Here is a 69,050-nt window from a genome sequence, read left to right on the forward strand (position 1 = left end):
TCCCCCCGGTGCCCCGGACCCAGCCACGCTCGCTCTGCTGGGAACTGGCAGCTCCTGTTCACGCACCACCCATGGCTTTCCCAAGTGCCTACCTGCGTCCCAAGCGCCCGCTGGCTGTGAGCGCCGGAGGCGGGGGCGGGGCGGGGGGAGGGTGCAGCTGCTGGGGTTTGAGGCCAGATGTTCTTAATTCTGAGAACCCCCCCCCACCCCATTCACAGCCCCCCCCAGTAGAAGGGCTGAGTGAGGGAAAGCTCTGCTCGGGCAGCATTCGGGAGGCCCGGGTGCTGCTGGTGGCATCTGGTCCTGATCTTTCCTCTTCCAATACAGTGCCCGGCTCAGTGCCTGGAACGCCCCCTCTGCCAGGCCGGTCCAGGGGAGCTAGTCATTAGCTTGCTGCTGTGCTGGGGTGAGGGAGGGGGGGTCCTGGGCCTCAGCCACGGGTCACCTGGATGGAGGTATGATCCCCATCCCCTGGCATCTGGGAACTGCCCATGGGAAGGAGCAGGGGGTGGCGGGGGTCTCAGGACAGAGCCCCTCTGTTGGGGGTGGAGTTTAGTTAAGGCTCCACTCTCCCTTCTTTGCGGCCACGTGCCCCCCCTCACATGGTCAGTCTGTGCTCAGTGCCCTCCTCTGCTCCCCCCCCCTGGACACCTTGTTGTTTTCAGCCCCTAGCTTGCTGATTCATCCTGATTCAGTGACTTCACTTCCACTTCCTCCCTGATCTCAATTCACCTGCGGACGGGCAGGGCGCAGAGCCCTGGGAAATGCCCTGCCCGGGCATGGGGGGCTCTGTGCCCTCTGCACAGCCGGGTGCCGGGGGTGTCGCTGTGGGGTCACCAGTCCTGTCGAGCCCCTTAACGCCCTCCAAGCCCGGCACCGCCCTGGCCATTCTTGACCTGCGGGAGGCTCCGAACGCAGGGACTGCCGGTCTTGGGAGGCCAGTCCCGCTACTAGGAGCCACCGAAACATGGTACCAACGTCAAGGAAACACACGGCGCTGACTGGCCGTTTTCACGGACGCAGACGGGTGTCGACAGCCCTGGAAATGTGGGAATGGTTGGTCTGTCCCCTGGGGGCTATAATCCCCCCACCCCATAAGAATAGCCTTACTGGGTCAGCCCAAAGGTCCATCTAGCCCAGTATCCTGTCTACCGACAGTGGCCAGTGCCAGGTGCCCCAGAGGGAGTGAACCGAACACGTAATGATCAAGTGATCTCTCTCCTGCTGTCCATCTCCATCCTCTGACAAACAGAGGCTGGGACACCATTCCTTACCCATCCTGGCTAATAGCCATTAATGGACTTAACCACCATGAATTTATCCAGTTCTCTTTTAAACGCTGTTATAGTCAACACTGCACACGGGGGCAGGCAAGGGGCCTGGGGCGGGATTTGATTCGGGGCAGCAGAGGCCTGTGCGGGAGATTGCCAGCCTATTACTAAGGGCCATGAGCTATTGCTCACCTGAGTCGCACAGGGCATTGCAATGGGGCTACTCACCAGAGTAATTTCTCCCCACGGTGACTAAGGGCTTGGCAATGAGACCCAACAGCAAGCGCCTTAACGGGGCTCCAAGGGGGAGGGGTTGCAATGGTGACCGTGGGGCAGCAATTCAGGCCAGTGTTAGACTGGCTGCCCCCACTACGTCCCTGACGTCTCCCCAGCCCGGGGACCCAGGGGTGAGACCCTCCCCCGCAATTCCTCATTCCAGTCTCTCCAGGGGCCTCTGCTGGGAACTGAACCTGGCTGGCCATGGGCCTGGTGCGGAGCCCAGGGAAAGACCCCCAGCGACTTCATGAGCTTGGGAACAGGCCCTGTGTCCAGCTGCAGAGCAGGGGATGTCCCGCCAGGTGTGTGTGAGACAGAGCGCTTGCCTGGCTGGTGCCCTCTCTGTACCCACCCGGGGGCTAGTGTGAGCTTGCCAGCGTGAGACCAGGCCCTTTGCACATCAGCTGCATCGCCAACACCCAGAACCGGGCCTGACCAAATCATGTGATTTGACTTAAAAATCAGGAGGTTTTATTTAATTAACATTACCCCCCCCCCCCCCCCCCCCGCCCCGTTGCCTTCTGGGTTCAGTGCCTGGCGGGTTACCCTCATGTCACATTTCCCAGCGTTTCTCTGCAGTCACGAGGGCTAGAAACGGACTCTGTGTTTTGTTTTGTTTTAACGAAAACCGTGATTCCCGCCTCACCCCCTGACTCCTGGAGTTGGGGTTTCAGGGAAATGCACCGAGACGCCTGATCAAATCACCAGGGTTGGCAAGGCTGAGATCAGCCGGGGATTAACTCTTTCACCATTTATAGGATGCTCCCAAAACCAGTGAGTACTGGGATTCCACACACCCCCTTCAGGGGGCTGGGTTCTCAGGCACCCCCTAAAGATTTGGGGGTGTCAGAGGAACTCCCAGCCCAAACAGACTCTTTAAAGCTCATGCAATCGGTGACCTTTATGCCCGGAGAACTCCTTAAGAGACCGTGCCCGGGAGACGTACTGGGGCGCTCTGGGAAGTGCTCAACATGCTTGGGGGCACTTGGGCCCACTGCGCGCTCAGCCCCATGGATTCTGGCGAAGGGGGTTGCATAATCCGCTTGCTTTGTGTGGCCGGCGCGCTGCGGATGGGAGTAATCCCCGGCCCAGGTCAGATAATCAGATTGCAGGCGGCTTTCGTGCAGCTGCCAACGGGATCTCTGTAGGCATTTGCTCCTCGGAGAGTCTCTCTCTCCCAAAGCGCCTCAGCCACGGGCAGTTTGAAGAACACTTCCCCCTCGAACGCCTCTGACGCAGTACAGGCAAATACGCCCCAGTCTGACTTTATTCATTAGTAAGGATTCCCAGGGCAACACAATCAACTAAACACACAAAACCCTGGGCTGATGAGAATCCTGGCTTCTCCCTGCTGTCACCTCTTGCATCAGGCTGCAGTCTCTGGGTTTTTCCTAAAGCCCCAGCTCCCGGAGTCATGGGGTGATGGGAGAAGCTCAGTTCCCTAGTTAAAAAAAGAAAAGAGTGAAGTCCCTCGTCCTCGCAGCTGCAGAGAAAAGCTGGAAAATGCGACACCCAGAGGGGGCACGAGACCAGAGGAAGATTCCCAAAGCAAATGCCCCCCCCCTCCAATTCTCCCTCACACTGAACTTCTAGACTTTGTCTGAGGCTTTATCTTAGGGTTCCCATGCCACCGGCTTTGCCATGCTGCTAAGCTACAATTGATTCCAGCTGTCGAAGGGATTAGTGGGAGGAAGGTGGGTAACCTCAGCCCCTATCGCCCCAGGGGAGTCTACACGAGGCCCCCAAGGGAGATGGGTGCAGGTGCCAGGTTTCCATCAGCGCCGAGCACTCAGAAGCGCCCACCGAAAAGGATGGAGAGTCCCCTCCCCCACTGAGAACAATAGAAAATCTCCCCCTGGCCCTACCTCTCCCACTGAGAACAATGGAGGCGAGGGAGCACTTGGGAAATCCGGCCAGTAGAATGCAGAGATGGGTAGATTGGGAGGCTGGGAGAAGTCCGTGGATGTGGGGGGAGCTCGAGAACCGCTCTTCTGTGGACTGAGATTATCCATCCCTAGCAACCCAGGAGCACTGACATATAGAACAGACAGCTTCCCCTCCCCCCAACCCTGCGCTGCCCCAGTTTGCCACTTTCACAGGGGAAATCCAGAGAGTTTCCCTGGATCCTGTGGGGGTGGGGGGAGGCATCTGGGTTGTGGACGGCGCTGTCGGGAAAAGGCATTCTGCTCCGTCCGGCCCGGGGTTCCTTGCCCCTGCCTCTCAGCCAGGCTGTGGAGCTGGGAGGATGCAAATCATGCAGGCTCCCACCCTGCCCTCACAAATCCCCTGCCCCAGCTGCTTGGCATCCTTTAGGCAGCCACACCAGGGTTTATTTAGAAGGGGCGGGGGGGGGGGGAAAGGAGCCGAGGCCAGCCGTGGCCTGGAGCTGGAACACTGAGACCCGCAGAAGAGCTCTGTGGAGCTGGAAAGTTCAGCTCAGAAGTTGGTCCAATCAAAGATATTCCTTTCCCCGCCTCGTCTCTCTAATATCCCAGGACCAACGCAGCTACAACCATGCTGCAACCAACTGGCCCCTACAGTCCGTTTGCCAGGACACCAGGTTTAAGGGCTGCACAAAGGGACTCTGAAGGCCCATGCAGGTAAACTCTCACCTGCTCCATGTAGAAACGCTGCTTTCAGCCTCCTGTCTCCAATGTGAGATTACCTCGCTTATGATGCCGCTCCCCCGTATTACATCGGGCTCCCCCTGCTAGGTAGGGAGCCCTGTCTTAAAGGGACAGGATAATGTTAAAAATCAGATTTAAAAACAATCCCCAAACAGTGTTTTTTATTTCCTTGTGCTTCCCTGTCTGCATCCAATGGTGTCTCTTTTTTATACTTGGATTGGAAGCTTTGGGGGGCAGGGACCATCTCTTTGTTCTGTGTTTGTACAGCGCCTAGCGCAATGAGATCCTGGGCCATGACTGGGGCTGCTAGGTGTAATTCAATATGACTTATGTTAGGACAGGATGTTAGATTCTTCAGCCTTAACTATATTTCACAATCTGATTTGCTTTCCCCTATTGCTGCGGTTTGTTTACTTTCTGCATTTCACTTAGGGCATCCTAAAGCCAGGCTAGTCAGTTTCACGTTTGTTTTGAGTCAGTTTCACTTTCTGGTTCACCTGCACTAGCGTTAGGTGATTGACCCAGGCCATGCCACTTTCTCCTAGCTTCTGCCAGCTAGTGCTCCAGAATCCGGGCCTTTATTCAAATAAAAATAACACATCCCTAGGCCTTATGGTTACAGAGAAAACTCTTCAACATGAGAACTGAGGTGGTGATGTCCCCCGAATCCTAAGAGAAGGGTGTCCTACCCCATGCCATCCCAAGGGGCATTAGCCCTGAAATCTGACAAGGAGCATTTCCAGGGCAAGGCTGTGAACTATTTCACAGTTGATCAATGCCTAACAGAGGGCGGAGCACACTCTGAAGATCTACACGCCTTTCCGAAAGGCTGCGTCCTGGGAAAGCACCATCCCCTGTCTGCTCCCCAAAGCTGCAGCGGGTCTCGCTGCAGGGCACAGATGTGTGTGTCCATGCGCCTGTGGGCTTTGATCTAACACAACTTTGCTTTATTAGCCAAACCAAACTTAGCAACGTTTCTATTGGCCTTAGAGCTGCAAACCTCTTCTTCTTTTTTTGCAGTCTTTTTTTTTTTTTAATTCTGCCCTAGCTGAACCGACTGTCCCTTTAAAGCTAAGTTATGATGAGAAACTGGGAAACTGAAAGTGCTGTAACAGTGGTTCTCATCGCTTGCAGCCCACAGCTGCCGCCTCTGTGACATCCTCAGGGCCATCCAAGTAGTAAATATCTAATATAGTACAGGGGTTCTCAAACTGGGGGTTGGGAGGTTATTACATGGGGGGTCACAAGCTGTCAGCCTCCACCCCAAACCCTGCTTTGCCTCCAGCATTTATAATGGTGTTAAACATATACAAAAGTGTTTTTCATTTATTGGGGGGGGGGGGGTGCACTCAGGGGCTTGCACCAGCACAAACGTTTGAGAACCACTGATCCAGTGTGTGGACAACAAGGAGTCTGGTGGCACCTTAAAGACTAACAGATTTATTTGGGCATAAGCTTTTGTGAGTAAAAACCTCACTTGTGTGGACGCTACCTATGCGGCTCAGAATGGCAAATGAATTGAAAACCACTGGCTATCGGAGGGGCCTGTTTTAAGACCCTGGGCCAGGAGTTCTGTGGTCAGCTCCTACCTCTGCCGCTCTGTCCCTGTGAGACACCGGGCAAGGCACGTCCTCTCTGTGTGCCTCAGTTTCCCACGAGTACGAGGATGGGATCCTCCTTCATCTTTGTTCAGCTGATACACTTTTCAGGGCTAACCCTCTCCGCTAGGTGGACGTACAGCGCCTAGCACCCCGGGGCCGGGTGTGTGGAGCAATAAGGAGCGTTCTGAGCTGGCCTTTACTGGAAGGCGGAATGGGGAACCACAAAGCAGAGGCTGCAGAAGCCGGGCGGGTTGTGAAAGAGTTACTGAAAATGGGCCGGCGCTGGGCAGGTGTGAGAGTTGCGTCACCTCCAATCTCCCTGCTGACTCGGCATGGCTGATCCTTCTCTCTCAGGCTCCACCCCAGCTAATGGTGCGCGGGGGGGGGGATAAAACTTCTCTAGCGCCTCCCAAACATTAAAGAATAAGGCTGCCCTCGCTCGGAGCCGCTTCACAAGCCCGAGAGCCAGGCTGGGAAGGGAGCTGGATTTCCCCCTTGTTGTGCGCGCTCTGGACTAGCCCGGGATTTACCTGCTTGGGGGACGATTGGAGCCGGATTGGATCACGTGTTTACCGGGATATAGTTTCTTTTTGGGGGGGTCCCGAGCCATTCCGGCTGCGCGCAGGGTGAAGGAGGCGAAGGGGAAGGATTCGCTGGACCTGGTAAGTCATTTCGTGCTGTTCCCGGGCGGGGGGGATTTAACTCCTCTCAAGCCAGCGACTGAGAGCGCCCGGAGGAACCCGGCTGGGCCCCCCACGAGATTCCTGCTTGTTTGGCTTCGGGCCTTAAAGACAACTCCCAAATCCATCTTTTAAACGAGGGTTTCGGTGTCTTTTAAGGAAGAGGGGCGGGCTGTCGGGGAGAGAGTCCCTGGCTCCGATTCCGATCTCGCTACCGATGTAGAGCCTTTGGAGCGGCTCCTGGTTCACACCACAGTCTGATCAGCACCTTGGCAAACTAAACTGAGCGTAAAGGCTCCCCTGTAGTCACCCCTTTCCGGGGAAACCTTCCAGGAGTCCCACAGCGGCCAGATCCCGTTTTTAAGCGTCTCTCAGGGGGCTCCCTCCGAAAAAGTTTCTTTCTGACTTCAATGAAACTCGAGGCAACCTGAGTCAATTGGAGTTGTTTTTCATTGGAGTTCTGCTTGAATCGAACAAGGCAGATGTCACTGAAAAGGCTTGGCAGGATTGGGGTTTTTGGATTTTAAACTTTCCTGAGAGAGACCTGAGAGCGTTTGTAGGTGGCTTTAATCTACAGTTTCAAATCTAATGCCTGGGGGAGAATGGGAGACACCCAGGCATAGCTGGATGGAAGAAAGAGATCCGAGTTGTCACGAGGGAGTGACTGTAGCGCTCCTTATTTTGAGCAGAAATCAATCATTTGATTTCACCTTCCCAGGCGAGGGCAGGAGTTAAGGCGACTTATTTCAGGCCGGATGTTCCAAGGGTTCAGCCCCCACCCGGGGGAGGGAGGCGGGTTTCCAGGCAATTCAACTCCCTGGTGCGTGATCCTTTATGACCCCATTGTTCAGAAGAACCCAGCCTGCTGCCCTCAGGTGCCAGAAAGGGCCGAGCCCTCGCCTACGCCTGGATGTGCTCCTCGGCCCTACACCCAGATCGGGTTGGTTAACTAACCTGCCCCTTGCTAGCCGGGCCGTTTACACACAAGATCGAATAGGGTTGGGGCGATGTTTGTGCCAACGCCCGTCTTAACCGCCAAAGGAGCAGCTAGCCAGGTATCGTTGTATTTAGGTAGGGGAGGGGGGTGTTTTAAGTGGCTCTTCCGTTCCCATCTGCACAGAGGACACGCTGTTCCTACAGCGCTGACGGTCTCTGTGGGGTTGGTTCCCACACTCCAGGCAAGGCTCCCCGATTCTAACCTGCCTGCCGGGCTTTCCGTACCCAGCAGGGGGCGCCCTTGCTTTGCGGATTCATTCGGCACCGTCTCCGGCTGCTGGGTTCATAACCCCCGCGTATAACACCGAGCAATTCTGCACCGCCAGTGCGCGCTTTGACCTCCCCCCTTGTCCCCAGCAAACCTTGAAGTTGCCTGGAACCGGAATTTGCCCAAGGAGGATTGCATCCGAGTCTGGGCTTTGCTCAGTCCTCATCCGCATGTTGTAATAGTTGGATATTTCCCCATAGACCCCCCCCCCCCCGCTCCTGACAGTCAGTATGTGTGTGGGGGGAATGTCTGTCTGTCTCTCTTCACGTGCTGTTCGCTCCGTGACCTCCGCGCACTCCGGATTAGGCGAAAGCCGTTGCCAAGCGCTTCCACTGTTCCCAGCTCCTCGCAGACCTCGAGGGTCTAGAACCGGCCTGGGAGGGAGCACCCCGGCCGGCCATTGTTTGGAATAAGCGACATCCTTGGCGTAGTTCTGGAGCGACCACCTTCCTCCAGTTTATCCCCGGGGGGGTGCTAAGCAAAGGATTTCCTTCCATCTTAAGAAATGTAATACCCTCCCCGCTCCTTAGAACAATGGCTTTGCGGCGCAGGCTCGGGTCATTCATGGCCTTTCCCGTGCGCGGCTTGCGGGCAGCAGCAGAAACAAGGAAGAAGCTGCAATCGTGTGTGTGTGTGTGTGTGTGTGTCGTCCCACACCGGGACGGAGACCAGCCCCCAGACCTGGCCGCTGAGCACGCGTGTAAATCTCCCCTCACCCTCCTTTCCCCAAACCCAGGGAGCAGCTGAGCGGAGGTTTTTCTGCGGAGCCCTTTGTTGTGAGGCTAATATATTATGAATGGCTTAAAAAAAAAAGAGCGGGGGGGGGGGCTGGCTTTGCAAGTGTGTGGGTGGGGAGGAATCTAGCCAGGCACCAGGCAACCCTCCTGTGTCCAGTGGGTCAGGATCTGCTGGGCAAAGGCGTAGGGGGGAAAGTGGGGTGGCTGGGGGGAGGGGGACGGGGGGTGGAGGTGGAGCGCTCTGAAAGGGAGGGAGGAGTCAGGCTTCCACGTGGGGGAGCACCGGGCCGGCCGCGATTGGCCCCGGGTTGCCTGTCTCAACGTTCGGAGAGGCCGGGTTGGCTGGCGGCTGCGCGAAAGGAGTAAGAAGTGAATGAGGGGGGAAATTAGCTCCGCCCCCCCCCAGAACGTTGATACATTAGAACTTTTTGTGTGTGTGTGGGTACCGTGTGTGTGTTACTTTCACACCGCGACACCGGCGCAGCTCGGAGCGGCGGCTGCCGGGTAGCCGGGTTCAGCCCCAAGGGGGTGGGGAATCAGGAACGAAAAAGCCTTTTTTCCCCCCCACTACTCCCTCTGCAGCCCCCCAGCACGGAGGCAGCACCCCCCCTTCTCACTCTCTCTCACACACACACACGGGAGCAGCATCTCCCGACGAGATCCGCGTCCTCAGGAGGCATCCGGGGAAGGGAAATCCCCGATGCGAGAGTGACTTGTGGGGTTTTATTCTTACTATTTTTTTTAGGGAGGTTAAATCGGGGCAAACTCCCTTGTTCTTCAGGGAGAGCTGGTCCCCTCCCCTCCCCCACCAAGTCCCCTTTAAAACCCCGCGCGAGGAAGACCTGGAAGGACCCCACGGATCCGGAGTGACCCTTGGATATTAAACCGGAGCGAGGGAGGACTCGGGAAGGCGATCCCACCCCGGCTGGTGTGTGTGTGTGTGTGTGTGTGTGTGTGTGTGTGTGTGTGCGCGTGTGTGCGCGCAGCCGAACCGGGCGCTCTGGTCGCTCCTTTGTTCCCTTCTACTTCCTTTTTTTGTCCACCCCCCCCAACCTTGGTTCCCCCCGTGCCACACCAACCGCTGCTCCCTGCCCGCCCCCCCAGGTCACCGAATGGACCAGCAGCCCAGCGCCAGGAGCTGCAGCCGGGGTGCCCCAGCCTGCGAGGCCGTCCCGAACGAGCCCTCCATGAATCTGTACATCAACACCACCACCGGGACCCGTTATGAGCTCTCAGTCCCCGTGGAAGAGACGGTGGAAGGACTGAAGCGGAGACTGTCCCAGAGGCTCAAAGTGCCCAAGGAGAGGCTGGCTCTCTTGCATAAAGAAAGGTAGGTCTAGCACCCCTCCCCCCATAAACTACCCCAGAAGGGACCCAACTCAGGGGCTCACCAATCTGTGGGGCGGGGGGGCGAGCAAGGATCTCCCCCCCTCCCCTCCCCCAGCCCCTTGGCGCTTTGGTTTCTTTAAAGTGGCTAGTAGAGGGGTTTAATTCTTCGCCTCTATTGCAAAGCAACGGCTCCCGGGGGCCCCTGTGTGTGTGTGTGGCCCCATTTCTCAACCTGCACCAGGCGGGATGGGTCCCAGTCTCCCCCACCAGTCGGCTCCCCTAGCACGGCTGGACTGAGCCGAGCCGGGGTCCCGGGGAAGCTGCTGGGATCTGGACCTAAAATGGAGCCTCTCCGTAGGCTTTGATCCCACAAAAGTTTCCCCTGGCTTTGTGTGCGCGCGGGGCCCCATCCTGCCTGCACCCCGCTGGGGCGCCGTGTTGCACTGAGTCACTAGGAAGTGCGCGGCGCGGTGCCCTTTGTTCTAAAGGTTGAACCGAGGTGGGATTCAGAGGCGGCTTTTTCCCGGCACGACGCTCCCCCCCGCCCCCTTTTCCAAAACCCAAATGCAGGCGAGGACGGCGGGGGGAGGGGGGGCTCTTTGAGAGTTGAATTCTGGCGTGGCAGGGCTGGGAGGTGGGATAGTCCTTTGTTTAGCAGGAGCCAGGTTTGTGGCAGATCCGAGACTGGTCAAGGCTTAAGGTGCAGAAAGGGGGGGGGGGGGTTCTGTGGGATACTCTTCCCGCACCCCTTCCCTTCTAGCCCACCCCCCCCCCCCCCACAACAGTAGCCAAAATAGAGAAAGGAACCTCCGAGACTAAAATGAAGGAGCCTTTGCTCTTGATTGGTTCCCCTCCTTGTGCAGCGGGTTTGAGTGAATGAAGCACCCTGGCATGGTGTCTAATTGAGGGGGGTGACTGTGTGTGTGTGTGGGGGGGGAAAGAGATCCTTTACATCTATGATTACAGTGCTTGGAGGGGGAAAAAAGGGGGGCGGGTGTCCACACCCCCACCCTACCCTCCTCCCCAAACTGGTCACAATTTCCTCCTCTCTCTGCCCCCCACCCCCAGTCATCTGAATCCTGCCTGTCCTCTGGGGGGAGGTTTTGTTAGACACACAAGCTAGTGCCTCCTCTTGTGTCCCAGTCTGCTGCCCGGGTTAGTGGCAATGGCTGCTTGACTGATGACTGCAGTGTCGTTCCCTGCCTCCTGCCCCTCGGATAGGATGTTTACATAATAAACTGGAGGGGGAGCGAGACGGACACAATTGTGCATTGAGGGGGAAGGGGCTGGAATGAGATTCAGAGGGTAAACTGGGGGGAGGCATTGTGCTAAATGTAAATTAACCCCCCCCCTGCCGATCCTGCAGCCCCCTGGCCTGAGAGCCAGTTCAGAGTCAGGGGAGCCATGAGGGAGCTCAGGAGGGTACCTGGGTTGGGTTCTAAAGCAAACCAGGCCCCCTTCCTTTAACCGTCCCTTTTTGCTGGATGTGCATGTTACTGATTTAATACCAGGGAGCTCTGACGTCCTTCTCTCTGTCCATGGCTTTTTCCCTTCTGCAGTCGGCTCAGCTCTGGAAAGCTGCAGGATTTGGGGGTCGTGGAAGGAAGCAAACTGACGCTTGTCCCCACGGTGGAAGCTGGCTTGATGGTAAATGGCTTTTTATTATTTCCCCCCCGCCCCCAACACACACATTCTGCTCATCTATTATTAAAGGGCTAGAATGTGATCTCGCTCAGCAGAACGGATGCCACTTCCTCCAACACAACCCTTTGGGGGGGGAAGGTTGGCGCTGGGAACGGCAGCAAGTTGAATATTTCATTGGTTGCTCTGTAGCTCGGTGTATAAATAGTGAAAGTGACATGCAATCCACCCACCCACCCCCCAGCCACACGCGCACACACCCCCTTTTTTATTTTTTCTTTCAGTCTCAGGCATCCAGACCAGAACAGTCAGTGATGCAGGCTCTGGAAAGCTTAACTGAAACTCAGGTGAGAAGCAGAAATATTGGTGCATTGACCTGGGCAAAGATTTCTCTGCAGGGGGCTTGTATCTGACCTTCCCCGCCCCCACAGCTTCCTGTATGCGCTGAAGGCTAGAGATCTCAGCAAAAGAGAAACCTAGAGGCCTGTGTCTGTGGTGAAGGGATTTGATGATCATTTGTTACTGTACTGCCTAAAGGCCTTGACCCAAATCAGGGCCCCGCTGTGCCAGGCACTGCACAAACGCCTAGGGAGCGACGGTCCGTGCCCTGAAGAGTTCAGTCTAAATCAGTGGTTCTCAACCTGCAGTCCAATCAGCACACCGCTGCGGCCCACGTGACATCCTCAGGGCCATACAGGTCATATCTATGTATTGTGTGGATGTGGCCCACATACCACACACAGAGAGCCACATGTGCGGCCCACAATGGTAAAGAGGTTGAGAACCACTGGTCTAAATAGAGTGGGAGGGGAAACTGAGGCAAAGGATGACGAAGGGTCTAGGCCAAGGTCAGTGCTGCCTCGGCCAAGGTCCTGACCTCAAGGTGTGCTGCAGGGTCCCCATTCTCGACACAGCGGGTGTATTTGGGGACTGATTTCCCCATTTCCCCCAATTTAAAGACAAAAGCAGGATTCCTACCCTAACAGTTGCTTTTATTGCTTGAGGGAATATTGTGTCTGCAGAATCAGGCGGGGGGAGGGGCCTTGTGTGTATATGCGGATCCTACCAGGACACAGCTTTGTGTTGGAGGTTTGCACCTTCAGATCACAAGGGGGTGGGGGCTCTTCTCCCAGGGCCTGAGCCGCCCTTCAGGAAAACCAGACGCAGCAGCTTTCGAGTGTCTGCACTATGGTCTTGAGCTTATGGTTGGGGAGGGGGCAGGGGGTGGCGCTGGGTTAGGATAACTGTGAAGTTACTTGACGGCTGGCTGCCTGCGCTCCCAAAGATGAGAGGTTGCTAATCAGACAAAGGGGGGGAGGGTGGGTTTTTGTTCTCTCTACCCATGGCTTGGGCTTCAAGGAAACCCTCCCATTGCTGGGTGACCCTCTGATGTGTGTCTGAGGGGAGGTGGGGAGGGAAGGAAACGGCAGACTGCAGCTGGGTGTGGAATTCACCTCTTCACCTCCCTCTGGCTTTAAAGTTGAGCGGGTTCCTGCTTCTTTGTTTTTGGTCTTAAAAATTCTCTCTCCTTCCTCCCCGGCGAGCCCATGAGTTTATTTTTAAAAGAATTTTCAAGTCCCTGGATTAATTCTGAGCCACCAGCGCAGTGCTGGGGGCCACTTCCCATCCCCCAAGCGCTGTGCAAACACCTGCGAATGCCCAGCCCTGCTTGGTACCTTTTAACTGCTCTCCTCTGGAGCTGAGTGGGTGGGGAAAACATGGGAGGCTGGCTGCAGCGCTTCCTTGCAGACCTGCGTGCCAGGACTCTGCTGCTGTGGGGCTAGTGCTTTTCTAGGCCAGGGCACCTGGAAGGGTGGCAGAGCCACCAGGCCCCTCCGCGTGCAGTGTGGGTTTCCCCAAAGTCACCTTGCAACCTGGATGCTCTTGGACCTCCTGCGGACGACCTTGACTCTGTACGGCCCATCTAACGCGCTGCTTGGTGAGCTGCTGCAAAGCCAACTGGGTGCTTCTGGGGTTGGAGGGTTCCCCCCCCCCGGGGGGGGGCAACAGAGCACCCCATCCCCCTGCGCTCGGACGCGGCTTCCCTGTGAATCTAGCCGGGCTCACAACGGTGAACTGCTGCAGGGATCTGGGTTCCGGCAAAGGGCCAGAGGCCCGTCTCCTACGTGGCTTTTGGGCATGAGTGCTTTTCTGGGTTGGCGTGGGGCATTGGTGAAATGCTAGCGGCTCAGTGGCGTGTTCTGGCAGAAGGTGAGCTGGCTTCAGGTCCCAGTTTCTCAGCTTGGTTTGGTGTCTGATCAGTTGAGACCTTCCCCCACCCCTCACCTGCCTCGGGGATGGTCTCGGAATTGTCCCCCTGTCCCTCCTTTCAGGGTGGGGGCCGTGCACACAGGGCGCGAGACGCTCCCTGTGACGAGCTGTTCTGGTTGCAGCCTGGGTAGGAGCCCTGAGGAATCTCCCTGCACAATGCCCCTCCCAGGCCTAGAAACAGGCAGAGGGCAGGAATCCTCCTGGGTCGGGCTAAGATTCCTGGCTGGGGCTTGCTGTCTCATGCCCTGGGAGGGTGGGCAGGGGCAGAGCCAGCAAAGAGGCTGGGGTGGGGTCCTCCTGCATGGTGTGTGCATGCGTTGTCTCATCTTGAAAACTTGTATGATGGCCCAGCCAACATGGTAATGGGGGAGTGGTGGCTGCTTTAAGGAAAGGGGCGGGGGGAGGGGGGGAAAGCTGGCCGACCTGCCTGGAGCAGGGCTGGCTTTGATTACCATGCTTGTGTCTGCAGGATGGAATCGGTGCATTCCAGGCCTTGCAGCGAAAGGGTTTATTCCTCCTTTGTGGCGGGGCGGGGGGCCAGGGGGTTAGAAGGTTGCTCCTTAGAGGCGCTGAATTGCAGAGGTGTAGGCTCTCCTGGTCAGTCTGTGTCCCATGCGCCTTGGATGCAAAGTGTAGGTCCCAGTCGAAGCTGCCCCCCCCCCCCCTTCCTCTGTCACTGAAGCTAGAGCCGGAAAAGGCCTCCCATGCCACTAGTCTCTGTTCCCTACTGCAGTAAAATGAGTGGGAAGCCCAGGCTGGGAAGTGGTGACCCCCACCCCGCCCCCCCATGGGTTTGTTGACAGGATCTCTGCCTCAGGAAGCCTTCTCTGAGCACAGAGGAACAGCCAGCACCTGGGGGCCGGGGACAGGAAACCACGCCTCTCATTCATGCTTCTCGCCTTGGTTCTGCCTGTGTAGGGCTCTCTGATAATAGCAGGGAGATCTGCTGTGCTCCGACTTCCTCTGGGGGGGGGGGGGTGTGTGCGTGGGAGAAAACGCCATCTAAGCCTTCCCCTTGGTACCTTAAGGAAATGACTACCGGGCAGGAGGCGTGGCGCTTACCCCAAGCTGGGGGCCGGGTTCCCGTGCCGCGGCTGATGTCCTAGTAGTTGCTGGTGAACTTCCTGCCAAAGCTCATTGCCACATTCAAGGGGTCGGATGATGCCCCTTTCCTAGGGGGACTGCCCACCGGCTCAGCAGAGCTGCCGGGCGGTGAAGGGGTATTGGTCCTTGTCCAGCAGCCTCCGCCATGCATACAACCTTCCCCACCCTACCCCAGCGTAGCTTAGCCTGCCTGCCGGGACTGGGGAAGAGGGTACTGGTGTCTCTGGGGCTCTAGGCACCATCCCAGACCCTGCCGGAGCGGGTAGGGATCTGTACTCCCCTTGGAAGGCCCCGCAGCCCCTCCCAGCAGCACGGATTCAGGGCCTGGCTCCGTTTCTGAGGTCACTAGGTGGCTGAGGCGAGAGGAATGTTATTTCTCAATGGTGGAAGTTTTTTGTGTTTTGGTACTTCATCCTCCCTCCCCCCTTTTTTTTTTCCCTCTGGATGGAAAATCCCTCAGCAGCAGCGGCCGTGGTGGAGTGCCGGTGTCAGGGTTCCAGCTGCAGCTGTGTGCAGCTGGAGAGAAGGTTGTTAAGCCTATTCTGGGGGAGGGCAGAGGCTGTTTCCTTCCCCTTGGTTTGGATCAGCTTCTCTCCTCTGGGTCTGACCTGGGCTGACCCATAGCATCAAGCCTGCGTTTTGTGGGGCGCTGGCCCTGCCCTGTGGGGAGAGGGCTCTGCCCTGCATAGGGCACTGTATTCTCTTGAGTAGCCAGGGCAGAGGACAGTCTTGTCAATAACAGGGGGGGGAGGGCTCTGATTTCCTGCCCCCTCCCAGCTGGTACCAGTCTCCTATTGCGCTGGTGTCAGGGCGCCTCCCTGCTGAGCCAGCCATCCATCCATCCACTGGCACCCACCCTGTTCTCATCCCCTGCTGGGCGGGGGGTGGGGGAAAGCAAAGGTTACATCAGGGCAGGCGCTTGGAGAGGAGGGAATGCAGCGTTCTGTGAGTCATCCGCATTTCTGGGAATCAGCAGGGACGCGCTCCCTGTATCTCCGGGGCTGGATTCGGAGACAGTAAATTAGATTTCCCTCCCCGGACTTGGCAACAGCCTGCAGGGTCCCTGCTGCTGGTTCGTCTCCCCCCGCCCCTCCCTTGCTTCCCAACGGATCTAGGACAGCAGAATCCCTGGGGGAAACTGGCAGGATCCCCGGGACCGAGCACAACCATTCCTGTCCTGGGTGCGGACATTCCTCTCCTACCTGCGGGTGGGGGGGAGACGAATATTGCCCCATCCAGGGCGCTGGCTGGACAGGGAGGGGGCAGTGGCCTTGCTCCAATGGCCAGTGAACTCAGTGGGAGCCTTTCCATCCCTTCTGTGGGCGTTGGAGCGGGCTGGCTGGGCGGGATGTGTTTATGTTGGAGCATCCTGCTTTCTGGGGGGGGGAGCTGAAAGAATGTGTGGGGGAGGGGAACCATCCCACCCTGCCCCTGCTCGGAAGGTGGGGGTACCCAGAGGGGGCATTCATTTGGTGGCAGGGATTGGTTGGTTCGGTAACTAGCAAGCCCGGGAGGGACCGGTGTGCCGGCGTTCACAAGGGGGAGCACTCGAAGGAAGGGGGATGGGGTGGGGGCAGTGGCTGGGTTAGCTTGATGGCCCCCATCGGGGTTCAGGATTTGGGCCGGTGTTATTGAATGGGAGGGGCAGGCTACAGGGCTGGGCTGTGGGATGGGGTGGCACTGGCTGCCAGGCTAGGGGAGAGGGGGCGCTATGGGAGGCGATCGGTTTTGGTGCAGGGCTAGTGAAATGGCTGGCTGTCTCCACTCCCTTCCTGGCAGAGCTGGGGCAGGGGAGAGGGGATGGGGTGTCTCCTGCGGGGGGGGGGGGGGGGCAGGGGGGTTGGAATCTGGAGCCGTTTCCCTGCTAATCTCAGTGCTACCTCTGTTAAACCTGCTCCCGCCTCCTTGGCGTTTGCAAGAACCGGCTGGCGTGTGTGTGATGCCGAGGGTTGGATAACAGCCCCCCGACTCCCGGCCCTGCGCTCGGAGAGGAAGGGATTATTTTTAGTGCTGCTGGGAGCCGACAGGCGGTGAGCTCACGCTCGCTCCAGGCTCTCCAGTTTCCTTGGCTAATAACAGCCAAGGGTCAGGAAGGGGTGCGCAAGGAGGAAGGTGTGAGTCAGGCTCGCTGCCAGGAAGGAGAGGGAGCCTTGGGTGGCTGCTGACGTCAAGGGGACCTGGAGGAGTCTAGAGAGACTTGGGGACTGTCACTGAGTGTGTGTGTGTGTGTGTGTGTGTGTGGGGGGGGTGACTGGTTTAAGAGGGAGGCAGGATTGTATAATGGCTGGAGGAAGGACACTGGGGAGCCAGGACTCCCGGGTTGCCTCCTCAGCTTGGGGAGGTGAGTGGAATCTAGTGGTTAGAGCGTGGCGGGGGGGGGGACGACTGGGAGACAGGACTCCTGGGTTCTATCCTTGGCTTGGGGGGGGGAAGTAAGTGTGTGTGGAGGGGAGATGGCACATCTGGATTATCTGCCACTGACTCACAGGGGAGTCCTGCCCCCCACCCCCTCTCTCTGCACCTTGGCTTCCTCCCCCATGCGACGGGGACAGTACCTGGAATGGGATGTTCATGAGGTTTCACAAGATCATGGTCGTAAACGGCTTTCAGGTCTCTGATGAGCGAGCAAGGCCAAAACTGTGCTCAGCTTGGTGGAGGGGGAAATGAACCCCACTTTGAGTCCCTCTGATTTAGCCCCAAAGTCTGGCCCACCCTGTACATGCTGGAAATGGTCAATATTTTGCCTGGTGAAAGGAATTAGCTGCTCCCCTCCACCCGCTTTCTTTGCACCTGAGCTGGTAAAAGATGATCAGCAGAGGGTGGGGAGGGGGAAGGCCAGCGTGCTGTGGGGCTGATACCCAGCAGTGCCTGTTTCTTTAGGGGTGAGCGAGGAAGCTGGGTGGGGGTGGGGGAAGGCTGTCTGAGCCCCCTCCCATCTGGGGAGCCAGGCTTTTCTCCGTATGTTAATCTCCCCTCTGGGAGGCTTTCCCCTCCCCACTCCCGGAGAACAAGGGAGCAGTCTCCATTGAGATGAGAAGGGGGGTGGAGGGGATTCTGGGGTGCCCCACACCCTCTCAAGGTGCCTCTCTCCTGGGCAGCGATGCTCCCGCACTGGAGACCCTTTGTTCGGCTGGCGGGGGCGAGCGCCGTGTGTTTGAATGGCTGGATGCTCGATTCGGGGGGAGGGGGGCTGGGAGTCGTGACTGCTGGGCCTTTGATTGAGGGGAATCTTTTGTGGCTGGAGGGAGAGGAATCGTGACTGGCGGGCATAGGAGGGCACTCTGCTGGTAGAAAAGGGCTTAGCTGGCCCCTCTATCTGGGAGTGTGCATGAGGCGCTCGCTGGGGCTGTGGGTTTATCGGGTGCATGTGCATTGGGGAGTCCAAACCCCCCCCTCCTCCCCATGTCGGGGCGCACTGAGTTTTCCCTCCACCCCTTTACACATGGAGAAACTGCGGTTCACAGAGGAACATGAGAGCCACAGAGGCTGGGATTAGATTGGGGGGGTCCTTCCCTTCCCCTCCCCCCCCCCCCCCACATCCAGGGCTCTGAGCAGGGTAGGTGGGCGCACACATCTCCTCCCTGGGCCGTCACCAGGACGGAGGAGTGTTCCCTCCCCCCAGCTGTAACCTCGATGGCCGAAGTTGCAGCATCTCTTTCACGCCCACCTCTTCCTCTGCGGCCTCCATCTGACGCGCTCGGGGGTTCGCTGTTATTTTTAAGCTGCTTTTCCCACGGCTTCTCAGAACTCAGCGTCTCTCTTGGATGGTTGGGGGGGGGGGGGAAGGGTGGGATCCTGGTATGAGGCCGAAGCTATTGCTGGGGATGGAGAGAAGCAGGTGTAGGGGGAGTCCCCGCTGCTGGACAAGCTAGGGCGGGGGTGGCGCTACCCCGGCCAGAGGAGATTGGTGCTGGGCACGGAGGTAGCTGCAGACCGCGGGTCTGGCTGGGTGCACAGCTGAGAACAGAGGCCTCCCTTCTGTTCTGTGGGGGTGTATGGATTGCACCCCGTTTGCCAGGCTGAGGACAGGAGGATCTGTCTGCATCTCAGGCGCTTACAGCCCAGCGCCACCCGGCTTAGACAAATATTTATCCTTGCCAAGCAAAGGCAGGGAGCGAAGTGTTTGTTCACGAATCCTCCCCTCCCTTCCCAGGACCCTCCTCAGCCAAGAAGCAGAGGGGGCCGATCCTGCCCAGTCCCTCACCTAGTGTTGGGCTGCTGCCGATTGAAAAGCCACCCGTTCCGCTGCACTAGGGGTGGGCGGGGTGGACCCATGACCGATCCCTGCTGGGGTGTCCTTCCCACTAGGGGGTGTATGTGACTAAACATCAGCATGGCCTGGCCACCTCCCCACAACCAGGATTGCTGTGTGTGTGTGTCTGCCCTGTCCCCCCTGACTGCTGGACTCAGAGGGGTGGAGGGCAGAGGCATGGCTGTACACCCCCAGAGCCCTAAGGGAGCTCATGGGGTGGGATGGTAGAGAAATCGGCTGCAGTTTGCTGGCCGGAAGGGTCAGAGGTAGTTGGGATCCTCCGCTTCTGAGAGCGGGGACAAAGGGGTGAGCTGGAGAGGAGGCTGAAGGAATAGCGCACGCACACCCCCCCCCCCCCCCGCCTGGCGAGGGTTAAAGCCGGCCCGCCTGGCGGGTGGAAAGCTAAGTGGCAGTGGGGGGGCCCTGAGGCAGCACTGAGCTGGGCCTTTAATATTCCCCCCACCTTTCCCCAGAGCAGATGGCGGGTGATTTACGCTGCCAGGCACTTCCTAGAATGAGTAATGAGTGTGTGTGTGTGGGGGGGGGGGGTGGGGGTGCTGTTGGGGGGGGCATGGGGAGGGGTTTTTCCAGCAGGCTATGTTCTTCAGCCCCCCCCCGCGCCCCTCAAACCTACCTATGATTTGGGCATCCCATGCTTTTTTAGGAGTTCCCTGCTCCTCTCCCCTCCCAGCTGCTCCATCACCTGCCACTCTGAGCTTGGGAGGGGTTTGGGGGGGCGGGGGGAGTGTGACTGACTCCTCTCCCCTCCCCCTCCCCCATTGTAGGTGTTGGGGGGGCGTTGAGGCTCTCTGCCTCTTGGTGGCCTTTGCACTTGCTGCTTGAGTCATGCTGCAGAGGGGCTCGCCCGCCCCCGGAGCGCTGCGCTGGGGGTGCACGTGTCCTTGCCTGCCCCCTCACAGTCCTCTAGTCGCCTTCCTGAGTCGCTGTCCTTCCCCCCCCCCCCCCCCTCCCCCGGCCGGTCCCTGGCCACGCACACACCTGGCTGGGGGCTGCTTCACCCTGCCTTGCTCTACGTGACTTGGCGGCTCTGCTCCGGGGGGGCAGAAGTGCCCCCATGCTCAGGGGAAGGCTCTGAGGCCAGGCCTCCCCCATCCCTTCACTTCTAGTGCCAGGCAGCGGAGCTGGGGGTATCGCAGGAGCTGGGGGCCGGCGGCACAGCCCTTCAGACTGGCCCCCCTCCCTGCCCCCTCTATGTGGTTTCCCTGCCTGTCTGAGCTGCAGGTGGCCCGGGCACCCACGCTCCCTTGGCACGGGGTGGGTTCCTGGCGGCTGTGATGTCAGCTGCCTTGGGCCATGGTAACCTCTGTTGTGGGGTCTGCACGGGTGGGGATGGGGGAGTGAGTCTCTTCTCCCTTCCTCGCACAGTGCGTGATACAGGGTTGGGGGGTGGGGGCTCCCGTAGAAGGCGCTCTGTGGTCGCCCTCAGCGAGTGACACACAGCGCTGGTGGGCTTGGCTGCAGAAAGGTCAGGGGTGCATGTAGGGGGAGCTGCGAAAGGGTGACTAACGGCTCGTGGGTGACAGCTGCTGGGTGGGCAGAGCGTGTGAGCTGGCTGGGCGGCGGGGGCTTCGGGAGAGCCCCCTTCAGCACAGACCTTGTCGGTGAAGCGACTTTACCCCTGGGGGGCAGGGGGGACTCCCTGCCCAGCTGGGCCTGGATGGCCAGCCTCCCTTCTCATGCCACCACAACGGCCCCCCAAGGCGCTCGCTCGGCTCAAACCCGCCGTCGACTCGGTTGTATACAGGGCTCTGTGGTGATATACACTCAGTGACACCGCCCCCCTCCCCAGCCTCTCTCGCCTCCCCTTCCTGGTCACCCGAGTCCATGGGATCTGATCAGCGACTAGGGAGATTAATTTCTCCGGCTGCGCCTTCCCCCTGGTGAATGGTCGGAGGATTCAGCAGCTGTGTGTTTCCCTCTTCCCCCACACCCCCAAGTGCTGACTTCTTCCTCTCACCCCCCAGCTCAAACCCCGGAGGCCCCTCCTTTCCCTGCAGCCTCACTGATTGGGGTGGGGAATATGTCACAAGGCAGCGTGGCAGATGGGGGGGGCACCCGTCCTGAACTGCCGGACCTTGTTGAGGGTGCCCATACACCCAAGTGCTGTGGGGCGCAGGGTGTGGTTTGATACATGGACAGCTTGGCTTTCCCCAGTCCCTTGGTCCTGCTCGTTAGCCTGCCAGTTAATGAGAGCCCAGCTAGTGGGAGATTGGACAGAACTGGGGCAAGGTGGCATATCTTTGTGCTGAGCACTGGATGGAGCAAAATTCCTGAGCGTGAAATCCACAGTGGGTTTTCCCCCTGGGCTCAGTCTTCCTGGTTAAAGGTCCCGCTGGAGAGCTCCAGCTGTTGGGGGAATTCCCCTCTTCCCAGCATCCCCCAGGGATGCTCTGAAATCCCAACAACCTCTCCAGGACTCTTGCAGATAGTTCAGTGGGTGGTTCTTTGCAATCCTTCTGTGGCTGTTTTCCCCTGGACTGAGTCACTGTGCAGGGATTTGGCTCCCGTGCAGCCCTGGGACCCAAAGATCTAACTCCGAAATGGCCACTGAATTGTCTGGGTGTCTGTTTCTGGGCCCCCGGAGTTGGGTCCCGGCAGCTCACGTTGACATAGGTTGGGCTTGTGGGTGCTGAGTGTCTCTGGAAGAAAGTCCAGCCCTGGGTGTCTCACATTAGAGTCTCTGTAGGATGGGAGACCCAGATGTTTCCTTTCCCCTTTTAAAGATCAGACATGTCATCTGCCTTTGTTTCGCAGGTGTGTGAGATGGGCCTCCATGCCCAGAAACTGGGTTTGCCCAGAAACTGGGTTTACCCAGTTCTTGAACGGGGCAAGTAGTCCGCTGAGGAACTTGCCACAAGTCCTATCCAAGAAAGAAGTGGGCTTAGCCCCTTGGGCTGGAGGGGTGTAGCAGTGCTTTGTAGTGGGAGCCCTGAACATGCCAGCTGAGTCATATTACAGCGCCTGGGAGGGCTACTATTGATCCAGATGGGGCGAGGAGCAGGGAAAATGGGGGTGAATCCCCAGCAATGGCTGTGACCTCCTTGGAAAAGAGGGAGTCAGGTGACTTTTTTTGGCATCCCGTGTGACTGTCGGCTGTGTCTCCATCCCCTGCCGCTGTCTCAGGTGCAGCAGACTTGGCAGATGCTAGACTAGCCGGGGAAGAGAAGCCTCTTTCAGGCTATAGGGAAATGCAAATGCGCAGCTGTGCAAATGAACAGGGGTGCGTGTGTCACTGGGGTGGGGGTGAGCAGAAAGCGTCTGCAGTAACCGCCATAAAGAGTGTGTCAGAGGGTGGATTCCAGACCCTGCCGCTGGACCTTGTCCCGCTTGGGGGGGGCCCCCCCACGCCCAGCTCTGGTTAATCTCCTCCTGTGCACTGCGGGGAGTGGCTGTGCGGGCAGGTTTATCACCAGGGTGGGGTGGCGACCCTCCCCTGTTTTTTGTAAAAGCCGCCTCCGTCAGTTTGCTCCCTTGGCACCACGGGTCACATGGGAACAAGACGTGGCAGGCGAGTCCTGCGGGCCTTGAGCTTTAACCCATCAGGGTCACACCCCGCCCCTGGTGTCCTGCTGGAGATCTGGGAGGACCTTGCAGATAGGTACTCCCAAGGAGCAAGGGGTGCCTCTTCTAAAAGGCCCGGCTTCTCAGTTTTAGCCCTGACGTGCCCCACCCCAGGCAGCTGCCCCCACCCTGCTGGGCTCTTGGCACGCTCCCCCTTTCCTGCTTCTGCTCATGGTGCTGATGCCCCTGTGTCTCTGGGATGGCAGTGGGCTCCTTTCAGGCCCATCGCCATGCTGCAGGGAGCACGGCCCTTCTGCACATGGGCTGGGAGAGGGGGCAGAGAGAGCTCACATGGGTGGGGTGGTGGTGGTAAGATAATGGTGGGGGGAGAGTGGGATACAGACGGCATGTGTTGGGGGGAGGGGGGGAGATATGGCTTCTGGGCCAAGTACCTACCCCAGAAGCACACCTACAGCTCCCCACCCCTAAATGATCAAAGCAGCCTTTCAAATCGCGCCGCCCCCCCCCTCCCTGCCCCAAGTCCTGTGATCAGTCTGCTTGGGGTCAGCCCATGGGGAGCCCGCGGGTGCCCCCCACCAGGAGGACTCCTGTTCCCTCATTGGGTCGGGGGGGCAGAAGGGCATAGCTGGGCAGTGGGGAGAAGGCAGCGCCACTTGGCAAAGTCAAACCAGCCCTGAGCTGTCCAGTCCCGTTCCTCGCCCCCGTATCTCGGAACCGGTGGCACCGGGAACCGTTCTGCTTCCCCTTTGCCGTGGGCCGGACTTTGCTGGTGCCCCCCCACCTCACCCAAGTGCTGCTGCGCCATGATCGAGACGGTGACCCGAACTCCTCTTCTCTTCTCAGGTCAATGACTTCCTGTCCGGAAGGTCCCCGCTGACGCTGGCCCTGCGGGTCGGCGACCACATGATGTTCGTGCAGCTCCAGCTGGCAGCTCAGCAGAGTGGGGGGCAGCTCCAGCATCGGCATGTCATCGCCAGCCGGGGGGAGCCCGGGGCAGCGGCCGGCCCCACCCCCCAGTGCAGGACGCTGCACGGAGGGACCAGCTCCAACTTCGCCCGCATCCCCGTGGTGCCCACCTGCCAGCAGAGCCCCGCCCCCAGCCCTGCCCCCTCGGCACAGGCCACACCCATGTACTGTAACGCCGCCCACCCCGCCCCCGTCACAGCCGGGATGTTCCGGTCGCATGGGGCCAGCACGCAAACGGTTAACAGCAGTGTCGTCTCCTCCTGCTCAGAGGTGAGTCTGGCTTTAAAAAATAAGTCTCTTAGGTGGGGAGAGAAAAGGGGAGAGCTGGGCCTCAGGACTCCTGGGTTCTATTCCTGGCTCTGGAAGGTGACTGTTCTCTAGTGGTTAGAACAAGGCCTTGTCTATATCCACTCCTCCCACTGACAGGTTACATCCCCACTTCATGCCTCAGTTTCCCCATCTATAAAATGAGGGTGTTGTGAGGCTTTGCTACATTTTTTCCAAATGCTGTGAGATCCTGAGGCAAATGGTGCCAGAAAAGGGCATAGTGTGTGGTGGTGTGTGGTTTTTTTTGTTTTTGTTTTTTGTTTTATTGCAACGCGTAAGGCAAATATCTGCTCTACCTTTTGGCAGGGGGTGGCGGGGGAGAGGGTTTCCCTCAGAGAGAGAAGCTATCCAGGCTGGTCTGTGTACTGCCTCTTGTGCTTTGACTGCAAAATGCTTATAGTCCGAGGAAAACCCCACCCTGCCATGGGAAGAAATATCCAGCAACCCTCCAGTCTCAAAATAGGATCATTGCTTATCAGACTAATCACAATCCTTGGCTGGCATCTTTCATTGCCAAGTACTTCCCAAAGGCAGGCAGACCCATTATCCCCATTTCACAGATGGGTAAACTGAGGCACAGACCGGGGAAAGCGAATCACTCAAGGTTTTGCAGCAGAGCTGGGAGTAGAGCCCAGGTCGTCTCGTGCCCTAACCACTAGACCATGCTCCCTTCCTAGAGAGCAGGTTTCTTGGTCCGAATGGGTTCATGGGTCTTGATCGCTCAAGACCCAAATGTAAGGCAGATGGTAGCATTGAAGATGCCCTCTAAATCATTTTCTTCACTGTGAACGGGGCTCGGCCGATGGCGGGTTTGAAATCTGGCTGATTTCAGGTGTTGCTTTTGGAAGTGCCCTGTGACTGCATGGCCTAGTTGATGTAGCACTGGACTGGCAGGCAGAAGACCTGGGTTCTGTTCCTGGCTCTGGCCTACTGGGTGAACAAGTTGCTTCACTGCCCTATGCCTCAGTTTTTCCCGTTGGTAAAATGGGGATAATGACGCTGCCCTCCTTTGTAAAGTGCTTTGAGATCTGTGGGTGAAGAGCACTACTTAAGAGCTAGGGACGACGACGACGACGACGATGATGATGATTATGGGATCGCCCTGCGTGGGTGTGGGTACTGCCTTGTCCCAAAGGTTGAGGGGAAAAAACCTCATGCCTTATGCTGGCCAAGGAAATAAGATTGTAACCCTGGGAAAGTTTGGATGTGGGACTTTTTCCCCCAGCCACCCATCGAGCTAGGGGTCTGCCCCTGTGGCTGCAGGTTAGTGGGAGCCTTCTGGCCCACTGGTGTCTGTTTCTAATGGCTAATAAGTGTCTCTCTGTCTTGCCGCTTGCCAGGTGGACTGTAGCGCCCGGAGTAACAATTCTGCCGGCAGCAACCCAGCCCCAACAAGCCGATCCCGCAAACCTGGCGCAGTCATAGAGAGCTTCGTTAACCACGCTCCTGGGGTCTTCTCAGGGACCTTCTCTGGTACGTTGAGAGCCCAGGGGACTGTAGGCCCGACTCTCCTCTCACCAGTGCTGGTGTGATGCCATGGGCGAGCGCCGGTGCGCGTGGCTGGGGAATTGGAGAGTCTCTTTTCACGCTGCTTGTGCAGAACAATGAGGAGGGGAGAACCAGGGCTGGACCAGGGCCCAGGTTGGTTGGCATGGTGAGGGCAACTTTTGGTGGCCAATGAGAGCTGAGTTTGATGGGTCTCTTCCTACCTCAGCATCCTGCCTGGGATGGGGGCTCATGCCAGCTTTGGCTGCCAGCCTTCCAGGGAGATTCAGTGCATTGACAACCCCCCTGACCCCCCCCCAGGGCCCTGCACTGTGTTCTGGGGCCATGGGTGGGTCACAAAGATGCTTATGGGGAGCCCCTGAGGGGTGGCAGTGTGTGCCAAGGGTTGGGCTCAGCTACTGCCCCTACAAGCAGCATGGCATGACGTGTCCCCCGCCTCTTCTCCCCTGCAGGCACTTTGCACCCCAATTGCCAGGACAGCAGCGGGCGGCCCCGGCGTGACATCGGCACCATCCTTCAGATCCTCAATGACCTCCTGAGCGCCACGCGGCACTACCAGGGCATGCCTCAGTCCCTGACGCAGCTGCGGTGTCAGACGCAGTGCGCCCCCTCCTCGCCCCCACCCTCCCCGGACCCCGCCAGCAAAACTACCTCAGAGAAGCTGACGTCCGCGACCGCCGTGGCCTCGCAGCCCCTGCACTCCGTGGTCCAGTGCCAGAGCCAAATCAGGATGTGCAAGCCCAGTGGTGAGTCCTGCCCCGTGATTGCCCCCCCCCCACGCCCCCGCATGTGGCCCTGTGGCCTGGTGCAGGCCTCCCGCTGTGGCTGGGTTTGCTTGTCCCTGTTGCAGGCCTAGTCGTTAGGGAAGCTGTGATGTGCCCACGGCAACTGGGCTGGACTGGGCCCGCGTGATGCTGAGAGTGCTGGCTGGATCCTGGCAGCCCAATGATTTCCTTCCCTTCCCCCCCCCCCCAGTTGTGTGTGGCTGGAGGTCCAGCCAAGTGAAAGTTAAAGGCCATCAGAGGCAGGAGGCTGGTTCTGCTGTTCATCTTAGCTGGGATAGGCCAGTGCTGAGCTCAGAGGGAAAGGGCCGGGGCTGGGGGGGGCTTGTGTATCTCTTCCCCCATCCCCAGGTCCTTGGTGGGCTGTAGGGCCCCTGCTGACGACAGAGGAAGTGTGGGTGATGGCCTCCTTCCTTCCCACCCCGGGTCTCTAGCTGGGATTTGCTTGCTCCGATTCACTTCCTCTGCGTATCTGGTTCCGTCTGCCTCTTTGTTCTGTAACTGTCCTGATGGGACTTCCAGCCAACTGGCGGGGAAGGGGGGGGGCAGCAGAGGGGGAGGGTGAAAAGCCATGTGTTAATTCCGGGTTCCCAAGGACCATGATTTACCCTTTGCCGAAAGAAGGCAGAGAGATGGGGCCTGGTTCTGGTTGCAACCCTTGGCTAGAAGTGCTGGGGTTAACTCCCCTTGTACAGCTGCCTGTGCTCAGACTGCACCCTATGCTGCAGAGTGAAGGGAGCCTGTTTGTTTGCCTATTTATTTATTTGAATGAATGGCCCTTTGCCATCTTGTTCCAAAAGCCTCTTGGCCTAGGACCCCTGTCTGTAAGGACTGCAGAAGGCTAACAGCAGAATAATTAAACCAACCAAGGGGGTTGATTGACAGGTGTGATAGGGGTGCTCTGTTTACACAGCACAGTAGCCCACGGGCTCAAAGGTGTTTAGGTTCCTGATTCCTTGATTTCAGTGGGAGCTAGGGGCCAAAATAACAGTGAGGATCTGGCCCTATAGAAATGGAAGGTCCCTGCCCTGACAATCTTACAGTGCACATCAGTGCTTTGCTTCTGGGGTGCTATTTCTTTAGGTCCTCTGCTTAGGATTTGCATATTAAAATGTATTGTTGTGCCTATGCTTTCCTGGCTAGACACTGATTTGGAGTGATGCATAATCGCTCCATTGATACCGGGTCCCTCCAATGCTCTCCCCCTCCAATGGGCAAGCCGGGGGCTATGCATTTAATGTGCAAGTTTCTCTCCTCCTTTTAAAAAAAAAAAAAAAAAAAAAAATCTCTTGGCTCCCAATTTGCATCTCATCAGTGCAGTTAAGGCGCTCAGTGGTTCCCTGGGGAATTTGCAAACCTATTACCTGTTTCTTATTTGCGTGTTTACCTTCCCCCTCCAACCCTACTAGGGGGTATGTGTGCGCAGTGAGTTACCCACCTGGCTTGTGTTGTCCCATTCAATGCGCAGGGACTGTAGCTGGCTGGTTACTCAAACTGGGTTCTTCCAGTGACATAATTTGGCAGCTTTAAGAAGAGACAGTCAATTTTGTTTCCTGTTTGGTGAATTGGACTCAGGGGGAGGGGGAAATGAGTCCTGGCATTAAAAATAAAATCAAATTAAAACCTAAGACTTAAAATCAAGAGTCAAGATTTTCACTGGTGAATTTTGGGAGCCCAACATGATCTGATCTTCAAAAAAAAATACCCTTGGCATGTTGGGCCCCTCTATTATACTGCCTGGCAGTTTTCATCCATAGATCTCGGAGCGCCTGACGAAGGATGTCCGTTTTATGATCTCCCCCCTCCCCCTGAGTCCAATTCACCAAACTGAGGCACAGAGTCTTGCCGAAGGTTACCCAGCAGGGCCGGGGCAGAGGAACAGAACCCAGTCCCACTGTTGTGCCCTAGCCACTAGATGTCTCCAGTCGGAAGGACGCCCCAAAAATCGCTAGTTACTTGTGAGAATCTTGGCTAAGGATTGTGTAAGCTTTTAGGGGCAGGGGCTGAGCACACCTGTGTGGTTTTATACAGCACCCGTTAAAGGGGGAGGGGTCCTAAGGCTGATCAGGCCAGCTGTGAACTATATAAGTTGGTGTTCATAGGTGTGACCTTGAGGCTTGGTGGCATGGTTCTGGAGGAACACGTGTGTGTGCGTGCACGTGTCCCATTGTAGGTCTCCGACACTCTTTGGCACAGTTGGTGACATTCAGGACTGTTCCACATACTGGGGGCACTTAATTCCTTTGGGAAACTTTTGCCCCACTTACTCAGGTGCTTAAAATGGGGGAACCGCCCGCTGCCCCCGGTTGTGGCCGCAATTCTCCGAATTGTCGGGCCGTTTTTATCTTCTATGTGGTCATTGAATTGTGTTCTGTGCCAGTGGAGTGACTCCATTCGAACTGGTGGCATTACACCAATGGGTAACTTGGTCTGGGGTGTGCGTTCGTGCGCCGGTTTTGGAGGACTCCTGGAATGGGGGTGACTCTGCACCCACCCACTCCTAGCGATTCCTGGTGCAGAAAGATTTTATCCCTTCCTCCTGATCTGATTCAGCGGGCCACCATCTCCTCCCCCTTCCTTCTTTCCCTCCTATCTCTCCTGTCTGTCCCCTGCTGCTCTGCCTCTGTTCCAGCTACAATGCAGCCACACATGCACACCCCCTTCTCCACTTGCTGTCTAAATCCAGGGCGAGACAAAGGGCCCCATTCAGAGCCAGGGAGGCTGGTTGGGGAGGAGTGGGGAAGAAAGCACTTGGCCTCTGGTTTGGCATTTTTGGCCTGGCCCTGAGGAAGCTGTAGGCTGGGGACATGCTGCAGAAATAGAAGCTGGGGGGAGGGTGTGGGGTCAACACAAAACAATCCTGCTTTCTCTTCCTGGCAGACTTGAAAATATACTTCCCACCCCTCGCCCTGGGCCTTTTCCCAGCTGGGGGCAGAGCCCTCTGTCCGGGTGCCAAGCTTTGGGGTGCTCCTAGGTGGACTCCAGCCAGACATCTGCCTGGAGAGGACTGTCAATTTGTCATCGCCACTTCCCGAGCTGGGGCCAGCCCTAGGTTACGCAGGGTCCTAGAAGTCAGACGTGAGCCCCCAGCCCCGATCCAGTTTGGCAGCTGCAAGGCTCATGAGTTTCTGCAGAGGTGGCACAGACCAGCCATTGGCACAATCTGTTCAGGCACCTGTGTGCAGGCCTGGGGGAGGGGGAGGCAGTGAGGTCTAGTGGTTAGAGCACAGGGTTGGGATCCAGTGGTTAGAGCAGGGGACTGGGAGTCAGGACTCCTGGGTTCCATTCCCAGCTTCGCTGATGGCTTACATTGGCTAAGTGGCTCGCCCTCTCTGTGCCTCGGTTTCCCCTGGTGTGGGATGGTTTCCTGACATCACACATGGGTGGGGTGTGCAGGTTTAGCTCCTGCAGCTAAACCCAGGTGCTGCCAGCCAAGGGCTTTGAGGTCCCTCCAAGGGCAGAGCGTTGGTAAGAGGCTATGTATGCTGCTGGTAAGGCAGGGCCCTGTCTCCACCCCACCCGCCCGTTCCCATGGCAGGGCTCGGCTGGGGTATGCGTGTAGGAGGCCTCCACTTATCTGCAGGGAGCAGCTCTTTATTCACCTTGAGCTTTGGGCCCTGCGCCGCCCCCTCCCATCCCCAGAAAGTTAATTTCTTTCCTTCCCGCCCCCTCCTTGTTCTTCCTTTCATGACGCCGGAGCCGCCGAACAGGGCTTAGCAGGATTCTTGCGCCCGGGGACGTCACTGGCATGTGAGCCGGGCAGCTGCCCTCCCTCGTAGGGAAGCGTCTCTTGGCGGGGAGAGAGAAACGAGACGTGGCAACCAACCAGCTTCCGAGCCGCCCAGTTGCTGGTTGCTGCTTGCCGCTTGCCCTGGGGCTGGGGAGGGATTCGGGGTGTCTCTCTGCTTGTGGGGACCTGGGGGGGGGGGGGGTCATCCTCAAATGATCTCCCTCCACCTCTCTCCATTCTCCTTCCCTTTCCCCTCCATCCTGCCTTCCCAAGGTCACTGCTGCAGGCTGTCTCCAGCTCCAGCCCTTCCTAGGTTCTCATTTCCCCCCTCTCTGGGTAAGCTCCGCTCAGAGCAATGCTGCTTTCCTCCTCCCCCCCCCCCCCCCCCCGCAGCCTCTCCAAGTCCTTTCAAACCCCCCTCGCTGGGCTCGACCCCCCCCCCCCCCCAGAGCGGCCTGGTTGGGGGGAGCTGCATTCCATCCACCCAAGCTTCCCCGCTCTGTTTGTTCAGTTGGCTCCGGCGTAGGGAGGTGGGCGCTACAGAAAAGGAACTGAGGGGGAGGGAGAGAGGAGAAAAAAAGGGGGGGGGGATAGAGGCAACAACAAAGGCCTGCTCCAGGGGCTGGAAATGTGCCTGAGCCCTGCAGGAAGCGGACTCTGGCTCACACTCCCCCCCCCCCCCCCCCGTTCCTAGGGTTTGGGGGTGTGTGTGTGTGGGGGGGGTGGGGGTTGTGCCTTTCACTGATTTGTTTTGAAATAGCATTACACACCTTGCTTCCAGCCTCCCCCCCCCCCCCCGCCAATCTGTGCTGCTTAAACTCTGCGTGTGATTGTGGGGGGAGGGGGACCCAAGTCCCTGTTTCATTCATCCTCCATCGTTCTCCACGGATTGAGGATGCTTTTGTAAGCTATTGAACCTGGGGCCCCCTTCCCCCCCCCCCCCCCCAATTGCAAAGCCTCACGAATGTTTAGCGCAGGAAAAGGCTGGTTCTCCGCTGGAGATGATCTGTGTTGGGGGGGGAGCAGGGGGCTGTTGGAACAGCCCCCTCTCCTCTTCCCAGCACCCAGCAGGGGTTTGAAACTGGGGCAGGACAGGGTGCTGGGTGGAGAAGGAGGGGCTCGGCGGATAGGGTGTGTCTGAGACGCACTCGCTCAGGCGTGGAAGGTAGCATCTCTTTTCCTCCCTTCCCCCCCCCCCCCCGCCTACTAGGTCTTCGCCTCTCAGCCAACGCAAACAAGAGCTCGCTGGGGCCCGAAAGTCACGTGCGAGTGCTCCCAGAGAGCCTAAGCGAGGCCTGGTGGGATGGGAACTAGGCCAGGGCAGCCATCTTGAAACATGGCTGCTGTTGAAGGACTCAGGGCTGTGCAGACTCTTCCCCTTTCCCCCTTAGCTGCTTTTGCACTGCTGTTGCTGGTGGAAAGATAGAACTGGCTGGATTTCTTTCTTGTTTGGGGCTCGTGGTGCCTGCGCGCTGCACGGCCACCCAGCCATCTTGCCACGGCTTTGCACGTCACGTGACTGGGAGCACGGCCCTCAACCTGCCCAACCCTGGCGGCTCCTCTCGGCACCACCATGCCCGGGAAGCGGGACAGACCCGGGGCTTGCCAGCAGGGAGAGCTAAAGAGTGGGGTGGAGGACATTGGGAGGGGGGCCCTGGGGGGTGGCTGGGTTTTCTGTGTCAGCTGAGCTGGCTTCCAAGGACCTGTCCACACTGGCGTCCGGGTGGGTCTGCATGCAACTGAGGGACAGTGGTCCCATCTACACCACAAGGTGAAACAGTGTTTGACTGACATGGTGGGGGGGATAGGGCCGATTTAACCTGTAGTCACCCGTTTGTCCGCTCCCACCGTGGCGACGTCTCCAGGATGGCCAAGGTCCTTAATGCAGTCTGAAATGGGCTTTAAAGCAAGGTAGTTGCGTCATGGCCTAGGACCCTTTTAATTGGGTTTCTCCAGAGCCTGCTCCGCCCCAGCGGGGGGGGTCTGGCATAGGTTCTGGCATGGGTGTGAAACTCTAGTGTGTAAGAGAGGGGAGATAGATGCTCCCCTGCCTTCCCCCCCCCCCCCCCCCGGGTTTAATAACAAGGTTCATAGACACCCTCACCCTGGAAATCCCTTCTGCCCTGTGCTAGAACCTGGCTCAGACATGTTTGCAGCTGGCACATTCGCGGGTAGGAGCTGCGGGGGGGGGGGAGGGGGGTTCTAAATTTCTCTCTGAGCAATCACCCAAGCCCTGGTGACCCCTGGCCACGTACCCAGCTGTCCCGAGCTCCTGGGAACAGTAGCACTGCTGTGTGAGGACGGATCTGGCCCAGACTGGCTCTCGGCTGCAGGGGAAGTAGCAGAGAGCGCTCTCACGGAGGGAAGGGGGGAGGGCAGGCACACAAACCAACACTGTTGCTTGTGTGTAGCCGGCTATCCGCAGCGCCCCGCTGGCTCGCACTCCAGACAAACAGCGCTAGTATTTCTGTAGGGATTTTTTTTCTTCTCTCTTTCTCCCACCCCCCACCCTTTCCCCCTGGAGGGGATCCTAAATATTTAAGGCTCGCTAACAGGGCTTTGCTCTCTGGGCTGTGCATGCCGTGCATGCCTTTCCGCCCACTGATGCAGCCATGGACAGCAAGGGGGCTTGAGGCATCAATCGCATTTGGAGAGGGTCTCCGCCACGGGGGTGTTGGGGGGGCAGAGGGGGAGGGAAGAGCGCTGAGGGAATCTCTGGTGGGAGGGCTCTGGCAAGAACTGCCGCCAATGGGGAGGGGGTGGCTCAGCTGTAGCTGCAGGGGAGAGGGTTTGGTGCGGCTTTAGCTGAGGGGAGCTGATTACAGGCCCCCTTCCCCGTCTGCCCTGGGGCTGTCATGCATAGCAATCTTCCTGCCCTGTGCACCCTGGTTCTTGGCCGAGCTGGGATCAGGACCCTGCAACAGAGAACAGCTGGGAGGCCAAGTGGGATGGATCACACCTGGGGACCCCCATCCCGCAGAAGTCTAGGCATGTGTGTGCTTTGGGTCTAGGTTTTGGGATAGGTGACTTTCGATTGGATGTGCCGTGGGTCTGGGAGAGCCTTGTTGTGTCTGGGTAATGCCTAGCACCGTGGGATTGGGGCCTCTAGGCCCTACCCCAATACAAATAAGGAATATTAACTCTCTGGAGCCTCTAGGCTCTCACAAGGGCCCAACGCTCCAGTATCGGAGCCCCTCACCAGTATGTCCAGCCTTCTCCTCCTCCCAGCCACGCCCTCCCCTGAGAGCTGGAAGAGTGCTACCCCTGCTTCACAGATGGGGGTGTGTGTGTGTGTGGGGAAACCGAGGCACAGAGACCAGGGAGAACTGATTCCCCTCCTTGTAATGAAGGAAACAGGGAACCCATATTTTCTGTGTCTCAGTTCTGTACGTCCCGTCCCCCCCGCATACCCAATGACCGTCCTTGTCCGCTCACGGCCTGTGTGGTTCCGATCCCAGCTCGGGGCCTCGTCGATTCTACTCCCCTCTCTGTCCCTCGCCGCCCCTCCCCCTGGTGCCGCAAGCTCCTTCCCCTCCCCTGGTGCTGTGGGGAGAGAGAGCCGCTTTCACGGCCAAGTTTATTATTGAGTGGGATCCTTTTTTCCTCTTTCTCCAGCGCTGAAGCCCATATCTATAAATGTGCAATTGTTCATCCTCCCACTTGCTGCTAAACCAAGCGGGGCGCTCGCTCTCTGGCGCGCACTCGCCCCGGCGATGAGAGCTTGCGCTCCTGACGGAGAGGAGTGGGTGGGAAGCAGCCAGTGGCTTCTGTTCCGCTCAGTAAGGGGGAGCCCCCCCCCCCATTAAAATGCCCAACAAACCTACCTCTGCCAACGGCACAAACTCTCCCTTCTCAGGGAGAGCACCTAGGCGGCGTCCCTGCCCACTCCTTCCACCCCGTACCCCTTCCTCCCCGGAACCAGAGCTGCCCCATGCTCTCTGGGGCCTCTATATCGGCCTCTTGGGGTCATCCACTGTGGGGCCTTCTCCTGTGTGGGTGGGCACTGTCTGTAGCACCCCCTGGAGGCTGTTTTGAGGCGGGATCCAACCTCGGGGAGGAGGGGGTCTTAATAGCCCCCTCCCCGCTCTGCTGAGGCCAAGTTGTGAGTCCAGGCGTCCTCATTGCTGTGCGGTCTCCTGTCTGTCTGCCTCTTGGAGGCAGGGGATAGTGGCATTCTGGGGGGCTGAAGTGGAGATTGCTGGGGGGGGAGGGTTGGTACAGCCAGGACTGGGGATCAAACTGGGTGTGCTTTGCATGGGTCATTGGGAAGAGGGAGAGGGGGGGAATGCTGGGAAGCTGGAAGAGCCTAAAGAAAATGGCTCTCCTTCCCCAGCCATATCCTCCTCCCCCCCCCCCCCCCGCCCCACACACACACCATGCTCTATTTATCCTTGAGTATAGGAAGGAAGAAGGGTGTGTGTATGGGAGGGGGGGTACGTTTCCTCTCCCAACCCCCTGCTGATTCCATGGTGATAAAACAAACACGACACTGCTTGAGAATTGGGGAGATTTGTGTCAATTTGGGGGCATGTCTGGGAATGAAGCTTTCTGGCCTGTACTCCAGGAGGCGGGGGGGGGGGGATAATTATTTGGGGGTTAGGGACTGAATGGTGTGGGGAACTCAGTTAGGAGTGGGGCAGCTAGCGAGCATTCGGCGCTGGGGTGGGATCACTCCTGATGGCCAGACGGGGCGTCCTCGGGGCACGGCCTCTGGCCGCATGGCAGTTCAGCGGGAGTCTGACCACTGTTGCTGCCCTAAGCCGTCTCGGTTCCTGCCCTCTGGTCCAGCTTCTCCCTCTCCTTTGGGATTCTGCTGGTAGGAAAGGTGCTAGAATTTGAGCTTTTCTTAGACTGCTGGAGGTGGTGGGCTCCAGGGAGTAGAACAGGGGGACTGGGAGCCAGGATTCCTGGGTTCTGTTCCCAGCTCTGGGAGAGGAGTGGTGTCTAGCGGTTGGAGCAAGGAGCTGGGACTTAGAAAGGCCTGTTGGATCAAAAAAGGCAACGTTGTTCCCTCTAGCGCGTCTTTTAGTGCTCTGCCAGGTCTAGTATTTAAATTGTTCCCGCTCTGGACCTCAGTTTCCCCATCTGTGGATAAGGGGATAATTCTCGCCTACTGGTTCACACAGTGCTTGTAGAGTCTTTGCTGAACGGTGCTCTCAAACCAGGATGCTTGATTGTCGCAAGGTGTTTTTTCACTCCCAACTCTGCCACTTGGGGAAGTCTCCTGGGCTGGTATTTTCAAAGGGGCGGAAGGGCAGTAGTTGCATAAGAGTGGCCATACTGGGACAGACCAAAGATCTATCTAGCCCAGTATCCTGTCTTCTGACAGTGGCCAATGCCAGGGGCCCCAGAGGGAATGAACAGAACAGGTAATCATCCAGTGATTCATCCCCTGTCACCCATTCCCAGCTTCTGGCAAACAGAGGCTAGGGACACCATCCCTGCCCCACCTGGCTAATAGCCATTGATGGACCTATCCTCCATGAACTTATCTAGTTCCTTTTTGAACCCTGTTATGGGCTTGGCCTTCACAACATCCTCTGGCAAGGAGTTCCACAGGTTGACTCTGCGTTGTGTGAATAAATAATTCCTTTTGTTTTGTTTTTGAACCTGCTGCCGTCATTTCATTGGGTGACTTCTAGTTCTTGTGTTATGAGAAGAAGTTACACTTCCTTATTCACTTTCTCCTGACCAGTCATGATTTTTATAGACCTCCATCATATCTTCCCCCCCCCCCCCCCCCAGTCGTCTCTTTTCCAAGCTGAAAAGTTCCAGTCTCCTTAATCTCTCCTCATACAGAAGCTGTTCCATACCCCTATTCATTGAATCCATCCCCTTTATGCAGCTGACGAGCTGATGCATGCATAAATACCATTGAAACCGGGCTGGGTACCTCTGCATCTGTAAAATGGGGATAATAATCTATTGAGCTAGCAAGGGAGAGCCCCCACCCCAGTGGCTTTGTAATGTGCTGCACAGTGCTGAGCGTAAGCAAGAACCCAAATGTTGAACCCATAAAACTAACAGACACCCCCCGATTGCTCTTTGGTTTCAGGTGACCGTCTGCGGCAGACCGAGAACCGCGCCACCCGCTGCAAGGTGGAGCGCCTGCAGCTGCTGATGCAGCAGAAAAGGCTGCGTCGGAAGGCACGGCGGGATGCCCGGGCCCCATACCACTGGCTGCCAAATCGCAAGTCCAGCCGGACCAACAGCAACAGCAGCGTGTCTAGCGAAGGCAGCCTGGACCTAGACTTCGAGGATTCAGTGTGGAAGCCTGAAGTCAAGGCAGACCTGAAATCAGAATTTGTCGTAGCATAGACCCCAGACTGATATGAACGAACAGGGCTTGTGGTGGGACGGATCCCGCCGGGGAGAGCCAGGACTCTCATCTCTTCAGTCCCATCGCTCGGATCTCCTCTGTATTCGCTGGATGCCTGGGGTGGACCTGGGCGACGTCTGTCGGAAAAGCGTGGAGGGGTTGCCCCATTTTTGATTTTTGTTCGTTTGTTCCTGGTTTATTTTTCAGAGGGAAGGGGATGGGGTGGGGAAGGGAGCTCTCCAGGACACGTGATGCGGGGAGACGAAGAGCTGGAGTTTCAAGCTGGCGAACTGGATTTTGTTTTGTTCCCGTTTGAATAATAAGTGGACTTTAACATGTCTGCCTTACACCGCCGCCGAACCAATAAAGCCAACGCACGAGAAACTGAACGGAGCCCGTCTGGCGAGTGGGACAGGCTCCGGACTTCCTACTTTTTTTGCAGAGCGGAGCTCGCTCGTCGGAGGGAGAGGGGAACTGTGGTTTATCAAAGCTGCTCATTTTGCTGTGAAAGACCCAAGCATGCACAGTACAGGCAGGCGCTCCCTGGAGGCTCGGAGCCTGGTGCTCACTATATATATATATATTTTGGGGTGGGGAGGGCTGCTGTGCATGCTTGGGCCACGTGGGATCCCAGAATTTGGGGGCTGTTTATTTTTCCTTCCCTCTTTATATGTAGCATTGCTCAGCTGATTTTAATTTTATTTTTTAAACAAATCCAACCCCATCCCACCTCCACACAGTTAGGTTGCAGAAGAACCCACATGCACTTTACAGGTCTCAGTTGTGAAGTAGTGCCCGGGGCAGCCCCCTCACCCCCCAACAGCTTTGTGCTGGCTTTTGGAGATCTTTGTTACGGACCCTCAGAGGAGATGCTATGGGCATCCTCCTCACCCCCCCCCCCCCAGTGTGTTTATTCCCCACCCCCACTCCCTGCTATAATTTTTTTATTTTGGTTGTTTGGGTTTTTTTGGGGTGTGTGTGTGTGTGTGTGTACTTAATTTTGACTCCTTGCAGCAGCAAAGGTGGCTTGCTTTATTTTCTATGGAAGAGGGAGGGAAAATAAATAGATTTCCCCTCTGCTGTAGAGACCAACTTTTTACTTTCAGAAGTTTTTTTTTTTTTTTTTTTTTTCCCACCCAGCTGTTGGTTGTGTTTTTTAACTTAAAGGAAAATTTAAGAAAAAAAATAAATAAATCCAGTACTTGGTAATGGGTGTTTGCAGGCCTTGGGGCTAATATTTATAGACATTAATAACTTGACTGAGCCAGTACTGACCTAGTGTTGCCTAGACCGTAGAAATCCTTTTTCCTGTCCCGTTTTTTTCTTTCTTCACTCTCCTTCCCCTGTCAGGAGATCTGTGCAAATAGAAAAACCCCACGTGATGTGTTTTTTGTCTGTAAAAGTCTTTTGTGTGTGTTTTGGGGGAGGGGTGGGAAAGGAGGGGGTGGGGTAGAGTGGGGGGGAAGATCAAAGTTTTCCATCTTTACTATTTTTTTCTTTTAATTTGGGCGGTATGGATGCAAATAAACTTTAAAATAACGTGAACAATCGGGGCGGGGGGGGAAATCAGGAAAGAAAGTAGCATCCCCTGTGGATTATTCTGGGTTTTTCCCTTTTTTTGGTAGCATTAACTCAAACTTGAGGAGAGACAGGAGCCCTTGAGCCATGGTTAGCTAAAGATAGCATGGGGAGGTGGGTGGGGTGGGATTTTGTCCCCCCTCCAAGGGCAGGCGAGTTGGAATGTTATCCGTAGAACAAAGGGCACTGCTGGTGAATGGGTTAATTCAGGCCAGAACAGGGCTGAATGGAGTTGGTGCTTTTAATTTCCAAAACCCGCTCCCTCTTACCCTCCCCCCCACCCCCCAGTTTTATTTCCCTCTCCAAATCGAAAGGCAGCAGGGAGGGGCTACCCACTTGCCTTTGGTCTTGCTCTGGGCCCAAGCGTTTGTCTGGGGTTAGAAATCTGGGTTTCTACTGCTGTATTCCCCCAGCCCCCTCCCCGCTGCAGCCGCCTGTCCCACGAAAGGGAAAACTTGAAGCAACTTTGCCACTAGTGTATCCTGGTAGCTAGGTACCACTCACGGCCCTCTCTCCCACCCTGCTAGTTCTTTAGCTGGGGGTGGGGTGGGGGGAGCGGGCTGTGCCCATGCCCATGCAGGTGCTGCTGGGGCTGTGTCCTGGAGTCGCATGTCTGTTTGAGGGAGAGGGGACTGTGATATCGCTGCCCTGGAAATCCAGGCAGGAGCACAGCTGGTGCAGGATTCTGGGGCCTTTTGGTTTTTAAACTCACTTGTGGGTTTTGGGTTGGTTTTTTTTTTTTTAAATCCGTTCTCCCTAAATGTATTGATACTGCTGTGCCCCCCCAAAAAAACCACCAGCCCCCCCTTTTTCTTTATCCCCCACAATTGTAGCAAGAACCCCACCTGTGAGCTGTCGTCAGTCTTTCTATTCTGTATTAACCAAGTCCCCAGTAATGTCCATCCTTTCAGCATCACGGGACCATAATTCTAGCGCCTCGGTGCTAGCTGATTGCCTCGGCCGCTTTCCAAGTTGTGAGGGGTACCCCGCCTCCTCTGGTCACGTGACACCATTACACATCCTGTTTTTCCCAGCTGTGAACTTCCTTTGTATGTATTACTGTAGTTTTTTATTTTATTATATTTTCAAACAAATTTTTTTTAAATTTTGAATTCAATATTTAAATGTACTATTTTGTACGGTGTGGGTGTGTATGCACTCCTGCCATCAGCCCCTTCTTGTCCTGTTTTTTTTTTTTTTTTTTTTAATCCTATATATAACGTTAAAAAAACAAAACAAAAACCATGATGGGGTGGGGGGTGGGGGAAAAAGCATTAACCTTCTCCGGTGTGTGCGTGTGTGCGCGGTTGTGTGCGCGGGTGTGTGTGTGTGGGGAGGGTATTCATGTTATATCACCTCATTTAAGTTACCTGTATTAAAATTTAAAAAAAAATGGTTTAAAAAATAATAAACACAGAATGAACCAAATGTGCGTCAGTCAGGCCGCGACGCCTCTCTTATTGCTGGGTTGGAAATGCAACAGTAGCCTGGGCCTTCAGCTGTCAGCCGAGCTGCCGCTTGTGATCCTGCCCAGAGCAAAGCTCCCGCGCTGAAGCTGAGGGGCGTGTGGCCGGTTGAGAGTCTGTTTATTTCCCAGGGAGGTGGCCTGGATTGTGTCACGGTGTCCACCCGGACAAAGTGTGTGGGCCTCGCTTCTCTGCTGCGTCTTTGCGTGGGAGCAAACGAGCATGCCCCTGCGAACTGGAATGAATGTGCTTCACCCTGGCTGGGCGCGAGTGGGAATGGCCATGCAAAGGCACCCTGACCAATGCACAAGGAGGGGAGCGGGTCTAGGGGATGGAATGGGACATGGGCGAGCTGGCTTCACTCTGTGGCCCAGGTGCCTTTACCTATCTCCCGGGGGGTGGGATGGGAGGTGCAAATCCCTTCCCAAGCCCTGTGCTCAGATACTGCTGTGCTGGGGCCTGGAACCTAGTTAGTGCATTTCAATGACTGCACAGGGAGCAGGGCCTGGTGAATCGGAGCTGAAGCTGTTTAAGACCTTGCTGCTGTCTGGGCTGTGGAGATATTTTGGGGGTGGGGTGAGGGGGCCCAGGAGATCGGTCGTCTTTAATAGGCTGCCTTCGTGTTATTTGTGTGTGTACATGGACATGCTTGTCAGTCTGTGTGTGTCCTCACGCAGGTGCAAGAGGGGTGTGATCCCGCATCCTTCCCCCTCCTATTAGTCATACCGTCTATTTGGGTAGGAGGGGAGAGGGAGAACTGAATGCAGGCCTGGCTTGTTCCTTCTTTTGACTTGACACCTGGAGGAATGAAGTGGGGAGGGTTTGAGGTCACTTCTCTCCCTGCCACTATGGCCCTTGCCCTGATGGGTTGGAACGAAGTTGTCGTCTGCGTCAGACCACCTGTGTCTTTCTCTCCCCCCCCCCCCCCCCCACTCCTGCATGCCTGCTGTCCCCACCCAGCTTTCTGGAGAGCTCCCTAGCCTGGGAGAGTGAATCGAGTTTGAGTCTTTTTATTTTGCATGAGATTCCCCTGAGCTAAGCAAATAAACTCATAAGGGAAAGGGGTCCTGCCCCTCTACGGGTGCCAGGACCGCTCTGCCTGCCTCTGAGTGACCCTGGACTTTCTCAAGGTTAGCAGAGAGAGGATCCCATCCTAGCCCAGCCAGCGGGTTGCTGGGACCAACTGTCCCTGGCTCACGCCCCTTCCTCCGCGAGGGCGATATGGGGACAGGGAACGCAGGGCGTGCTAAGGCATTGGCCAGCTGCTCCTGTGGGAAACTGGTTGCTCGGTGCGTGGCCATGGTAACTCGGCTGCTTTAGACCAATGTCACCAGCTCGTGGGGGCGTTAATGCAGTTCTGGTGCCCAGTGGCCCCCTGGTCTGTGAGAGTCTCTTACAGGCCCCCAGCTTCTGTGTCGGACCCTTCAGCTCAAACTGGAGAGGCTCAAGCGTTTAACTCTGCAGGCCCCTGGTTCGTGCCCAAGGTGTCGCCGTCCACACTGGGCTACTGAACCGGCCGGTAATATGTAAGGGGTGCAGCTGGCCCCTGGGCAATCCCCCGGTGTGGGGTTATTCCTTCTAGGACGCTCGGCAGGCCTTTGTCCTCTTTGGTCTTGTAAGACCCGAATGACGGGGGGGCATCCCCAGGGTGCCTCCCCCACATTGTACCAGGTGGCTATTTCCTGCTAAGCAGCCTGGATTTGCAGGCTTGATATCCCCCTCTGGCGGGCGGTAAGGCATCCCGCTGCGGAAAGTGTTACAGTCATGGACAGAGCCCATGGCGGCCCGTGGCTCCCGTCTCACTCAGCTGACCGTGCTTCAAGGCCTTGTCTGCATTGTCAATCCCTAGCTCCTGGTGGTGGGACAGGACTTTAACTGCTGGGGTGGCTGACCGGATGGTCCTGTCCTGCCCCGTCAGTGGAGACCAATGGGTTCCTTTGCAATGGAGCCCAGGCCAATGAGCAAACAGGTTTGGGGCAGCCGTGTGCAGAGTGTTGGCGCCAAGTGCGTTCACGGTGCTGGGACGCGTTCCGGCAGGTGCTCTGCCGGCTGAACTAACCCCAGCACAGCCTTCGGAGGGGACCGGCAGCAGCTTGCAAAGACCTGACTAGCAGAGCTGTGTTCTGGGGGGGGGGAAATAACCCAACTGGTCTGGCCGGTGTACACAAGGCCTCTGTTTGCTGGGGGACTAGCCGGCTCCAGCTGAGGATCTGGCCTAGCCGCCGCCCCCCACGCGCACACGTTTTGCTGGCTTCGCTTCCCAGCGCAGCCCCTGGCTGATGCTCGGTACCACCCTGGAGATGAGACGCGTGTGAGTAACGCTTGTGTAAGAGGCCTCTGTATACGTCAGTGCTCCTGGGTCAGGGTTTTCCCCCGTCCCCTCCCAGTACCTCCAGCACCAGCCCTGCTGCTGGCTAAAGCATGCTGGGTGGCTGCATGCAAATGCACTCGGTGCGTCATCGCCTGGCGACCTGGAGGATCAGAGTGTCTGAAACAGGGCAGTGATTTCCCCCAGCACTGCCCGTACAAACTGACCAGCCCAGTCGCTTGAGGGCCCCAGGGCCGCTGGCCCGTGCCCCCAGCAAGGCCCTTTGCAAGGGTGTGGGGAGCATGTCTGGAAGACCAGGTGCCTGGGCCAAGTCAGGGCTACCCTTCGAAGCCACGGCCTGGCCTGTTCTGCCTCTGGGGAAGCGGCCCGTGGGCTGGCTGAGCAATTAGGTGCAAGTTTCACTGTGAGAGATCTGGAAACCCTGGAGCCAGCTTGCTGAGAAACTGTAACGACAACTCCCCCCCCCCCCCCCCCTGTTTCTTACAGTCACCGCGCTTGCAACCTCCCCACCCAGGCGGTGCCTGGGTCATGTATGAGGAAGAGAAACTTGAAGCAGTTCCCTTCCCCCTCGGGGTGAGCGGAGCGACAGCCTTCCTTGGCCAGGGTCACACTTAGCACTGGAGCCAGGCTCCGGGGGCTGCTCTGGAATCAGGTGGCAATTTGTCATCTCTGTCTGCTCTGATCCTTGGCGTGAATCTCCCGGGTGCCCCTGTAGATCAAGGCCCTGTAGTGCCAGGTGCGAGAACCACTCCTGCCCTGCCCGGAATAGCTCACAGGCTCCGTAGCCAAAGGGGAAGCAACTTGCCCAAGCATCCAGGGGGCGGTGAGGGAAGGCTCATGAACCTGGTTACACAGCTGGAGGCACCAAGGGCTTGTAAATCCCACCAGGGGAACAGGGCCCAGCCCCCTAGGTCTCCTGCCTCCTAGCCCAGTTCCCTGCACACAAGGAACCATCCTTCCTCTGGGTGACTAACAAACTGGGGAAACCAGTTCCTGGCCTGCTCTCCCGATGACCTTCACCCCCAGGGCTGGGCGCTGGCCCGCCCACCTCTGTCACACACATATTTCTAGCAGGGACTGGGTGTGAGGTGGAGATGTTCTGGTTCCACCAGCTGGGCCTGATAAAGGCTCACACACACACACCCCCATTGTCCGTCTGGCTTAGGCTTGGGCCTACCCACCCTGGGCCGGGGGAGAGGGTGGCTCTGAGCTCCCAGCTGTCAGCACTCAGGGGACAGGAACTTCGACCTTCTGCCTTTGCCGAAAGCGGCATTTGGGCGCGAGAGGCGGAAGGCTTGTGATTCTGAGCACTGGTCTCTTAACAGCACAAGGGCCAAGGCGGCCGGACTCCTGGGTTCGATTCCTGTTGGTTTGCTGTGTGACCTGGGTACGGTCGCTTTTCCCCACTCTGTGCCTCAGTTTCCCCAGCTGTGAAGCAGGGTGGGCTGACAGGCTTAGTGCATCAGGTTGCTGGAATACCTAGCGGTGCAGGGCCAATCTCCGAGCACACTCGCTGGCGAAGGCTAGCCCTTGTGCAGCCCAAACAAAGGCCCGGCTGTGGATTTATAACTCCTGGGTTTATTTTCTAGTCGTTCCCTCCCTGCACCCCCAGGGCTGACCTTGGCTCCCCTGAGTCACAGCCCCGCACCGGCGAGGTTAGTGGAAAGCCAACAGGCCGGAAGGAGGAAACTGCAATCGAGGAGCAGTTGGGCGTCATGCATCCTTTGCACAAGCCTTGCACGCTTGGCCCAGGGTCTGTGTTCCTGGTAGAGGGCAGGAAACCGGGGGAGGGTGAGAGCTGTCAGCCACCTAGTCACTGTTACTCGCCTCCATAGGCTCCGTGCACATGGAGAGTCCGCTGCACCTGGCCCAGGGTAGCCCTGTCAATCAGTGAACCCCAGTCCAGTGCCCTGGCCAAGGCATGGTGAAGGGGGCTGAATTCCCCCCCCCCGCCGCCCTGAGCAGGAGGCCGAGCTGCCGGGGTCTTTCTAGGGCAGCTCTGGTGAGGAGCCCAGCAGCCCTGTTTCCAGGCATGCCTCTCGCTATGCCCAGCACCCACTCCAGCTCAGACTGGGGTAGGGGTTAATCCCCTTTCAGTGGACCCCTCCCATAGCTCACAGCCAAGCCAACTGGGATGGCTCCCTCCCCCCCCCATGGGATGTGGTCAAAGCCCAGCCGGGCAGGTGCAACCAGCCGCTTGCTGTGATGCAGCCCTGGGGTATGAGCCTCTCAGGAGGAGGCATTCGCTTGCTCCGTGGGCGCCTGTGTTAACCACCCTCCCCCCACCCTCCAGCTGTGGCCGGAAAGGCTCTAGCAGGGCTCTAGGAGGAACCAGCTCTGGGGCATCACCGTGTATGCACAACCACACGCACACGCATGCACAGCCACACGCACACACACAGCCACATGCGTGCATAGCCCCCCCACACACACACACAGCCACAAACACATGCACACATGCACAGCCACATACACACACATGCACAGCAACACATACATACACACACACACACCTGCACCTGCACAGCCACACGCACACACAGCCCTCCCCACATACATGCGTAGCCACAAATACACACACACATGTACAGCCACATACACACACATGCACAGTGACACACAGACACACGCTCTCTGAAGAGGCAGGTTCCCAAACACGCTCCCTCCCCGTTAGGGTGCATATATGCCCAAGATCTAGTGCCCCCCCCCCGACCTAATTTGCTTCCCATCAATAGCCAGCCCCATCGCCCTCCCCGTGTTCCCCCAGCCAGCTGGCTGCCTGGCACGGCCCACGTCCAGGTGGCCCAGAACGCGGAGTCCTTCCAGCCAGCCAACTCGCTCCTGCCGGGGGCGGGGGGTAAGGAGGGGTTCCGTCTGGGAAGGTGCCACCCCCAGAGGCTGCCAGCACAATAACCACACACACACCCGCCAGCCAAGGACCCTGCAGCTGGAGCCCCAGTGCAAAGTCTCCCTAGGCGGATGTGGGGATGGCAACGGGGACCTCATGGCCAGGAGAGCTGCTGCCCAAGGCTAAGCCAGACACCCCTCTCCCCCTCCAAGCCAGGGTGACACTGGGGAGGGGAGTCTATGGTTTCAAACTCTTGAGTTTTGGCAGCATCAAAGCAGGACACAGAACCCACCTCCCTTGCCTCAAGCCACCCCTCCCCTCCCCCTGGTTATCCCCCCACACACACACACATTGGCATCATCCGCCCACCCACCTAGAACAATGCCAGGGACAAAAACTCTGCCCATGCCGGAGCAGGGATCCATGGAGCTCCTGCCTTTGCAACTAGTGTGGCTGACCTGTGCAAGAGATCCCAGCTCCGGGGAGGAGGGGGAGCTGGGTTGGGAGCCCAGCTTGGGGGCTGGGAAGGGGTCGGGGGAAGGGGACAGGTGGGAGCCTGGATTGGGGGGATGGAGGGAGAGGCAGCTGGGTTTGTGGTGACAAGAGGGAGCTGGGAGGGCAGGTGGGAGCCTGGATTGCGGTGGGGGGGGGGGAAATAGGTGCACCTGGTTTGAGTGGGAAGGGGAGCCCTGGAGGCGTTCCCTATGAAATCACACCGTATTGCTGTCAAAAGGCCCGTTAGGTGAAGGATAATGGGGCAGGCGGGGCAGGCGGGGCAGGGGGCACTGCTGGGTCCAATGGGGAAGGAGAGCCGGGGGCTAGTTTGCTGAAGGGCCACCTATTGGCCCTCCTGCCATAGCTGGACCACAGGGGGCGCCATTGCTTCTGCCCGGCAACACTGTGCATCTGCTGACCAGCTGTCACGGCCTCCCCCAGAGGTGGCTGCATTTCAGAGCTGGGTGCTCCCGGGTGTACACGAGAGCGCTTTCGGGTGAGCGGTGGGACTGTCCAACCTCATGCGTCACCATCATTAATTCTCCCTTCCCTTCTTCATGTCTAGCATGTCTCCTTCTTGTCTCACCTCCGCCCCGCCTCGCTGCGAAGGGCCTCGGGACGCCTAGGCCAGAGGCAGGGTGGATGACGCTGGCGCAGGTGCCAGGCACCGAGCACGTGGGGACAGACGAGGGAGGTAGAGCCCTTGGCTTCCTGCCACAGCTCAGACGGGAGCCGAAGGGGGCTCCGATTCGCTGACTTGCAGGCTCTGAATTCTTTGCTCCACCGCCGGAGGGCAGGGACGGCGCCGTGTTGTGCGTGCGGGCACCGTGCTGGGCGACTTGGGCCTACAGCCTCCATACCAGTGTGTGGACACGGGACTGAGCCGACGCCCCCAACGAACCACGGGACTGAGCAGCTAACACTTGCCTGCCCCTTTATTCAAGCGAAGGCTGAGGGGGATACTGGGGACCCACCAGACTGGGCTTCCTGCTCCTTCACACGGGGATGGCTAATGCTTTCTTGCCTCTTTCCTTGCACAATTCCCCCCCCCCCCCGCAGTTGCTTGCACGTTGCAGCTGTTTGCACGCTCTGCAGCTTTTGCCACACTCGGCTCTTGCTACTTTCCTTCCCCCGTGGGTCTGGCTTTGCTCCCAGCTGGCCCTGGCCTCTCTCCCTTCTGCCCTCTGTGCAGCTCAGAGGCCCATGAGTGTGGCACTGGGTGGTGACCATGGGTGGGTTTGGGGCACAGCAGGCCGGCTTCCGGGATCAAGGTGGGCTCTCACCCCCTCCGGCCAACAGGGGCTGGGGGATTGTCGAGGCGATGCAGCCATTGAGCCGCGGTGGCCTGCCTGAGCTCACATCCTCTTGAGCAACGTCTTTAGGCGGCTCCGAACAGCCCCGGCGCTCAGCTGGCCAGTGTGGGGGTGGGTGGAGGGGCGCCTTTGTGTGACAGCGTGGGAGGCAGCAGCTTCCCTTCCTCCACCGCCCATGCAGCCAGGGCCCCTTCTTCCTGCCACAACTGAAAATACTTCGCTTCCCTCCCACCTGCACCTGTGCTTTGGCACCCGACGCTGTGGGGCCGGGCGGCCTGGCAGAGAAAGGAGGGGAGCTCTGCTCCCACTATCCTGTGTGTGTGTGGGGGGGTCCCAGTGATTTGCTGCAAGGGGGTAGCAGATGCCCCCCCAACCCTGGGCCACTGTGCAATCTCACACCCTCCTGACTCACAGGCGTTCATTGCTTTCTCCCACCTGGGACCCACCCTCCCACCAACCCTGGCTTTAGGGAAGGGGATTACCCACGGGGAGATCCTGGAGATTGGAGCCTTCTCCCCAGAGGGTGAGGAGTGGGTGGTTGGCACAGGCTTCCCTTGGCACCGAGATGCTTGGGAAAGCGGAGCTGGGTTGGGGGGACCCTGCTGGGCGGACGAGGGAGGGTGTGAAATACCAACCGCAAGCTATTGGATGAATACCTCAGCGCATAAAAGCCCTGAGCTCTGTTACTATTGATTTTCTGGAGTACGGGTGCACCTAGCGGCCCCAGCCGAGATCAGGGCCCTGCTGTGCTAGGCGCTGCGCAGACACAGGGTGAGCGACAGCTCCTGCCCCAAAGAACTCACAGGCTAAAGAGACAAAGGGTGGGAGGGGAAACTGAGGCAGCGAGGGGCAATGACTCCCCCAGGGTCATACAGCATGTCAATAGCAGAGCTGGGGATGACCCCCAAGTGCCCTGTTATCCAGGGTTACCATGTGGCTGAGGGCAGTGTCTGCAGATTTCCTGTATGCTTTATTGGGCAACAGCCCCATAACATTCCCCCGCTCCCCACCCCACACACAACAGCCCCACACTCCTCCTTGGCCTCGAGCCTGCAATGTGACACCCCTGGGCTCCCTGTCTGGGGACAGCAGGGCTCTGCCTACTACATGGATCACATGACAGGGTTGCTTCCCGTCACTCAGGCCTGGCCGATGCAGCCGTTGTCCCCAATACCCGTGTCCATAGTTACGCCGGTCCAACCTCTAGCGTGGCCGCAGATATACTGGTATTAAAGCGCCTTACGCCAGCATAGCTTCTTCCTTGTCCCATATGGGAATGGGACCACTAGCAGTGTTGTTATACCAGTATAACTGCGTCCACACTGGGGCGACCGGTCTAGTTAAAGCTGTGCACGGACTAGGCCTTGGGGTGGAACCGGGGCCCTTCCCCGGATGGGGCCAGCGGGAAGGGGGGCACGGCAAGCAGAGCCGGCAGCTCCCCAGTGGGCCTTGGCGGCCCCTCAAGCTCAGCTCCATTTCTACAGAAGAGGAGTGAGCGCCCGAGTTCGGGGCCCTCCGGAGAGGAAGTGGCTTCAGGTTACCGCAGTGACACACGCAGAAACACGGTCCCTCCCCGCGCTGCCAGCTCCCGGCCTTTGACGTCATTTCAAGTAGAGCGAGCCCCGGGGCCTCCTCCCTGTGTCCCCCGCCCGGACAACCCCCTCCCCGGCCGACTGAGTCACGCCAAATTTGGCAACTGGAAGAGGAGCGCGTTGCCTGCTCAGGGAGCAAATGACAGAGGCCTTTTAAGGCAATCCCTGCAGGCTGCCAGGCAGCTCCTTATGGGATGAGCCTCCCCTCCCTGCGTCTCCCCCGCGGCTGCGGGGGAAGGGGCCCCGCAGAGCCCTTTCTCCTTGATCAACGAGCACCCAATCCCAGAACCAAATGGGAACCAGACCATGTGGCTGGAGGGGATCCCCCAGCCCCAGTACGGCAGCGAGCCATTCAGACACCCCACCATCACCACCGGTGCAGGGCTCCAGTATTCACATGAACATCCCCAGCTCAGCTGGTGTGTAGGACTGAAAGCCCAGCAAGGGTCGGTCTGGAGGAGAGGAGGGGGATGGGTGCAAAGTTGGTTAATGATGGATATTTAGGGGGGAACCTCCGGCCCCAGTACAGCCCCCCCCCCCCCCAACCCGGTCCCTGCAGACACCTCCCTGACCACTCCTAGCCCTTAAAGGAGCCCAGTGGGCCTGATTCTCTCACAGCCAGGCCCATGCCGCTGTGACTCGATTTCCCCCCGGTGGGAGTGAGCCCAGGAACAGGCCCTGGGAAGGGGCAAGGTTCCTAGAAGCATTCTCTCTTTGGAGAAGCAGCCCCCTAATACAAGGTGTGACCCAGAGGCATAAACACCGGGCCATGCAGTCTCGCGGGGGTGGCCCAACGCTGTCTCACAGGCCCAGGGCTGGCTCAGCGATTACTAGCTGCTCGCTCATGGCAATGACACAGGACTGCGTGCTCGCCGGGAGTGCCCGCCTTGTGCTCCCGGGAGGAGGTGTCTGCGGCAGGGAAGCCGCCCAGCCAGGCCACGGGAGGCTGGCCTCCGCCACATCGGGGTGACATGGCTGCACCCAGGCCTGGGAGGGGAGGTGATGGGGGTGGGGAAGAGGGGGACTCCCTTAGCTGCAGGGGAAGGAGGCTCAGCAATAGAGATAGGATTAGACCCCAGGAATCCTGACTCCCAGTTCCCCTTGCTCTAACCACTAGACCCCGCTCCCCTCCAAATGCCAGGGATAGAAGCCAGGCGTCCTGACTCCCAGTCCTTCCTGCTCTACCCACTAGACATCTCCTCCCACCGCTGGGAATCAAACCCAGGAGTTCGCCAGCCAGGGTCAGCTTTGTCTGCCCCGCCCCAATATTGGGTAATCATAGAGGCTCTCCCTTGGCCTGGCTCCTGTTATGATAGGCACATGTTGTGGGGAGGGGGGGCAGCATCTGAATTTCCCCCGCAAAGCTTTGAATTTTGTGGGTCCACATCAACTGGAATTGGGACCCAAACCAGCCCTGGTTTAGTTCTGGCAAAAGCCACCTCCCCAGTCTGTTTTTGCCTATCTTTATGGGGAAGGATTGCCTAATGGTTAGAGCAGGGTGGGGGCTGGGTGTCAGGACTTCTGGGTTCTAGTTCTCACTCTGGGTGGGGCGTGGGCTCTTGTGAGTTGTGTGTGTGGGGGGAAGAGCTGAGAGCCAGAACTCCTGGGTTCCGTTCCCTGCTCTGCCATTGACTCATTCTGTGATCTTGAATCAGACACGTTCCTGTCGCGTGCCTCAGTTTCCCCCTCTGTGCAGTGGAGATAATGACACTGCCTCCACCTCACAGTGCGGCTACAAAGCTAGGCAGGGCTGTGCCATGGTCTTTGGACTCATCAGCTTGGAGGGCAGCGCATGATCATGGTCATTATGCCGGCCCCGGCTGCTGGGCTAACGACCTCTTTGCCTGGCCTGATTGGGAGGAGGGGGGCGTGCCGGATCCTGCTTGCTGTCAGCCCGGGAGCTGGGAGGGCAGGCGCAAGCCACATCCTTGGAGGAAGCCTCGGGGTTCATGGGATGGCTGGCACAGGGATGGCCTGTCAGCGCTGCCCATGTGGGGGGTGAGGGGGGGGGGAAGGAGGGGAACAATGGCTGATTGGCCAGGTGGGTGTTGCTGGACTAAGCTTCTGTGGTGGGGTCTGGATTTGGTTCTTCTCTGAGGGCCAGAGAATGCTTTTTGGTGTGTATGGGAGGGTGCTTTGGGGAGGGGGTGTCTGGGGGAATCAGATCCCCAGAGGGCACCTGGAGGTGTTGTGTGTATGAGAGGAGCTTTGAGGAGGGAGGAGATGCCCCTGGGGCCCAGTGGTTGCTTTAGGGAAGGCATGTGGGGGGGGGGGTGACAGCAGCTGTTGGGATGCTGGGGGAACAGGCCGTGACATGTTGTTCTCCTGGGCCATCTGTGCGGGAATGAGATGGACAATGGCACCTGGGCCGGGCGGGTGGGGGGTGGGACCTCCTGCTCTGTCCAGTTCCAGGTAGCTTTGGGGACTCCTGCAGCTGGTGGGGAGGGGGGGGGGTTGAAGAGGGAGAGCCGGGATCAGGGGTGTGGGGCCCACAGGGAGCGGCGTGGGAGTGCTCCACCCGACATCCCCTGCACACACCTCAGCTGGAATGTGGGACTGGGGGGGTGCAGGGGCAGCGGGATAGGAATCTAATGGGGGCAGCCAGGGGTCCTATAGGCCACCCACAAGCATCCAACCTGGGGGTGGGGGGGGGAGGGGTGCTGGCTGCAGCCTCCCCAAGCCCTGCTTCCTTCACAGGGCCTGCCAACTGGGGCCCAAAGCCGGCTGTGCACCTGCGCTCCATGGCTCCAGGTGAGATGTGTGTGTTGCGGGGGTGGGGTTGTAGCCATGCCGGTCGGCCCGTTGGGTCGGGCACTAGCCTAGGACTCGAAAACCCCAGGTTTGATTCCCTGCTCTGCCTCAGACTCCCTGTCTAACCTTGGGCAAGTCCCTTAGCCGCTCTGTGCCTCAGTTTTCCCAGTGGGGATCACAGCCCCGCCCTGCCTCACAAGGGGGTTGTGAGGATAAATGCCCTGAAGCTTGTGAGGTGCTCAGACACCGCAGCCATAGGGGCCACCGAGGTACCAGCTAGTTACCCCCCAGCTCTGTGTCTCAGGCCTCCTGTCTGAGCGTGGGGAGCGTGGGGTCCAACCCCCAGGCCCATTGTACGGTGGCGGTGGGTGGGGAGTAGGTGAACTCCCTGCCCCTGCTAGGGGCAGACATTCCCCCCTGCTCCGGTGTGCAGCAAATGCCCTGTGGCAGCAGTGTGAGGCTGGTGCACGTGGCTGCCCCCTGCTGGGCAAAGGGGTGCTCAGCCTGCCCTGCTCCCTTCCTGGATTCTCCGGCCCTCCTCCCTTCTGCACCGAGGTTGATTTACCTGAACCTCTGCAGGTGCGGGGGGGGGGGGGGGCGGCTGAGGGAGCAGCCCACTGAGCAATGCAAACACTTCAGGCCCCCACCCCTGGAGAGGGGCCTGGGCAGGCAGGGCCAGGGCAAATATTTGCCTTAAATAATCAACACCTGCTCCCAGTTGGGGAGTGTCCTGGATGGGGGATGGGAATGGGGGGGGGAGGCAGCATGGAAAGCTAGATAGAGCGAGACATGGGCCTTCGGCTGAGCTAGAGACCAGGCCCAAGGGGGCCTGCTGGGCAGCCAAGGCCCTCTCCAGCAATGACTAGTCACTGGGGATGCAACGAAACCTCGGGGTGCATGGGTGGGGGGCAGTGGGAGGCTGAACGGCCTGAGACCAGCCCCCCATCTGTCCCGTGACAGCTAATGACAATGCTCAGCACTTTCATCTGCCCCTCTCCATGTCTCTTACTCAGGGGGCCAGTATCTTCACCCACAGTGGGCAGAAGGGGAAACTGAGGCATGGGGCCCTGTGTGAAGTAAGGGTATTGGTACACCGGTGCAAATGACCCGAGAGCAGCCAAGGCCTGGCTTGCCTGAGGTCTAGACTAGAGGGAGGGACTTGCCCCAGGTCCTAGAGCCCGTCAGTGACCGAGACAGGAACCAAACCCAGGTCTCCAGATACTCAGCCCCTGCTCTGACCCCAGCAGGACCAAATCTCTTGTCTGAACAGGACCACCGGCTGCACCTAGCCTCTGCTGCACAATGCCTGGGTGCTCCAGTGGGCTTGAGCGTCCAGAGACCTGCGTGCTACTCCTGGCTCTGCCACTGCCTGGCTGAGTGACCTTGGGCAAGTCACTTCCCTGCTTTGTGCCTCAGTTTTCCCTTTGTCCGTCTTGTCCATTTAGATAGTAAACTCCCTGGGGCAGCGACTGACTGTGACCATATGTGCAGCACCCAGCAAGATGGGGGCTCAATCTCCATGGGGGCCTCTAGGGACTATGGGAATAGAAGAAAGAAGCCCTCCAGGTTACACTCAGATCACACAAAAACTCACACACCCCACGATCACACACCCATGCACATAACTCACACACACAGCGATCACACGCGCACACCCACGGATCACAGAGAGAGGGATTACACATACTCCTAGATCACGCAAACATACGCACACTCCCAGGTCACACAAACATACACACATTCCCAGATCATATACATTTCTCACACTCACAAATCACACACAGAAGCACACAGCTCGAACACATTTCTCTCTCACACGCACACACAGATATCACACATAGGTCCAGATCACACAAACACACACACACTCCCAGATCATACACACACTCATACAGAACACACACATTTCTCACACTCACATAGATCTCTCACATACACAGCTGACACCCAGGAAGCATGCACACACATGTAGCACTCACACACACAGATCACTCCCAGAGCTGTCACACACAGCTCACAACATACCCAGGCCTTGCACACACCCAGAACGCACACATGTAGCCAGAGCACACAACCTACACACACACTCCTCCATCTCTTGTTACCCTGGGTGCAGACCCCTATAAATCTCAGGGACCACCCGCTCCTCCCAGCCCCTGCTCGAGCTGAGCCTTTCCAAGCAGCTGGTCTCCAAAGTGGTGGCTCCGCACACCCGTCAAAGCTGGGGGAGCTTGTGTTTGATTTTCCTCTTGCGTCTCACAGGCAGCCCCCTGGGTAATGACAGCAGCACGGCCGGCCATAGATGAGACTCTGTCGGCCTGCGTAAAATACCGGCCAGCCTTGGGGAAAGCGGGGAGACAGCATCTCAGCACTCACGCAGCAGCTGCCTCTTGGCAGAAACGGGCCAAGTCAGGTCCATTTATGCCCTGAGCTCGGGGTGGTTCCGATCACGCAGACCCCAGACCCGAACCAGCCCTAAGCTGTGCAAATCCCACTGGGGAGGTTTGTGCAAAAACCCACTCCCTCCTTGTTACTCCCCAGACCCGGCTAGACCCGGTTCCCGACCTGGATCCAGCTCTCAGCTGGGGACCGTCTTTGCTGTCCAGGGGGGGCAGGAGACAGGAAGGTCTGGCAAGGGGGTGGGCTGGATGCTGGCGCCTGGCTGTCTTTCCAGCCAGGGTTGGGGTGCTTGGTTGTGGCAGGGGAGGGAGCTGGCAGCAGGAATGGGGTGGATCAGAGAGGGGAGCTGGAGGATTGTGGGACTCGGCGGGGAGGGGTCACAGCAGGCTGGAAAGGAGACCTGGAGTCCCAGGTCCTGTGGAGGCTGGGGGGGGCATGAATCCAGAGCAGATGGGGCCAAGGGTGGGGGTATGGGTCCTTGGAGGTGCGGGGAGCACAGATCCAGGGCAGGTGGGGGATAGTTCTAGGGCAGGTGGGGGCTGGGGAGGGAATAGATCCATGCCAGCGCAGCTCAGCTGGGGGGGCCCATGGATCCAGAGCGGGGTGGGGGGGCTCTCTAGGACAGGACAGAGCAAGGCAGCATGAGCGAGGCCCTCCTATCTCATTGATCAAGTCTGGACTGTCCCACCTCTGTCCGCCCCGGATTCCTGCAGGCTCAAGAGGCCGATTGCTCCCTCTGGGCTCCCCCCCCCCCATTCCGATTTGCACAGGGCTCCACTCCCATGTGGGCTGTGTGGCAATCCCCTTCCCCTGCCCCCTCGGGTCAGTGCCGCTCACAACCTCTGCCCCACATCGGCTGCTGTGGGGGGGGGGGCATGCCGAGACTCGCAGCCCCGGCTGCTTCACCCTGACTCCTCCGGCTGACCTCGGAGCGCCCCTGCAGCCCTGAGAGCCCCAGCGCCAGGCCCAGAGCTGGAGCTGGAGGCCGGGGGTGCGACTGGGCGCGGGAGCTGGGCCCTGGGCTCCTGGTCTGAAACCTGTTCCCCTTACTGTTTCTAGCCTGTGGGGGGTGAAGGATTCTCAGGGGAGGGGGTTGGGGGGGTGGGACGACCTCCTAGAGGGGTTCAGACGAACCCAGAATCCAACCGGCTTTAGAAAACACTCTTAGAACAAGCCTTTTCCCATTGGAACAACACCCCCCCCCTCCGGCCGGCACTGCCCCCCCATCTCCACCAGGCCATGTTGGTATGGAAGAGGCATCGGGGACCCTGTCTCAGAACCCCCAGGCCTGGGAAGCAGTGACTTCTGCACCAGGGCTGGGCAGTGAGGGACCCGCTGGGGTCAGTCAGAGAGGGGCCCCCTTGGACTGGGGAGGAGTAATAGTGCCTGTAACATGGCCAGTCCCCTCCCCCACCATGATACCCCAGCCCCACCAGGATGCTCCCAGCACCCCGCAATGCTCCCAGTCCCCCCCCCCCCCCCCGAGCCACCATCCTCCCCTGTGCTGCCCCCAGCTCCCATTTGCCTTTTGCTTTCAGGGTTTTTCTCTTTCAGGGTTAATGATTTGTTAAGGAAAAATCCAAACCCAGTCAGAAAGAATCCACCTCCCACACGCGGGCACCGCCCCCGCCCCCCACCCCCAGCAGGCTGGTGCCCGTACCCAGCTCGGCAGCTGCCTGGGTGCTGTGCCTGGGCACCTGGCGTCTGAGCCGGGCGATGGTGAGAGACCGGGCTGGCACGGCTCTGCCAGACGCCGGGTGGGCGGCGGAGCTGCCAGCACGTTCCTGGCAGGAGCAGAGAACACGGCGTCTGCTTGGGAGCTCGGAAACTCAACGTCCTTGTCGGGGTGAATTGAGTCCTGGATCGACAGCCCCCCCATCCCCCAGCCATGCTTGGAGCTGGGCTGGGGTTAACCCCTCCCTGTGCCCCCCTGGGAGCCTTGGCCCGTGGCTGCCCAGGCTCTCTGCTTGTCCTCGGGATATGAGAGCCCCTAATAAACGGGCACAAGGGGCCCTGTTGTGCCAGGTGCTGTACACAGACCTTGGGAGAGCCGGTCCCTGCCCGGGAGAGCTCACAGGCTAAATAAATCTACCCTGGCTCCATTCTTTCACCCCAATGTTCCCTCTCTCCTTCGCCCCCCGGTAGTTTTCAGCCTGATCCTTCCTTAGGGTGGCCATAGAACAAGTGTGACCGGCGGTGTGTGTGTGGGGGGGTGGCGCCTATATAAGAAATATATATATATATAGGCGCCTATATATAATAGGCACCTATATAAGAAAAAGCCCCCAAAATTTGGTCCTACTACCCTCAAGCCTCTTCTCCCCGACTTTGCTTCCTCCTCCACTCCGACTGGAGCTGGGGAAGGGGACAGAGGAAAAGGCACAAAGGCAAAGAGGAGACAGAAAGTGAGGCGAGAGGGCAGAGCCAGGGGCAGCTCTATGTTTTTTGCCGCCCCAAGCACGGCACTCAGGCAGCGTTCAGTCCGCTGGTCATGCGGATTCGGCTGCGTTTCTGCGGGTGATCTGCCAGTCCCGCACCTTTGGCATACCTGCCGCCAGACCTCCTGCAGGCATGCCGCCGAAGGCTGCCTGACTGCCACCCTCACGGCGACTGGCTCAGAACTGCCCAGAACTCGGGGGGAGTTTAGCTCTGGGCAGTCTGGGGCCAGATGGGGAGAGGCAACAAGCGACCCTGGGGAGCGAGTCAGCCCACGTCTGGGTGTGATTAGGAGGGGCTAGGATGGGGGGGTGTTTGGGGTTGGGGTGGGAGCCTGGGGCCCAGTTGCGAATGAAGTCATGCTGCAGCCACGCGGGGGGTCAGTGCAGAGCATGGGAGTTGGGGGGGTCTCTGTTCCTGACGCTGCACAGACCTGACACGTGTGGGGCGGGGGGGGGGGGAAGGAACTGAGGTTGCAGAACCCAGGAGTCCTGCCTCACTGCCTGCTCTAACCACTAGACCCCACTGCCTCTCAGAGCTGAGACCAGAACCCAGGAGTCCTGCCTCCTAGTCGCTGGCTCTAGCCATCCCGCTACACTTTGTAATCCGGTGGCACCTCAAAGCCTTGTGACTCAGCCAATAAACAAAACCCTTAATAGCAGAAACTCTGTTTACCGGCTTGTGGCTCCCTGGAGCTAATGGTGGGCTACTAGTCACTCTCCCTTCGCCTTGTGGGCCCTACTAGGCTATGAACGCGATGGCAAATCTGTCCCCAAGCTGCATGTCCAGCTCAGCCTGATGGCAGGCGGTGTGTGAATGGGCTTCCCCAGGCTACATTTCCCAAGGAAACCAGAACCAGGAGGGGAGCTGAAGGCCTTGGTTGGCAGGGCAAAGGGGGGGTCAGGAAAGCAATGGCGGGAGCAGAGACAAGGGTGTAGGTTAAGAGGGGCCTCTGCATGGCGTGTGCAGAGCCACCCATGGCCCTCCCTGCCTTGGTGTTCCTGGGCGGGGGAGCTGGTATGTGCTATCAGAGGTTGGAGCCTGTCTGAACTCCTCTGCCCTTCACGCCCTGCCTGCTGGGAGTGGTGACTGGGGTGGGGGCTGGGAGTCAGGCTTCCTGGGTTCTCGCCCCAGCTCTTGGAGGGGAGGGGAGTCTAGTGGTTAGGGAGCTGGGTGCCACAATCCCTGGGTTCCGTTCCCATGTCTGATGGCCGGGTGCGTGTGTGAGGCCTAGTGGTTAGAGCAGGGGGGGGCTGGGCGTCAGGACACTTTGGCGTGCCGCTTGGTGATTGTGAACTGGATCTAGAACCACGATTCGGCATTGGCGTGGAGCGGGGAGTGGCAGGCAGCTCGCGGGGTGTGGGGGACCCCGTCGTTATCCCAAGCTCCCTGCCCTCTGCGTCGGCTGCAGCACAGCGCTAACATGGCCCCTTGGACTTGGGGCCGAGCGCCCTGACTCCAGGTGAGGTCCATGGGCCCTGTAGGCGCTGAGCATTGACGACACTGGGGCCCCCGGGGGGTCATGTTGGGCACCCATCAGTGGCCAGCTGTGAAAACGCCCTGCCAGGCGACTGGCTCCAGGGCAACCAGTGAGTCTGCTGTGAGATCCTGACCTTCCTCCCCTAGACAGGGCCGGAGTCAGGGACTGGAGCCGGGCCCCCCAGCTCGCTGCTCCAGGCCGCTCACCTTCTGGTTTTGTTGGGGGGTGGGAGCATTTAAACTCCCCGGGGCAAGTTCCACAAGCCCCAGCCATGGAGACGGCGCTGGGAGCAGCACGCCTGACTGATCTAGCTGCTGCTTGCCAGGGTGGGCATCCCCCGGCTCCTAGATAAGAGCTGAGATGCTTATCGGGCCGAGCGGGAGACAGCGTCCTCCGGCTGTGACTTTTTTCCCATGCCACCCAGTGAGTGGCTGGGACAAGGTGGATGGGTTGATCCAGAGGGCAGCTGCTCCCCGTGGGTATCGACCTCTTTGTGGCATGATTGGCTCAGGGAATACCCTAGAGAGACCAGCAAATCAGAGACCGCATGAGCCACGACATGCCTGTCTTCTTTAAAGACAACCTGGCCCAATGATTAGAGCTGGCGGGGGCGGAAAGTCAGGACGCCTGGGTTCTATTCTGGGATCTAGAAGGGAGGTGTTGCTGACTCCTGGATTTTAATCCCAACTCTTCCCCTGTATGGCATAAGACAAGTCACTGCCCTGCTTTGGGCCTCAGTTTCCCCACGGGGGTGGGGGTGGGAATAAACTACAGTGTCTCTCATTGAGCTTCCAATGTTTGTGCTGTGCTTGGCCAGCAGCTGGGAGACGGAACGCCCCCTGGAGGAGCGCAGGGGGTTACAGCTCCCCGTCAGGGAGGATATAGTGGGGTATAATAAGCTATCTCGATAACTCGGCTACGCAATGGGATGCAATGGGGGGCCCCGTGCTTGTCCACTGCCCTGCACCCAACGCATGGGTGAAACGCTGCCACGTCCCTGGCTGGACAGTGTAAACGACCGCACGAGGTGCAGGGTGAGGGAGACGCAGGCCCCGGGGGGCAGGTGGTGGAGAATCGGGCTCCCGGTTCAGACTGGAGAGGGGATCAAGGCCCGCGTAGTTTGGCTGGACTTTGTGGGCTGAGCACATGCCTCCCGAAACAGCCCCCCCAGCTGGCGTGTCCCAAAGCACAGAGCTGCGCCCAGGGCGAAGCGCTGATGGGAGACGCGGCTTTAGCTGCGTGGATCCCCAGGCCAAGCGCCAGGAGGAAGGATCCGGCGCTGAGCCGGATCCTCCCCCAGCCCCACTCCCAGGGGTGGAAAACGGTCCAGAAGCAGAGCTGGCTTGGGGAGCGGGTGGCAGGCCCCAGATCCAGACCTGGCATAGAAAGGCACGGTTCCATGGGGGGCGGGGGGCAGGTCACTGATTGCCTGGGTTAAAGCGCCGGCCCCAGCTTGCTCCCCCGCCCCCCACCAGCAGGGAAGGGGCTGGTGCCCTGGGCCGTGGGAAGCAGCTTTGGAGGAGATGGGGCAACGCCCAGTTGGGGGCTGCAATTCCTCCTGGGGGCAGGGCAGGGGGATTGGGAGCCCCACTCACTGCCCCCTGTGGGGGGGAGCCCAGCTGGGGGTCAAGGGGGGGCATCTTAGTTCTGAGACATCTTCAGATCTGGGGGGGAAAGAGGGGGCTCAGTTCCTCCCCCTTCCCATCCACCCCCCCACAAGCTGCAATGCCCCATGAGGCCAGGCGGGGCCCAGGGGGTGACTCCGCTGGGCTCATGGCTCTGCCCTATATTCTGCAGCCCCCTCCCCCAGAGCCCCAGGCAGGTGTGGGGGGCGGGGGGAGAAATGGGGGCGGGGGAGGCGGAGTCACAGATGCTCCTGCTGCACAAAGGAGCTGGGAGGGGGGGCAGAAGAGCTGGTTTCTTTCTTCCTTCTCTCCCTACAAGTCACTGAGGAGCCGGATGTGCTGTGTGGGGGGGGGAGGGAACAGGCCCAGACTGGGGTGTGTGTGGCAGAGACAGATGAGGAGTGAGGGGGCGGTGTGGGGGGGCGGGGAGTGGTAGACAGCAGGGAGGGCGGATCCAGTGGGGGGCGGGGGGGAGCAGGGAGAGCAAGACAGAAGAGGGGAAAGGGAAGGAGGCTGGCTGATGTGGGGGTGGGTACGCAGCCCTGCCCTGCGTCCCTCTTATCAGGGGAGTGGGAAGATCCTTCAGCAGGGAGTGGGGGTCGGCCCGTGGAGATGGGGGCCGTTCCCATCCGGGGGGAGGGGAAGAGCCCATCTCCCCAACTGGGCAGGGCGGTGATGGGGACGCAGGGCCTGGGCGGCGGGGTCACCCCTCTCTCGTGCTCCCCATCCCAGAGGCCAGAGCGCCCAGACCAGGAGGGAGGAGCTGGGGAAAGGGGCCAGGTTGTCTGCCCCCCCCGGGACTGAGGCCTCTGGTTACCCCTAGATCCAGCGCTCCCCACACCCTCCCTTGCCATGAGCCCTTCTTCCATGGCCTATGCTGAGGCTGCCAACAAGGTGTTGGGGCGCCGCGGCTGAGCGAACCAGCCCTGCCTGGAGGCTCCGGCCCTCAGCCCCATCTGGCCTCCCTGGGCCTTTGTCAGGGCAGCTGCCCGTGATGCCCCTGCATCCCCTCCTTCTGGGCCCAGCTCGGCCTCCCCGTCCCCCCAGCACCCGCGGCTCCCAGAACGCCCCGGGAGCAGCAGCAAAGGGGAGAGGGTTGTGTCAGGCCCAGGCTGCCTGTGCCCTGGGAGCCGCAGAGCGCTCTGGCTGGGAGCCGGCAGCCCTCGCCGGGCGTGGGGAGATGGCCGGGAGCGATAGGGCTGGCACGGGGCAGGGACGGGATCATGGAATTAAAAACATTCCAGGAACTGACTTTGATAAAATAACAAACACGCCGGCTCAGACCCTCTCCCTCCCCCGCGGCTGCCCGCCTCTCCCCTCGCCGCCCCCGCAGCACCCCCGGCCTGCGTCCTTCCCTTCCCTGGCCCTCCCCACTTGGCCTGCACCCCTTCCCCTCCCCACCGAACTCAACTCATCCTCCCTTCCCCCTGCTTTCAACCCTCCCCTCCCAGCTATCCCCCCTTTCCTTCCTCCCCCTCTCTGCTCTCTCTTCCTCTGGATTCCCTTTGTAGCTGGGACAGGCTGCAGCCCGACCTATTCACGGGGCCCCTCCCCGACCCACGCAGGCTGGCACAGGCCAATCTGCTCCCAGCACCGGGCATGAGTTCAAAGGGAGACCAGATCAGTTTTGGTCAGCTGACCCGGTCCGTGTCAAAGAGCAGCTCAACTCTGCCATCCTCCCAAGCCGTCCCATGTGCACCCGTGTTTGGGTAGAGGGGAGGGGGAGTCTGCACGAGTGTCTATGTGGCACGGACGCACATGTGTGTGGTGGGGGGGCGTTGTTTCACGTCCACGCGGTGCACATGTGTGTAAGGAGCAGGTGTGTGGCCTGGATGTACTGAGACTGCACCCAGGAGGGTGTGGGCCACCTACCCACGTGGTGACAGTGTACATGCACTTGGGGCTGGCGTGAGGGGAGCGGGCACGCGTGTGACAGAGCATGTAGGGTGCCTGCACAATGGGGGGGGGTGCATGTGGGCAGATGCGTGGGTGGGGCGTGATACACAGGCACATGCAGGTGTGTGCAGGGAACGGGCACACGGGCACACATGGGGAGGCATGCAGCGGGTGCGTATACATGCGTGATGGGCGGGATTGGGGCCAGCCCAGGTTTCGTGGGCTCCTCTGTAAATCAAGACATGCCCAGCCCCCTCCAGCTCCACCCCAGCACCCCTGGGCTTCGGGGCTTTGTCCATCAGGGCGAAGGGGGGTGACAGGCGAGTTGGGGAGCTGGGAGGGGGAGCAGGGTGACAGGAGAGCACCAGGGGCGCTAGGTACTGGCACAATCCCCCGGGTCCCTGAGTCCCCCCCTGCCCGCAGGTCCAGCTGCTTCTCCCATTTGCTCCCCCCCCTCCTCCCCCGCTCCCCGCCCCACAGCCTGGCTCCCTGCGGTGGCCTCCAGCCAGCTGCCGGTCAGCGGGGAGAAGCCAGCCTAGGATGCCTGGGCAGTGATATCATGGGGGAATGCGGAGCCAGGGGCAGCCAGGCCAGCCCTGCTCCCCAGGAACTGCCACGAAACCTCGTCCTGGGCGGCTGGCCCTGGACTGAGCCTGGGCTGCCCCAGGGAGCGATGAGCTCACCGCCAGTGCTGGGAACAGGATTCTCTTTGTGCCTGGCGCCCAACGGCCCCCAGCCCGTCACCCTGCCCTCCCTGGGAGAGGGGTCGGTGCCCCAGCCGGGGCCGGCTCTGGGATCACTGGGGCTCAGGCCCAGGGTATGCTGCGGCCTCCCGCACTGGGAGGCATCCGTGCCATGGTGCCTCGCCGGGGCCCTGAACTCGCTCCACTTGCTGTGGCACTGGAGTGCCACCATCTCCTGTGGCTCGGCGGCACGCCACCCTCCCGCCTTGCCCAGCCACGTGTGCTGGGGACGCCCGGCCATGCACCCCAGGACCTGGGAGGGGGCTTCCGAGAACTCTCCCTCTAACGCTGCAATGTCCCTGTACCCTCACCACCTGGCACCCAGCCGTGCGCCCGACCTCCCCATGGCTTCCCAACTGGGGCAGGGGGCATGGAATGGTGCCCAGGCTTGCTGGGACGGTGACAAGGGTGGGGGGAGAGCTAGGAAAGGGGCTGGGGAGAGGGAGAGGGGTCCGGGCCCATGACGGATGGATCGGGACAGAAGGTGGGGAAGGGGGCTGGGAACTGCTGGCCCAGGATGGACCCAAGGATGGGGGTGAACAATAGGCACCAAGTCATCTGGCTTGAAGCTGCTCCATGTGGCAGGGGGTCAGGAGCAACAGGCTACCAGCCCCCACCGCGCCGCGGCTCCCGGCCACCCCAGCATCACAACCCAAACTGCGGCCTGGGGGCTCATCACGGGGATGCTCATTAAAGGATCAAGTCGGGCAGGTGGGGGGCGGGGAATAAGGGGGGAGAGCCATGGATTACTGCCCCCTGGAGCTGCATCCCCCCCCCATACACAGGGATCAAAAGCCTCTCCCAGCAGGGGGCGCTGTAGGGTGCAGGGCAGGAGCACTGGCGGGGGCGGGAGGGCTTCTGGCTCCCAAAAATGGTTCCCAGCCTCCTAGCGACGGGCAGCACTGGGGAGGGGGCTAGCTGGGTCCAAGGAAGTGGGGGCGAGATAGGCTGGGACAGAAGCAAATGTTCTGCACTCTGGAACCCAGGTGTCTGGGGTCCCAGCCCCCATGCTCTAATTCACTAGACCCCCTCCCCCTCCCAGAACCAGGGATTGAACCCAGGAGTCCTGACCCTAGTACACAGTCTCGATGGGGCACGAGTGGCTGGGGTTCATAGGTCTTCCAACACACGGTGGGGGGAGGGGATTCCTCCCCCCCCCGACTGTCAGAGGCCCCCCCCCTTTGGACTCCACTCCATGCGCCTCCCGGAGCTCGTCAATGCCCAGCCGCGTGTGCCAAACCTGCCTCCTGGACGCCACTTGCCGGGGAATGTTTGTGGTTTCCAAGAGGGAAGCCATAAACTCCGAGCTGCCCTGGCCTCCTGGGCATCCCCCCCGTCCTGCCCCAGACAGCTCCTGCTCCTTCCGTCTCCGCTGCCCCGGCCACATCACTTCCCTGCCGGGGCTTTTCCTTCTTACGAAGGGGTCGGAGTATTTTAGCGTGGCCAGCAACGTGCCCATCACATGCTGCTGGTGCCCCACAATCCCGCCCCGCAGCCCCACAGCAATTCCACGGCGATCCCACCCCACGGCAATTCCAGTCCTCCCACCCACAGCCCAGCCGGTGCCCTTCGATCCCGCCCCACGGCGATTCCAGCCCCCCCACCCACAGCCCAGCCGGTGCCCCTCAATCCTGCCCCGCAGCCCCATGCAATTCCAGCCCCCGCCCCCGCAGTCCACCCGGTGCCCCTAGATCCCGCCCCACAGCAATTCCAGTCCTCCCACCCACAGCCCAGCTGGTGCCCCTCGATCTCACCCCACAGCGCTTCCATCCCTCCTACCCACAGCCCAGCTGGTGCCCCTCGATCTCACCCCACAGCCCCATGCAATTCCAGCCCTCCCCCCCACAGCCCAGCCGATACCCCTCGATCTCGCCCCGCAGCCCCACAGTGATTCCAGCCCTCTCACCCACAGTGCCCCTTGATCCTGTCCTGCAGCCCCCGCCCTCTCCCAGCCCCTGGGCCCCTCCTGAGCAATTGCTGCTAACTCGGCACAGCTGTGTGGAAAGTCTGCGGCGTGGCCCCGGGCCAGCCGCTGGAGACAGCTCGCATTTCCCTCTCCTGTGACCCCTCTCCCCCAGGTTCCAGCAGCAGGGGACGGGGGCTGATGCTGCAGCAAGGGGGCTGAATACACCCACCCACCCACCCCCGACGTCCCGTCCCAGCCGGGCCAGGGGCAGCCGGCACGAGGGGACCCAGCGCGGCAACAGGAGAGCCGAACGGAGGCTTGGAGGCTTGGCCAGCCGAACCTCTGGCTACCAGCCAGCAGGAGGCAGAGTTGGGCAGGGTGGGGCCGGTCTTTGAGCCCCCCCCTGTACACACCCGCTCATTAGCCAGTTTGGCTGGGGGAGGCTGGGCCTTGGCCCGGATTCCCCGGGTCCCTCCTTTCCAGGAACCAGCGAGGCCCATGGGGGTTTGGCACAGCCACCAAACAGAGCGTCCTTCTCTGGCCAAGCACGGGATGGGGACATGGAGCCGGAGGGGTTTGGGCAAGGACTCGGCCACGGGCTCAGGGCAGAGTCGCCCTGTGGGGGAGGATGGTGAGGTGGCAGCTGAGTGAAGCAAACAGGAAGCAAAGCCTCATGCAACAGATGGGGGCCAACGTACCTTCCCCCCCCCCCCATGCACCCAATGGTGCTGGGCTCCAGCCTGGGGAAAGAGCAGCAAAGGGGCCTGTCTCCAGGGGACTCCCGCGCTCGCTAACAGAGGTCGAGCTGTCGCTAACGCGCCCATCACCAGAGCGTCCGGGCAGAGGGAGACCTCCTCGGATTTCAAGCCGGGTCCGCGAAGGGAGAATTGAGGTGGCCGGTGGCAGTGAGGGAGAGCCGGGCGGGCAGGGGGCCCACAAGGAACAGGGGCTGTTATTTGTATGGGACGGAGGGCATTGGGGGCTGGCAAACCAGCTGCCGCCAAAGGATATGGGGCCCTGCTCCTCAGTACTGGGGAGGTGAGATTTCACCCAGTCTGGGCAGAGGCGCCCCCCGGGACTGGCCTGGGCCCTGTGCTTCCACACCCCTGACCCACCAGCCGCTGCAGGTCTAGGAAACCCCAGCCCCCTCCCTGGGGCTCCCAGCTCTGGCAGCCTATCCCCCTGCTGCTGCCTTTGTCCTCTCATGGCCTTTCCACAGGGCCAAGGAGACCCATGGCAGGCCGGGAGCTGGGGGGTGCTATGGGGAGCCGCGGTGCCCAGACCCAGCTAGGGAAAGAGCATATGTCTCACTTCACACAAGGCCCCACCAGAGCCAGGGCCAGACCTGGGCATCTGGAAACGCCTGGCGATCCAGCTCCCGGGCCCACGCACCATGTTACTGCAGCCCTGCCACTCCATGTCCTAGCGCTGATGGTGCCCCCCCGCCGGTCCTGACCCATAGGCCCCTGCTATCCCAGCCCTGGGCTCCCCCCACACACACAGCTCTGCCAATGCTCCTCAGTCCCGACCCACACCCCCTGCTATCCCAGCCCTGGGCTCCCCACCCCCACAGCTCTGCCAATGCTCCTCAGTCCCGACCCACACCCCCTGCTATCCCAGCCCTGGGCTCCCCCCACACACAGCTCTGCCAATGCTCCTCAGTCCCGACCCACACCCCCTGCTATCCCAGCCCTCGGCTCCCCCACACACAGCTCTGCCAATGCTCCTCAGTCCCGACCCACACCCCCTGCTATCCCAGCCTTGGGCTCCCCCCCCCGCCCCACAGCTCTGCCAATGCTCCTCAGTCCCGACCCACACCCCCTGCTATCCCAGCCCTGGGCCCCCCCCCCACCACAGCTCTGCCAATGCTCCTCAGTCCCGACCCACACCCCCTGCTATCCCAGCCCTGGGCTCCCCCCCCCACAGCTCTGCCAATGCTCCTCAGTCCTGACCCACACCCCCTGCTATCCCAGCCCTGGGCTCCCCCCACACACAGCTCTGCCAATGCTCCTCAGTCCTGACCCACACCCCCTGCTATCCCAGCCTTGGGCTCCCCCCCCCCCCCACAGCTCTGCCAATGCTCCTCAGTCCCGACCCACACCCCCTGCTATCCCAGCCCTGGGCTCCCCCCCACACACAGCTCTGCCAATGCTCCTCAGTCCTGACCCACACCCCCTGCTAGCCCAGCCCTGTGCTCCCCCCCCCCACAGCTCTGCCAATGCTCCTCAGTCCTGACCCACACCCCCTGCTAGCCCAGCCCTGGGCTCCCCCCACACACAGCTCTGCCAATGTCAATGTGAAAACACTGAGACCCCCCCCCCCTCGCACTGGTGACCCCACCTCCGCCTATGTCTCCAGGGCAGCTCCCGGCTCCCCCCCCCGGCCCCTGCCAGCACATCGCTCTCCCATCTGGAGGCCAGGCCCGTGTCTGGGCCGCAGCTCATGCCCCTGTCTGGGAAGCGGAGGGGAATTGAACCCGGAGCTGCGGGGGGGACGGCGCAGCCTGCGCCGCCGGCGGCTGCTGCTGAACTGCCGTGACCCTCTGGCGGCGTGTGGGCGAGAGACGCTGTCTGACTGGGGCCAGGCCGAGCGCAGCTCCAACCTGCTTCGCCAAGGAGCGGAGCCGAGACGCACGGCCCCCAGCTGCTGCTTGGCATGGGCTGAGAGCGCTCCCGTTTGCTGCTGCCGGCTGTGCTGGGGGAGGGGGCTCCGCCCTCTGCCCTGCTCCACGCGGGCTAGCTGGCCAGGCCCCCTCCCCTGCATTGTTAGCTAGCTACAGGGGAGACAGTACGGCCTAGCGGTGCGAGCACTGGACTGGGTCACAGCAGACCTGGTCTCTGCTCTGCTGCTGGCTAACCCTGGGCCACGCACGCCGGTGCCTCAGTTTCCCCCTCTGTAAAATGGGGACAAGGACACTGCCCTCCTTAGCAAAGTGCTTTGAGTTGGAGAGAGGAGAAGTGCTAGAGAAGAGCCAGGTGTGTCTATCTATCCATCCTGCTACGCTCTCCTCACACCCCTCTGCCTATTCATCCCGCTACGCAGCCGTCCATCTACCCCATATTCATGCCCAATGTCCAGACCGTATTGCAATGCCTGGGTGGGTTAATAATAATCGTGGCACTTCCTGTGCGAGGCTCTCAGCGCTTTCTCCTTCATTACCTCTCACAAGCCCTCAGGATGGTGAGCAACTTTTATTAGACCCGTTTTGACGATGGGGAAACTGAGGCCCAGAGGAGGCCATGACCAGCCCCAGGTGACACACTGAGTCAGTGGCAGAGCCTGAGATAGATCCCAGGAGACCTGACATCCACGCCCCCCCCCCCGCTCCCCACCCAAGCCAGTAGATCACACCCCTATTTCAGAGCTGAGCATAGAACCCAGGAGTCCTGATCCCTCGTCCTCCACTCCAGCAACTCAGACACACTCCCACTCTCAATGTGCTTAGGTTGCTGGTTAGGCCAGACTTTGCTGCAACCCAGCTGCCCCCTCGCAAGCCCCAGACACCTCTTCCCTGCAGTCATGGTGGGCACCAGCCTGTGAGGTGGCAGTCAGACTCTGGTGGCTTCAGGCTCCCAGCGCTCTTCCGGCCTCCCGCCGTGGGAGCTAGGCCGTGTGCAGCCTTGGACCCAGCCCTGCTCAGAGACCCAGGGATGTGGGGTAGGGGAACACAGCGTCTGAGAAGCATCCTGGAGCTATAGGCAGTGCCCTGGCGGGGTGGGGGGGGTCACAGAAACCCACCACTCGTTCTCAGTCCCAGAGGTGCGACCCTTCCCCTTTGCGCGTCGCTGAGCTGTGCTCCTTTTCCCAGGCCGGGGGGGGAAGGGGCTCAGGTCTGGGCCAGCTCCCCTGGGCCTCGGCAGGCCTGGGTTTCATTCCCTGCTCTGCAGCAGACGTGCCGTGATGTTACCTTGGGCAGGTCATTTCTGGGCCTGCTGCGCCGCGCCCCATCTGCAAACTGCCCCACTTGGGGGGTGGGGACGTTGGGCGAAGAAACTCACTAACGCCTGTGTTATGCACAGACAGACACCACCGCGCTCCCAGCTGCCCGCAGAAGGCTGATGGCTCCCACTGCATTGCTGGCTCCTTCCTGACCCCTTCCCTCCCTGCCCCAGACCCATGCCACGCACCAGCTCCGCTCCCCTTTGGAGTTTGTTCTCTGCCCGCTTTTCAGTCGCCCCGGGTCCATCCGCGTAGGGCAGGGAGCCCCGCTCCCAATGTGGCTGCTCCGTTCCCAGCACAGAGGAGCCTTCTTTGGGTACAATTTTCAAAGGCCCCTAAGTCCCCTTTGCAAAAGCGGCCAGCACTGAAAACCTAAGTCCCACTGACGGCAACGAGCCAAAGGCTCCTTCGGTCTTCAGTCGCTCGCAAATGGCACTTGAGCTGCTAAGTCACTTGGGCGCTCTGGTCTACATAACCCCATAGTGACCAGCTTGTGAGGCTCAGGACGCTGTGCTGAATGAATGGGCCAGTCTGTCTATTGCCCCCGTGTGAGGGTCACTACAAGGGTATATGGACCGGATCACACTCCCCAATGCCCTGATCCCCAAGGGAAGGGTCAATACAGGATATATGGACCGGATCATTCTCTGGATCCTCAGGTAAGGGACACTAGACTGGGTTGATGACTCTGCATGACACCCCGAACCCCCACAGGTAGGGCGTTCTTGGATGGTATGGACCAGATCACTTTCCTTAATATCCTCCCCTCCCCCTGCCTCTGGGAGAGGTCACACGCCATTCCCACCAAGATGGGAAGGGTTAAAGGCTGAATCCCACCGCCTGGAGCAGGCCCCAGGAGCTCAGAATTGTCACCGTCACCTGCTCGCGCTCTGCTCTTCGGAGCACGGAGAACTGTGCATGGAGCTGCACATTCTCGGGGCTGTCGTCTTGCAGCCCATGCACAGGGGCTGACACAGCAACAGCCCAGTAGCAAGGGGCCCTGGGCTCTCCGCAAGCCAAGAGGATGATGGTGCCACCCTCCCTCCTGCAGCTCACTGGCCTTTTGTTTCACCTTGGCTCCAAGCCAGAGGGAGCTAGAGCCAGAGCCCTGAGGGAGCCAGGCATGAGGAGGTCATGGGGCAGTAGCGTGGCAGAGCCAGGCAGTGGCATCTTGCCGGGCAGTAGCATGGCACAGCTGGGTAGGGGCAGGACCAGCCAGACAGAAGCATGGTGCTCCTAGGTGGAGGCTGGAGCTGGGAAGGCCAAGCACTGATATGATGGAGTAAAGAAGGCACGTGTGAGCATCCACCTTCCTGAGCATTTTGGAAATCTGGCCCCCAGGGTGGGCGAGACGACCCCTGCCCACCCCAGAGGAGGCCAATGAGGTCTTTAGTTCACACAGGGCTTTGGATGCTAATTACCAAGCGTGATTAGTGCTAATTAGCATCGGCAGTGCTTTGCCCACCTTCACAATGCAGCCCCGTCTGGGGTGGAACACAGCCAGTGTTTAACAGCGCCCAGCAACGCCGCCCAGCACTGCAGAGCAAGGAGTGGGAATGGAGACCTGGTCCCATTGAAACAGTAAGAGCTATTGAGGGAGGCCAAACGCAGCAGTCCTGACCGGCATTTGCCCAGGACTCCCTCCCAACGCCGCTGCGTGATCAGGGTCTCGGCCACATGGCTCCTGGGGGATGGGCGGGACAGTTTGCTCATGGACCTTTGCAGCCCTGGTTACCAGGATGGTTCTGCAGTGGCAGGAACAATGCTGCAGGAAGGGTTTCCAAGCCCTCTGCTCGGGGCAGGGCTGTAAGGCAGCCAGGTCTGGGGGGGAGCACCTCGCCGCAGTGCGCAGCAGGGCAGGAGGAGGAGGCAAGGACACCTATGAGAACCACAGAGGTGTCAGAGCCCGTGCAGGGCAGAGAGGACCCTAGGCAGAAAAATATATAGGGCCCGGCGGTCTGTCACCGCCGGCCCCCAAGCTGGCATCTGGCCACCCCTGTGCAGCCCTGAATCAGTGGGCCAGATGG

At 59.4% G+C, this 69,050-nt stretch overlaps 1 protein-coding gene across 3 annotated transcripts; it reads left to right on the forward strand.

Annotated features, from left to right (window-relative positions):
• Nucleotides 1–6,131: 6,131 nt before the first annotated feature.
• MIDN (midnolin) lies at nucleotides 6,132–37,642 on the forward strand. 3 transcript variants are annotated; one of them, XM_054013921.1, is made up of 8 exons: nucleotides 6,132–6,437; nucleotides 9,561–9,786; nucleotides 11,345–11,432; nucleotides 11,711–11,773; nucleotides 23,440–23,832; nucleotides 25,230–25,362; nucleotides 25,848–26,141; nucleotides 35,963–37,642. In XM_054013921.1, the coding sequence occupies exons 2-8, from the start codon at nucleotides 9,569–9,571 to the stop codon at nucleotides 36,223–36,225; spliced, it is 1,452 nt and encodes a 483-aa protein (XP_053869896.1). In that variant the 5' UTR covers nucleotides 6,132–6,437; nucleotides 9,561–9,568; the 3' UTR covers nucleotides 36,226–37,642. The 3 variants fall into 3 exon arrangements, with proteins under 3 accessions (XP_053869896.1, XP_053869898.1, XP_053869897.1); XM_054013923.1 differs by lacking the exon at nucleotides 6,132–6,437 and adding an exon at nucleotides 7,311–7,510; XM_054013922.1 differs by lacking the exon at nucleotides 6,132–6,437 and adding an exon at nucleotides 8,922–9,384.
• The last annotated feature ends 31,408 nt before the right edge of the window (nucleotides 37,643–69,050 follow it).

Source organism: Malaclemys terrapin, chromosome 24 (genome assembly GCF_027887155.1).
Source record: "Malaclemys terrapin pileata isolate rMalTer1 chromosome 24, rMalTer1.hap1, whole genome shotgun sequence".
Classification (NCBI taxonomy): Eukaryota; Metazoa; Chordata; order Testudines; family Emydidae; genus Malaclemys; species Malaclemys terrapin.

Coding starts and splice junctions, on each gene's coding strand:
- MIDN (XM_054013921.1), top strand. CDS start 9,569: ATGGACCAGCAGCCCAGCGCCAGGAGCTGCAGCCGGGGTGCCCCAGCC. Junction 11,433..11,710: donor CGGTGGAAGCTGGCTTGATG/GTAAATGGCTTT, acceptor TTTTTCTTTCAG/TCTCAGGCATCCAGACCAGA. Junction 25,363..25,847: donor CTTCTCAGGGACCTTCTCTG/GTACGTTGAGAG, acceptor TCTCCCCTGCAG/GCACTTTGCACCCCAATTGC.